The sequence below is a fragment of the Pantherophis guttatus genome, chromosome 4, assembly GCF_059756535.1.
Source record: "Pantherophis guttatus breed Tessera chromosome 4, ASM5975653v1, whole genome shotgun sequence".
NCBI classification, from domain to species: domain Eukaryota; kingdom Metazoa; phylum Chordata; class Lepidosauria; order Squamata; family Colubridae; genus Pantherophis; species Pantherophis guttatus.
In genome coordinates, this window is record NC_142066.1 from 50,588,398 (window position 1) to 50,660,486 (window position 72,089).

The 72,089-nt window shown below is 37.4% G+C and overlaps 2 protein-coding genes across 2 annotated transcripts; both read left to right on the forward strand.

Annotated features, from left to right (window-relative positions):
* The first annotated feature begins 11,916 nt into the window (after nt 1-11,916).
* LOC117664627 (keratin, type I cytoskeletal 19-like) lies at nt 11,917-22,352 on the forward strand. The gene is made up of 8 exons (XM_034415741.3): nt 11,917-13,017; nt 13,836-13,918; nt 14,528-14,684; nt 16,399-16,560; nt 17,278-17,403; nt 17,917-18,143; nt 20,405-20,532; nt 22,079-22,352. The coding sequence occupies exons 1-7, from the start codon at nt 12,247-12,249 to the stop codon at nt 20,514-20,516; spliced, it is 1,638 nt and encodes a 545-aa protein (XP_034271632.1). The 5' UTR covers nt 11,917-12,246; the 3' UTR covers nt 20,517-20,532; nt 22,079-22,352.
* Nucleotides 22,353-39,921: 17,569 nt separating this feature from the next.
* LOC117664628 (keratin, type I cytoskeletal 19-like) lies at nt 39,922-47,375 on the forward strand. Its single transcript, XM_034415742.1, has 8 exons — nt 39,922-40,416; nt 40,831-40,913; nt 41,667-41,823; nt 41,926-42,087; nt 43,546-43,671; nt 44,263-44,489; nt 46,346-46,461; nt 47,077-47,375. The coding sequence occupies exons 1-8, from the start codon at nt 39,922-39,924 to the stop codon at nt 47,088-47,090; spliced, it is 1,380 nt and encodes a 459-aa protein (XP_034271633.1). The 3' UTR covers nt 47,091-47,375.
* Nucleotides 47,376-72,089: the final 24,714 nt, after the last annotated feature.

Sequence of the window (72,089 nt, forward strand, 5' to 3'; positions counted from 1 at the left end):
GTTTAAAGATTTTTAAAAGCAAACTAAACTATAAATACAAAAACTTTACTGAGCTGTTCATTGAACGGTGGATTTGAAAGGTTTGAGGAAACCTGGTGGGCCAAACTGGATTTGATTCACTAACATCATTTGATAGATCATCCTACAAGGCAAAAGAAGAAAAGCAATAGAAAAGGGCGGGGGGAATAAAAAGAAGAAAAGACAAATATGAATTTAAAATTTGGACAATTGGGAAGGTGTAAACTGGAAATGATAAAGGCTGTAAAGTATAAATTTATAGCTTTTAAGGACTAGAAAGCTAGGGGATTTGGAGGAATAATTCTGGGGTTGATACACTTTATTAATAATTGACTTTTTGGAGTTTTTAGTTATTGGGATACTGGAATATTAGAGACACATCGAATAATTTTTAATATACTAATTGGTACAAAATGACTCAGCAGGAGACAATAACATTTTATGAAGAAATGTTAATGGTGGCTAAAAGTTTTTATGGAAGTGTGACAAAGAATCATAAGGAGATGATGGGATTGTCCAAAAGCAAAGAAGTGAGTATAGAAGCCCCTCAACAAATGGTGGGAAAAGATGAACAAAATATTCAGAAGACAGATGAGAAATCAGAAGGAGTGGTGGAGGAAGCAAATCAAAATAAGCTACAAGAAAACAAAAACAATGAAAAGACAATAATAATAAATATTAAGACTTCCTTAGAAGTTTACAATGGTACAGAAAAAAGGAAAGATTTCCCAAAAATAATGGAAGGGTTATGGATGGGCATCCAAATGATGCAGCAGAAGGAGATAAGGGGTAAGGCAGAGGGAACATTCAGTCTATATAAAAGTGTTAGAAAGAAATATAGGATCCCAAGAGAGAAATATAAAAGAATCACCAAAAAGTCAAGAAATGATGAAATTCTAAAAAGGCTGACGAAGAGAGACATAATATCTTGTAATACTGTGATAGTATTAAAAACTAATAGAAACAAATAGAAAGTATAAATTGGGAAAATAGTAACACATATATAGATATATAATATAATTTATTATAATCACAAATATACTATGTGATTAGGCATATTTAAATGTATTATTATAATTAACAGTGTGCAAAAATATATTGGAATCTAGCTTTTAAGGATTACAAATTCAGGGAATTTAGAGATATAATCCCAGGACTGATTGCATTTTATTAATAATTGGTTTTATTGCTGTTTATAGAAAACTGAGATATTGGAAATATGGTGAAACTTGAGTAATACTTAAAATATTGGTGATCGAACAGGAATCAACAAACACATTGTATGAAGAAATGTAATTGATGTTTAAATATATTTTTGGAGAAAGTGATAAAGTATCATAAAGAGAGAACAGTACTGTTTAAAGATAAAGTGGTGAATATGGGAGAACCCCAATAAGTGGGGAAAAATAAGTACAAATTGGGAAAATAGTATTATACATATGGATACATAAAAGAATATATTATAATTATAATGAGCATATTAAGGTTAGAAGTTGGAAGATAAAAACTATGTATATGTAATTGTATTATTATAGTTAGCACTGTGTAAAAATGTATTGATCCAGTCATTACACTGTCCACAAAATATGTTGGTTGTTAAAGGAAAAACTGCAAATAAAACATATTCAAACCCCCACCCCAGTGGTGGGATTCAGCCAGTTCGCACCACTTCGAGAGAACCGGTTGTTAACTTTCTGAGCAGTTTGGCAAACTGGTTGTTGGAAGAAATCATTAGGGCAGAGAACTGGTTGTTAAATTACTTGAATCCCACCACTGCCCCACCCCCTTCATTTAGCGACTATTGAAAGTTACAATGACACTGAAAAAAGTGACTTATGACTGGATTTCACACTTGCAGCATCCCCACAATCACTTGATTAAAATTCAGGTGCTTGGCAACTGACATGTTTTTTTTAAAATGATAGTTGCACTGTCCTGGATCATTTGATTACTATTTGCAACTTTCCCAGCCAGCTTCCTACAAGCAAAGTCAATGGAGTAAACCAGATTTGCTTAACAACATGATTCACTTAACAAGTGCAATGATTTGCTTAACAACTGTGGCAAAAAAGCTTGTAAAATGGGGCATAGCTCACTTAACAGCTGCCTTGCTAAACAATGGAAATTTTGGGTTAAGTTGTGCTCATAAATCAGGGACTTCTTGTATAGCAACTTTGCTCCCATTGCCATATATAAGCTATATATTCATAAGACTTTTCCATCTCTAAGTTCTAATACAAAAAATTCCAGTGTCATCTGAATAATAAATATAATAATATAATTTTTAAAATTCTTTGCACTATCATACATTTTGTTGTCCAATTTTTGTTGCTTTCTCACAAGTTCACTTTACATGGTGAAAATGTTCATCATCCTTTTCATATTTCCAACAACAATCACAGAAAAATCACAAACATACCATACTACAGAATATTTAAGTAACGTTAATACTAACTAACCTTAGCACATGAACTCACCTGCCTATATATGATGTAAAAATACAGCAAAGATTAATATGTTTATTGCTACAAGAATTAGAAGGTAATTTCACCTTCTTATGAAAACAACAGACACAGATCAAGGTGAATTCTGTTAGCTTTGCTGGTGAACTCTTGAAGAGAAGACAGGGAGGTAACATCATATGCAGAGCTGTAAAGACTATAATCCCAGTCTAAATAAAAAACCTTTATTAAAATCATTTTTGTTGAGGAGAACAAAGCCCTAGTCTGAACAGGTGGAATCCTTCTAGCCTTCAGGAATGAATGCCAACTTTAATAACATTTAGCTAGTATAGTCAGTATTTAAGAATGAGGAGAGCTCTGTAACAATATTTGAAGCCACAAATTTCAGAGTCTTGACTTAGAGTGCTATTTTAACTTGTAACTCTAGACAGCTGTGCATAGAACCATGGTGGCCTAGTTAGAGCCCTATCTATAGCATCATAATCAGGAGAGTGAGAGATAAATTATAAAACAAATAATAATAGTGTTTAAGCATTTTATCCAAACATTGGACACACCTCTCTTTATGAAGTTTATATAGGTTGGTTGCATATTAGCTGTCACAATGACTACATATAAGTTGGTTATATATCAGGTCTCACAATGCCTACTTCTGAAATCCCTGTGACACTCTTTGGAAGTGAAATTTGGACTTTAAAGAAGCACAACATGAAGATGCTTTTGAATTTAATGTTGGAGAAGCCTCCTGAGAATTCTGTGGACAGCCAAATAAATAAATAAATAAATAAATAAATAAATAAATAAATAAATAAATAAATAAATAAATAAATAATAAAGTAAGGGATCATTGAATAAATCAACCCAAGGCACAAATGATCAGGTTCAACTCATCTATCTTGGACACATTATACAAAGACTTAAATATCTGGGAAAGGATCAAATGCTCAGGAAGGGAAGAAATATGAAAACAATAATCAGCAGTAAGATGGATGAATTCAGCTAAGCGGCAATGAATTAAGGACAGATCATCATGGAGAATTTAATGAAAAGAAGGACTAAGGATGACATGATAGCAATGTTCCAAAATTTGAGAAGCTACCACAAGAAAGAGGAGGTCAACCTATTCTCCAAAGCACCTGATGGCAGGGCAAGAAGCAGTGGATAGAAACTAATCAAGGAGAGAACCAACCTAGAACTAAGGAGAAATTTCCTGACAGCTAGAACAAATAAAGAGTGGAATGGGTTGCCTCCAGAAGTTGTGAATGCTCCAACACTGTAGATTTTTAAGAATAGATGGGACAACCATTTGTCTGAAATGGTATAGAGCTTTCTTTTTGAGCAAGAGGTTGGATTAGAAGACCTCCAAGGTATCTTTCAACTCTATTATTATGAGAAAATCTATCTAAATGATTACGAACAATCAATAACGACTCAATGGCCCATAATCAATCAATCAATCAATGATGAGTCAGTGGTTAAGTCATAAAGACATGGCCTTTTTCTTGTTTACAAAGAGGTATGGCTGAAGTCTAGCAATAAAAACAGGTGACCTATCTCGGAACAGAAAGACCACCTTCAAATCTGATCCAAGTTGAATGTAATCTTCTTCAGCTAGATGACATCCAACTATGTTGCTCTATAATGTCCTGTGGTTGATACTCAAATACCACACTGATTAGATTTATAGAAACTGTTTTCCAGCCCCCAAACCAATAAAATCATGGATGGTAAAGCAGAGTTCTTTATTGTTCCTGTAGACAAAATCTTGCCAATTTAAACACACTGCTATCTACATTCAAGCATATATTCTGAGAACTATTAGGGAGGGAATATCTTTACCTCCTTTCTCTTGCACAAAATATCTAAATTGAGCAGCCTCTTATTCATCTGGAAGACACCCCTTCCCTTCAGGGAATCCAGTCTATGACTTTCCATCACAGCTGTAGCCCAAATTATCTGAAGGATGTTAATCTGGGGAAAATGGATTATGAAGATCTGCAAACGGGTCTTGCTTTTCCACAAATGTTGTGCTTATATTAAGAATTTGCAGATACTTGTATATCACCAATGCAGGAGAATAGGGTTGAAATGGTACTCTCTGATCTTGGTTGTTTTCTTGCAGACATTTCATTAACCAAACTAGTTAACATAATCAGTGCTAGTAAGCAGCACTTCTCTTCCTCCCACATTTTCTGTAATGGTTATATTTTGTTTAGAAAGTCCCAAACTGCAAAAACATATTAGAATGTATTTCTTTTGTTGTTGATGTGTCAGCTATCTATGGCACAAAGAAGATGGTGGTTAAAAAAAAAATACTATTAAAGAGATGAAAGCAACACCAGAAAGGTGAAGGTAGAAAAATTTAAATGTCAGCTTTTCTCATAATGATCTGGATAGGGCAGTTGCAGATAGAAATTGCTGTTAGTCAATTTTAGATTTTGCAGTTATAATTATTGCATATGTTCCTGAAATAAAAAATTATTGAAAAATATTATGATTGAAAAACCAGTCTTTCTGATGTTGGAACAAGTGATTTTATAAAGATGTAGCCCTAAGGACATTTTTGTTTGCATTTTTTTTTTTTTTTGCTGTAACTTTTGTTCTGGATGCTAAGAAATTTGTTAGTTCCAGTTATCCATGTCCTCCTTTTTGCCCATTCAGATATTTGGCAACCCTATAAAGGAAGCCATTTTTCTTCAAATTTTCCATGTTGAATGGTTAAGATCAACAACAACAACAACAACAACAACAACAAAAATAAAGGGAAAAAGGAACATTTCTTTATTCTATGAATTGCTACTTTTTTATCACTGAATAATTGCTGTCTTTCTCTCTTTAATCTCCTGGAATTATAGGGCTGAAAGGGAACTGAAGTCTTTTAGTCCACTGCCTGCTCAAGACAGGAATCCTTATTCCTTCCTGGACAAATGGTTGTCCAATTTTTTCTTGAAAATCTCCAGTGATGGAGCACCACAACTCCATGAGGCAAGCTGTTCCATTTACTAATTATTCTCACTGTCAGGAAATTTTTCCTTGTTCCAGATTGGATCTCCCTCTGATGAGCTTCCACCCATTGATTCTTGTCTTGCCCTCAGGTGCTTTGGAGAACAAATCAACCTCATCTTCCTTTTCACAGTCCTTCAAATATTAGAAGGTGGCTATACACTTTTTTATTAGGCTAAACATACCTATAAACATACAGGTAGTGCTTGAGTTACAACCACAATTGTCCTCAAAATTTATGTTGCTAAGTGAAACATTTGTTATGTGACTTTTCCCCATTTTCCTCCTTGCCAAAGTTGTTAAGTGAATCACTGCAGTTGTTAGGTTAGTAACACAGTTGTTAAATGAATCTGGCCTCCTCATTGACTTTGCTCAATAGAAGTTCACAAAAGCTAATCACACAACTCCAAGACACTCCAACTGTCATAAATATGTACCAGTTGCCAAGAATCTAAATTTTGGTTATGTCACCAAGAGGATGTTACAATGGTTGTAAGTGTGAAAAAGTATGAAAAACAGTCATAAGTTACTTTTTCAGTGCCACTGTAACTTTGAATGGTCATTAAATGAACTATTGCAAGTAAAGGATTACCTGTATTGGTAAGAGAAAAGTTCCCTGAAGATGAAAGCTTGGAAGACTAAATCTCTGCTCCCAGTGACCGAACCAGATTGGATCCTGCAACATTATCCTGCCTTCATTTGTAAACATACGTAGTTATTTATCACATTGATTAGCCCCCCAGTCCCTTATCATTTTTGTCGCTCTTCCTTGCACTTTTTCTAGGGCCTAGGTAAGCTATCATATCTGATAATGCATCATCAGCAGGGAATAAATCAATATGGGATTATTTTGAGTTTCTTGCTCATACTTCCCTCCTCTATGACTTTTTTTGCACATTCACAATTTCTTGATCCCCAGGATCATCTCTAAATTCATTTACACCAGGTTTCCTTAACAACCATCTCAAATTGTCTCAACGAAAAACAACATCTGTGATTTTTATTGTTGTTCATACTCGAGAGGAGTGTAGGTTTAATTCATACAAGTCCTTCTTTAATCTCTTCCTCCTGGGTTGATAAACAATGAAAGTAATGAAATGAAAGTAATTAATCTGTTGTTAGATAATAGAATCCAGAGAAAGATATATTATCATTCTACAGAATTATTGTTTTCCTAAAGTTGCGCAACCATGGCACCCAGCTGCACTGCAGAGATTTGTTTTTACCCAAACATAAACGGTTAAGTAGACAAAGGAAGGAATTTGAGATAGATTTTAAATTATCCCACTACAAGTAGCAGGGGTGTCCATGGGGCAGGTAAAGGAAAATTAGGAGCTGGCACATTGACTTTTTGGTCTTCCTTCTCCCCACCCCGACACCCCTGAAAGATGTTTTGTTTCTTTTTCACATTTGGTGAATTAGTGAATTTAGTGAAACTTGTAATGGAATACTTCTGTTTTCTTGCCATGGAATGAGTTCATTGGTTTTTTATGCCATTCTTAGAATGCTTTAGAAATTGTTTTATTCTCTTGAGAACACAAAATTTCTATCTAGAAAGTTAAAAAAACAATGCCTTTGAATTTCCCTCCCTCCCTTTCTTCCTTCCTTCCAGCTTATGTGTGATTATCATCTTCTAGATTCCTTGGTTACCTATGCTTTCTAATCTGTACAATTCCACAGGAGAGATACTTTTATGAAAGCAGGAAGCCATTGTAAAGAGTGAACAGTGGAACACTGTATGCTTGTGGGCATCCAGCTCAATCACTTGGCAGCTAAGGAAAACAAAAGAAGCCTATTGCCAATCCATGAAAACATCACTGAAAATTTTACCCTCTTTTGAAAAAATTGAAATTTCAATTTGAATTTGAAAATGAATTATGCACAAATAATGAACGTGTGATTACAAACTTTGATTGAAATTTGAAACAGAAAAGGAAAAAAAAGTTAAGGATTGCATAATAAAATGGGTTAAGAACTTTGGTTATAACACAGAGATGGATCATTGGGAGAAAATATTGATAAATGGAATGTGTTATAATTTAAGAGAGAATTTCTATAAAATAATGTACTGTAGAAAGACTATGTACACACAACAATGGTGAAATACTGAAATATACATAATGGAAGAAATGATTATGAAAATGGCAGAAGTGCAAAACTAACCTGTTTGGTCAGGCTCAAAAAATAAATTCTTTTATAAAAGACTGGAAATGCTTTATGGACTTTTTGCTGAAAATGAAAAAAATGGAAATGATGATTTCTGGATTTGAGGCTTGAAAAAGAATTGGGTCTGAAGAGGTTTTTGTAATACTTAAAGAGAGAACAAGGAAAATTAAGTTTATAATGGTTAAAAAGAAGCTTACTTATTCTTCTTTTATCTTTCTTTTATTGCATTGCTTTTTGCACTTTGTTTTTCTCTTTAATTTCATTTATTTTTATATTTGCCATTAAAAGAAAAACTCAATAAAAATTGTCGTCTGCCTGTCTGCCTACCTGTCTATCTATCTCTATCATCTATGTCTGTCTGTCTGTCTGTCTGTCTGTCTGTCTGTCTGTCTGTCTGTCTGTCTGTCTGTCTGTCTATCAAAATCAAAACACTTTCAAATTAAGAGATAAATTCCCAGCACCACATTTGTTGTCATTACTGGATAATATTCTGCAGTCCTGTACTGGACCTATCGAGTATTCCCTAATTTAGAGCAGTTTCAGTATGTCTGGAAAATGCTGAGATGGGAAAACTGGAGGTAGAAAATTATCATGATTCCTAAACCTTAATCAGGTTTAGATTTAGTTTATTTTTTTTAAATTCCCAATTATTTTTACAAATAAGTTAAGGTGGAAAACATATCTAATACTCTATCCCCATCCTCTTTTCCCCACAATAACAATCCTGTGAAGCAAGTTGGGCTGAGAGAGAGTCACCCAGCTGGCTTTCATATTTAAGGCAGAACTAGAATATGATTCAGTAAAAAAAAAATGTTTTGTTCCTATTGACAAGTTTCTCTGAATTTAATCTTTGTTACCTTTATTTTTCAGAAGAAGCTTTTTTAAAACACAGATATCGTTCAAAGTAAGCTTTTAACAAAATTTAAGGTCACAATCTCTTATATACAATGTTCCAGAACATAAATGATTATAAACGATGCAACTTTCAAATGATTATAAACAATGCAATTTTCAAATGACTATAAATGATGCAACTTTCAAATTCTTAGGTTTTCTGCAGTGAATTTTTAACTATGCAAAAGTTTAACCCAGGACGGCTGTGAAAGCCATCCATTCTGATGGCTCCTGTAAAATACTGCTTGTAGAAAACTACAAGGAGGTTATCTTTACATTTTTTCATTCACCTAACCTGGTTTTGATGTTTTTATTTTTTTTCAGATGGGATCAAAATGGAAATTATATGTTTTGGACATTCTGAGAAAAACAAATCCTCGCTGGTATCCAGAGGGAAAATTACCTGTTTGACTGTGCTGAAGCTAACCCTATAGTATGGAGAGTTAATTAGCTTCAACTTTGCTCAAAAAAATGGTCAAGAGCCTGGGGTTTATTTCCAAATCATGACAATCTTTCATCCCAAATCCTTTTAATATATTCTTACTGAGCTGGTATTTCTTTCCACTCTCTTCCCCCAAGTGCAAAGAAATATTAAATTAAACACCGGCTTCAAAAGCACTGGGTGTTATGCCTTCATACTTGTTCAGAGAGAATCCCTGGGGCTGCATTCTCAGCTGAACTTGAAACTCTGAACTTCCATGACTATTCCTGATTTCTAACTTCTTTTAGTTTAAAGGCCTTCTTCACTTCTGAACTGAAATGCTGGAGTGACACCCATCCTGGAGCCAGCCGAAGACCATGCTGGCTTGAAATACGCTGTTCGTCTTTGCTGATTCTTATCCTGTTTGCGTTGCTTTTTTATTCAATAAAAGGAGGTAGACATTCCCCAAAGTATAGTGGACTTTAAAATACAAATGATAATGCTACATTAATATAATCAGCTCCCTCTATCATGCTTTGGCAACAGCCATTCTGTCAAGTTGTAGTACAAGGAGCGATGCCAGGACACTCTAATAGGTTCTCCTTTTTCAACTATTTCCAATCCATCTAGAAACAGTAATTTCTTTAAAAGGACTAATTGTACTCTCTAGGTCCATCCCTTAAAGTAAGCATGCCAAACGTAATTAATTTTCATGTCATTTTCCCAGATTCAATCAACCAATTGCCATAGAAAACCAGTTTACCTATTTTGGGCTCTGTGATTCAAACACATTGTGTGCTTAGATAAAGAACTCATGTTTATGTGCATTTTACCCACTATCAGTTTCCATCAAGAATTTTGCATTTCTTTAGATTTGTTTTGCTCACAAGATGTAATGCAGTTGCTTGAAAAGTTTTCAGATTTTAATACCAGCACATTATTTTGCAAAAAAAAAACTAGCCAATTCCACTGTTCTATTTTAAAGATCCCATTATGACTTATGGAGGATCTGATCCATTATATAATTTCCTCCAGTTAGGACTTTTTCATGGAGAAAATCTATCTACATGGTCAGTCACTAAGAGTCAACAACAATCTCATGGCACAAAATAAACAAACCAATTAGGACTAGAACAGAAGAACTCATTTTTCCCATTTGAGATACTTTCAAGCAATATTTGATTATTAACAGGATGATCTGTTTTTCATTTGCTTGGAAGTATGAGGAATGGAGCTTCTCCCTATGGGATTTACTTTTGTCAAAAATATGAAAGCAGTGTTAAACCAACACAATGCAAGTTTTGAGCCTTTTAGAGAAGATCAGAGCTGATCATTTTGCTCCTGTGGCTATCTTCCCTCCATGGATGTTACTCAGCAACTCAGTCTATCTACATTGCTGTGGAAAACTCAGTTGACTGCCTTTTTGGCAATCATAAAACAAAATTCAGCCTCACTGCACCCCTAGACTTTGTGACAATGACTTTCCTAAATCAATTTACAAAGAGTGTAGATTCCTTAACATGGTTTAAATGGACGAATATCTGTCTTTTCAACTTTCACAGCATAATAGAGAAGTGTTGCCCTTTCATTTTGTCCAAACTTTCATCAATTTTATGAACATCTGAGAAATTATATAGGCAACAATATTGTTGGAATATAATGTTCATCAAGAAAATAAGATTAATATCAAGGTAATGACTTTGCCCAAATCAAATATGTCAACAACTAAGAAACCCATTTGAGAGTCAAATTATATTAGCCAAACCATATACATCTTAAGCAAAGCCACAAAATGTTGATGCTTGAATTATTTTAGTGAACAAGAAGAGATTAGTAGAGATTCAAACTAAAAATGAGAATAAATTGAGAAATGAGATAAGAAGCAAAATGAAAGGCATCCAAGATGAGTAGATTCTAACTTTAGGGCAGCTGGTGTAGTCATAACACTGCACCATCACTCCCATCAAGGATAATTTACAGAAGTATGGAAGAGACCTGTAATCAATTTGCTGCTTGAAATTCTTACGAAATTCTCTGCTTCATGTTTTGATAAATATTGTATTTTCACATGAATAATGCCATATTATTTACACTGTCATGAAACAAATGCTAATGATATTTGGCACTCTGTGCTATTTTTCAGTTTCTTTTATAGTTCTCACTTTATTATTTGAGGTCAGTTCTGTAGTTGGATACCTGACTAGTGATAACCTGCTCTGGCAGAGTAAGATTTCTGGGTTTGATTCTGATGCAGGTCCCTGCTCCATCATTAGATAGGAAAATACATTGCAAGATAAGAAGGATTAAAATATGAGAAGCAGGAACTGTATAACTGGGCATACTACGTATATCATCTAGGTTTAGTGACATTGAAATATCATTCAGGTGTAAATAAAGAATGCAGAATACAGATGCTAATATGAAACAGTTAGGTGATCTTTTCCTCATTTAGAGATCATGACAATGATGCATAATCCATGTCCTGATCTGATGATTTCATAGCAGGGAAATGAAATGAAATCACTTTCAACTGAGAGCAAGTCATTAAAACATCTATCTTCTGCCTGTTCTATTAGAGCAACAGGAGTAATGTGAAGCTGCCTCTTAATTTTAGAAAGTGACTGGCCCAAAGGTAATTTCAACAGCTAAATTTAAATTGGATTATTTCTGGCCCAAATCCAGCATCTTAACCACTACATTATGCTGGCCCTCTCATGAAATGTCAAAAATGTGAAGAAAAAAAAAAGAGAGGACTTTGAAAGCATACAATACTTTTAAATGAGAAGTTCATGAGGACTTTTGGCTTAACTCAGGTTGAATTTTACCTCAGGCTTAAATGGCATGAGTCTACATTTTAGTTTCAGGAAAATAATGAGGTTGGATTCGTAAAGAATTGTTTCCTCTTGCAGGCAAAAGAGGCTATTATTCATTGCAGCATTTCTGTTTGTTGCCAACTATACTTCAGAAAAACACACACACTATCTTCCTATTTTTTTTTCCCAGGGAGCTGCTGACATATGCAGCGTCTTCTTTGAAACCCATTGCATCTGCCAGCACCTTGCCTTTGGGAATTTAGCTTTGGTCTGAATAATTACAGCATCCTGTATTATGAGTTTAGAAGGGGGTGTGGGGAGAACCCCAGAAAAGAGCTCTGGCAGAAGAGGTGACACCCTTTGAAAAAAGTATAAATAGAGATAAGTGGGTAGTGGATTCAGCAGTCTTACTTTGTGTCAAGTGGTGCCTCTTGCTTTCAGCTTAGCATTAAAGAACTTCTCTGCCACTATGAGCTGTGGTCCAAGACACACGGTCCTAACAGCTGGGAGAAACAGCAGTGGGAGCTGCAATCTTGGAGTGGGGGTTTCTTCTGTTGGCTCTAGCCGATATACTTCTTGTGGGATAGGCAATGAAAGAGCTAACTTCTCCGGACGGAGTCATCTTGGGGGGAGAAGCCATTTCTCAACTGGCAGCTGCAGTGGGGCATTTGTTGGTGGTGGACATGCTGGGACAAATAGTAGCTTTGTAGCCACGTCTCACATGGGGAATTCTGCTGCTAGAAATGGTATGGTAGGTGGTGCTGGTGGTGGCCATGTAGGTATGGTAGGTGGTATTCCTGGTGGTGTAGTAGGTGGTGCCCATGGTGGCATACCAACTGCTGTGGTTAATGGCATGGGTGGTGTAGTTGGTGCCCCTCATGCTACTATGGTTGGTGCTCCTTGTGGAGTGGTTGGAGGTGTCCCTGCTGGCATGGTAGGTGGCATGGCTCACCCTGGTGTTGTTGGTGGCATGGGTGGTATGGTAACTAATCCTGGAGCAGTTGCTGGATTGATTGGAGAACCTGTTTGTGGAGGTATTTTCTCTAATCTGGATGGGAAGATGACCATGCAGAACCTCAATGATCGCCTGGCCAGCTATCTAGACAAAGTTCGATGCCTGGAAGAGGAAAATGCTGAGCTTGAGTGCCGAATCAGAGAATTTTATGCCAAGCAAGGCCCTCTGTGTGAACCAAAGGACTATGGTCATTACCATCAGCAAATTGAAGATCTTAAAAACCAGGTAGATGCCAATTCTCAATCAATTTTTTTCATAATTTTCACATGCATTTGTTTGGGACAATTGCAGGTAATAAGCATTCCTGCTTAATTAAAGTTCACAATGCCATAAACTTATTTTGCTGATTTCTAATAGTCAGTTTATTCTTCTGATCATCATTAAATTTTGTTAAACATGTTCTTACATTCTAAACTGTGTAGACAGTTTGCTTCCCCAAAATAATGGTGGTAAGGGTTTGGTGATGTTTCCACATTATTCTGTAATTTGGATTCTACAAATGAATGCAGAAATAAGAAACTTTATTTCAAAGGACTATCAAAGGATTATTTATATTAGGTAGCACTCTAAGTTTATCTATAGATGCTGCTCCTACTGTATCATGTTGACATGCTGAGCTAGTGAACCTTTTAGTAATTCAAGATTGTCTTGCTAGCATGGTACAAAGTCATCATGAAATGCAATATCTAATCAATTTTCTGCATGGAAGCAGTCACCAAGGGGAAAAATTAAAGGCACCCCCAAGTTATACAAGTTGATCTTTGGAAGAGGAGGAAATTAGCTATGAATTAACTCCATTTTGGTCACCACTTCCAATAATTTACAAACTGTAGAGGATTCCTACTGACGGGCTTGCTTGATTATTCTTTCATGCTTTCAAATGACAATTCAGATGTAAATGAGCATGTATCTATAAGCTTATGTTACTTCAATGAACATCTGATATAGGTGGCTAAATCTTAATGCTAGAACTTTATATGAAAGGCAAAATCAATGTAGATTCACCAATGGACTTGTATTCCTTCCCCCCCCAATTTATCCAGCTTATCTGTGCAAGTGTGGAGAATAACAAACTTCTTCTGTGCATTGATAACAGCAAACTGACTGCTGATGATTTCAGATCCAAGTGAGTACTTTTCAGTAAATTAAGTGCAGATGTTCTAGAAAATATTTGTTTTACTGAAAGTGCAGGGCTACTTATGGAATTGCCTTGATGGACACTGTGGGTCAAGGCTTTTAGAGGAGAATGTCTTTTATTTCAGGCAATAAGGGGAGAAGAAGAATCTTGCCATTCTCTATTTTTGGGTGTTAACTTCTGTGGTACCACAGTTTTATCTAACTTAGAAATGCTTCAGATTTATGGGACTCAATTTCCAGAATACCTTAGGCAATATGATTATTATTGAGAATTCTGGGAGCTGAAATTCACAAACTTGGGGTTCATCAGAATTGGTAAAGGCTGCTGTAGGACAAGGAAGAGAAAATACAGTTCAATATGCCTAGAATAAGTTGATTTTAGCAATGACATATTATTGACTATTTGGTATCTTTCTGTATTTCTATCTAAAGGTTGCCTAATATGAGATGTGTTTTCCCATTATATGGGGAGGGTGATATTTAAAATCCAAGAAATTCTGTAGTACTGAACTGATTGGATAAATTCTGCAAATTTCCCTTGGCCTATAAGCCAACCAGCAAAACTTTCGTTCCTTTTCTTTTTTCCCTTATGGCTCAGGTATGAGACAGAATGCTGCCTCCGTCAGAATGTGGAGGCTGATATCAATGGACTGCATCAAATCCTGGATCAGCTGACTGCCTGCCGATCTGATCTGGATATACAATGTGAGAACCTGCAAGATGAACTATGCTGCCTAAGGAAAAACCATGAGGAGGTGAGGGTGATCATTTCCTCATTCAATAAAATCTAAATGCATCGTGGAAAATAATAATTACTTTATTAAAAAAGTCAGTAGACTTCTTCCTGGGTCAGAGTTAGAAGCTATAGACCTCTAAATCAATGTTTCCCAGCCATGGATTTTTAACGAAATGGCTGGCTGGGGAATTCTGGGAGTTGATATCTGTACATCTTCAAGTGTCCAAGGTTGAAAAACACAAAGCAGTGTCACTGAACTAAATTAATTCCTCACAAATAACCATCTGATTGCAACTGCTGCAATTAAGCATTGAATGGAGGTTCACAATTTCATCACCTCTATGCTAGGAGGATAGACAATTTTACTGAATTCTATCCAGCAAAAATATCCATATTGCAAAGAATAATCATTAAATGAAGTTTACAAAGATGAACATTAACTAAAACCTCTGAAATAAATATTTGATCAATTTTGCTAATGGGGACATGACAACTAAGGATCTTGCCATTTCACTAATATAGTATACTTGTACACATCATGCACTGTTATTTGCTCAGTGTAGTTCAAGAATTAGCAACACCTGGTGGTACCACTGCATTCTGCATATATATATATATATATATACATATATATGTATGTATGTATGTATGTATGTATGTATGTATGTATGTATGTATGTAATGCTGGGAAAATAATAAATTAGCATTATTAAAGTGAAGTTATTGTTTCACTATTTTTTGTCCATTAAAAATTCATAGCATTTTATGTACCTTTTTCAAAAATGCAAGTATTTTTTTGGTATTTTAAAAATGCACAATTTGAGTTCTACTTAAAAAAACACTAATAAAAACCACTGACGTTTTTTACCTACTTTGCCTAGTGATGTTACCTAGTTTGGGTAATGAAACATCAGCAAGAAAACAACCAAGCTCAGAGGGTACCAAGGACTCTCAAACACTAATATTTACCATTGCTTGCATGGCAATAAAAAGCCTCTAGCAAACAATTTGCACAGATAAACTAGTTGGGGAAGGGGACAATATTTTGTATTCATATGTCTGTGTATATGTGTATTCTAGGACAAAAATTGAAAGATGTTGTTGGACTAATGCCTATCAAATTCAGCCATTCAGGAGAAACAATAATGGAAATGTCTGTGAGATTTTCAGTCATCCAGGTCATGGTTGCCCCAAAGGTGCTTTTTCAAGAGGCAGCTGGACTTTCTGGTTTTTCTTTGAAGATGTTTAGCTTCTCATCCAAGAAGCTTCAGTGCTGAGGAAACTTATTGGATGAGAAGTGAAACTTCTTTAAAGAAAAACTAGAAAGCCCAGCTGCTTCTTGAAAAAGCATCTTTGGGACAATAATGGAAATTGTATTCCAACAACAATCAGAGAGCTACAGGGTCACAAGTCTTCCTTAGTTCAAAACTGGGCCAGCTAGATGCCCTTTCAATCACTGCAGGAAATCTTTCAACTGAACAGCAATATATCCCCAGAGAAATTATCTGCAGATTCTTCCTTTCATTTGCATCATCAATGCCATCGGCATGTTTTAAACAGGGGGACTGCTACAGCCCCAGAAGCAATATAGCTTGCCTCTTTGAAATTGATTTGCCTTTTATAGTTTTCATCAATTTTGGTTAACCAGGTTGTTAGAAAGTTCACTTCGATTAAGGTGGTTTGAGCAGGAAAAGAAATATCTAGATGCCAAGTACTTTCTTTTCTTTGAGTAGGAAATTACCTGCCTGAAGAACCAGACCTCTGGAGATGTCAGTGTGGAAGTGAATGCCTGTCCTGGGCCAGATCTTAAGAAAATCCTGGAGGAGATGAGATGCAAATATGAATCAATGATTGAAGGAAACCGCAAGGAAGTAGAGGCATGGTATGAATCCAAGGTAAGTGAAATATCAGTTTTTCTTAACCTGGAATATATCAGGTGTGCTTGACCAACTCTCATATTCACCAAATAGCATGGGAATTGAATCCCAACATCTATGAGGTCATATAAGATAGCATTGTTTTGTAGATTTTTTTGCTAATAATAATAAAAGCTTTTGATTACTCTGCTGAATCTTAATTGGAGAAAGATGGTTCTGTAAATGAATCCATGAAAGGCTTCATAGGTCATAACCAGCACTTTGAATTGCATCTGGAAGCCAATAGTAAATGATGTAACTAGAAAAGCAGAGGTGTCAACAAGTCTTACCAAGATAAGCCATACCTTGATAAGCTGCAGTTGCTGAGTGGTCTTTAAAGGCAGAAAACACATAGCAGAAGTCCAAATAGAAGGTGATGATGACTCCCAGGTTGTAAACCAAATCTATTTTGGAAGTACAACCCCATCAAAGCAGAAAATCTCTGGAAATGGTTGATTCCTGAACCCCAAACCACTATGGTTGAAACTGAACTTTTTCTTCCCCATCTAAACTCTTACACCTTACAGATGATCATGATAGATAGATAATAGGTCAGCCAGTCAGTCAGTCAATCAGTCAGTCAGTCCAAATCCTCCTTGGAATTTTTTTGTGAAACCTTCTTTGGTAGGATTAACTTGAGAGTTAAACTGTATATATTGCTCAGCTATGTATCTCTCTAAATTTTATGCCTTCCAGATTGAGGAGGTGAATCGTGATGTCTGTACCAGCAGTCAGGAGATTGAAGAAAGCAACAACAAGGTCACTGAATTAAGACGCCAACTACAAGCCCTGGAGATTGAATATGATGCCCAGTGCAGCTTGGTAAGAGACCCAAAGAGTTGCAGGCACTTGGATGGCATAAACTGCAGCAGACAGAGCATTGCTGCATCATGTATATGCAAAACCCACTTTATGTTAGTCATTCTCTCTCATTGCCAGGATATGGGACCTAATCCCCAGGCTCTGTCCTAAAACTAGATCCTCAAATATGCAGCCTTGACCTGCCAGAGAAAAAATGAGACATAAATGCAATAATCCATAAATTATTAACCATAGCTCCATTTCATTTCTGCTAAAATGGAGAAAGCAGGTGGGGGGGGGATGATGGAAGCAGAAACTGGAGATTGCAGATATGATCACAATCAAAGCAGTTGCTAGGTTGCATAAATTACGTGATTAAAAAAAGTTCTTTGCTCTCTCTGTGATCCTTTAAGAAACAGGTTAAACCTTTCATTCAGCTTCATGTTGTACTTTTGCAAATTCTTAGCATCCCTTTAAACCCTAACACCCCACCTCACCCTTTTAACAATGATTGTGTTCTCTTCCATTTGTCAGAGGGACACCCTGGAAGCTTCCCTGGGTGAAACTGAGCTTCGCTATAACAGTCACTTAGCTGAGCTCCAGGAGCGCATCTCCTGTCTGGAACAGCAGTTGGCAGAACTGCGGTCAGAGATGGAATGCCAAAACCATGACTACACAGAGCTCTTGGATGTCAAAAGCCGCTTGGAGAAAGAGATTGCCACCTACCGTGGCTTACTGGAAGGGGGACAGCATGACATTGTGTAAGTAGCATCTAGAAATGATGGGTTCCCAATAAACCCTTGAATGGAAGTTTTAGTTAAAATAAAATAGTAGACTAACCCAGATGATTGGCACTTGGTGAATTGGGGAGACTTGGTACTACAGGATCCAATCTGGGTCATCACCAGGAATAGAGGTTTGATCATCTGAGCTTTTATATTCATGCTGGAGCCCATCTTCAGGCTCTAGCATCTTCAGGGAACTTCTGTCTAGCAGAGAAGTTCCCTGAAGATGGCCTCTAGCATGAGTCTGAAAGCTTGGATGACTAAACCTCTGGTTCCGGTGACTGACCTAGGTTGGATCCTGCAGATTATCCTGGGACATATATATTCACACTTGGTGTTCTTTATGCAGAAGTGCTAGTACAGGGTGACCTATGAATGGGGAAATTTCAGTTGTACCATATTGTTGTTTTAGAAAAAAATTATCATTCTTCCATTTATAGCAATATTACACAAGGGGAGACCCAGAGCACCTATGGCCACCAATATCAGGGAGTGTGGTCTCCAAAAATTGCCACTGAATGATTGATGTTGCAAGATATTACATAAATGCATTAACTTAGAAGTATTTAGATATAGTTTTAAATACCATAAGGATCACATTTAAATAACTTGTTTAAATGTGGTCCTTATTCCTTCTTTGTCTTGGCTCCAGATAACTTTTGGAGGGTGGTCTCCTCATCTTTACTCTTTTCAGGGGTCAATTCCGCAATCTAGAATAGGGAAATGACCATGCTTCTAAAGTTTGGAAATGTTTTCTGAGAGAATGAATGATTGGTGCCTGACAATATTATTATGTTGTTAGGCTGGCAGACAGGTTAGATATGGAAAAATGTATAGATTCCAACCAGCAGGATTGACAGAGGGGACTCCTAAATTCAAGATGATGGTCACATAATCACATCCAGTTTTTTTAACCAATCCACAGCTGTTGCCCCTGATTTCTACTCTTATTCATATATGTATCTTGGGCAGCCTGTTTCGTCTTAAGCCAACTAGCTCTTTGATTTTTGTGATATCGAAAGCAATCTGCAGTCTTTATGAAAGAGCAAAAAATTCTACTAGCAGCTTAGAATTTTCTGTTATCACTGATAATCCTTATCTTGCCATGATGGTCTTTATTCCCATTCACCAAGGTCACCTGTCTTCCTCCACAGTAATGGGTAACAAAGCCGAACAGACTCTATACACTTTGAAACTACCCTTAGATAGTGTTTAAATTAGAGGAAAATAGTGCTTTAACACGGGTACACCTAAGAACGTAATGGACAGGTTTGAGAAAAGAAGAAGGCAGCATCAAGGGGACACAGCAGATATATGATGTTGCCGGGGCACGTTTGCAAGTGATTCAGTGGTGGGATTCAAAATTTTTTACTATGGGTTCTGTGGGTGTGGCTTGGTGGGCATGGCATGGCTTGGTGGGCGTGGCTTGGTGGGCATGGCAGGGAAGAATACTGGAAAACCTCCATTCCCTCCACACTCCAGGGGAAGGTTACTGCAAAATCCCCATTTCCTCCTGATGAGCTGGGACTTGGGAGGCAGAGAATAGATGGGGGCGGGGCCAGTGAGAGGTGGTATTTACTGGTTCTCCAAACTACTCAAAATTTCCATTACTGGTTCTCCAGAACTGGTCAGAACCTGCTGAAACCCACCTCTGAAGTGATTAAAGGTAAGTGGGAAAGACCTCAAGATACTACTGGGAAACTGGATGGTTTCTGACAAGATCCATCTGACAAGGAAGCTGCAATAATAGATTTGCTTTGGGAAAAGGTTTGGACTAATCAGTCTCCAAGATATCTACCAGCCCTTACCATCTATAATTCTGTGATTCTATTTTGGGTTTCTGGCATAATGGATCCAACAAGAGATGAATGATAAATCTCCAGGCATTGCTTTGAAACATGATACTGTATATTTTGCTTCTATTCCTTGGACAAGTGTCCTGACAAAATTCCTGAATGAAAACAAAGTTTTCAGTAGGCTGCAAGGCAAATTTTGTAAGCTGGAATTGTTAGTTCACTTAAGTTTCTGTAGCAAGAAAAGAAGAATGTCCTTTGAGATCCTCCTCTTTTAGCGGATGCCAAGAAGTTCAGGAAATTCTTGCTTTCACCTAATGATCTCTCTAATTAGATGTGAAAACAGCTGATAGCTGTTGGTTGGGTGTCTGTTGCTGAATATTGGTTTCTAGTGAATGATTTGTTTTTAAGTCCTTATCATTTTTCTCTCTCTCCCCTCTACAGTGGTGGTGGAGGAGTCAATAGAACCAGCAGTACATCCTCAAGATCCAATGAAGCTCGGACATCCCACACTTATGTGACCCATTCATGCCATGCAGGCCATTTGCATCACTAGATCACATGAATATGAGGTCAGAAGCATTTTTTTTCCTTGTTTGAAAAAAAGGGTGAAAACAGGGAGGGATTTTGTCATCTATGTCATGTCCTAGGTCAAGGCCTGAGTAAAATGTCAGAGATGAAACCTCAAGAAATTTGAGCTGTAGGTTGTATAAGAATATAGTTGAAAGACTAGAACTGGGTGCAATAATTCATAACTATAATCTCTGATGCAACTTGTTGAATTAAATGAAGCAATGTATAGGTATTCCTCAACTTACAACCATTCATTTAACAACCATTTGAAGTTACAATGGCACTGAAAAAAGTTACTTATGAGCAATCCTGGTACTTATAACTGTCACAGAATCTCCATGGTCATGTGAATTTTTGGGGGGGATGCTTGGCAACTGGCATGAATTTACAATGATTGCAAAATTCCAGGATCATATGATTACCATTTACATCCTTCCCAATGGCTCCTGATGAACAAAGCCAATAAAGGAAGCTGGATTTGTTTAAAAATCTCACGATTCGCTCAACAATGCAGTGATTTGCTTAACAATCATGGGGAAATATATCATAGTATTGGATGCAAGCATTGAACAACTACTTTGCTTTGCAATGGAAATTCTAGTTCCAGTTGTAAATCACCCTGTAAAGACAAATATTCCCATCTGAAGGCTTTCAGTCAGTTCCAAACTAAAACCTATTTTTCATTTATTTCATGGAAAATAAATTTGAAGACCAGCAAGGAGTTAACCATTTAATTTAATTAATTTCTTCATTCACATTTATGAAGCAGGAAAATTTCATACAGCAAGCACCTGCACTCATACTTACTAATTCAGTTTAGACTTGATAGATCTAACAAGACACTTCCTTTTTCAAGTCTAAAGAATGAAATACAGTGAAAAGGGGAAACCTTAAAATCTTAAAACATGTGCCAACAGCAAACAAGGCTGAAAAATTATACGAAAAATATAAATACCTGTTTTTTCAAAAACAGCGAGATGGTCCCATAAGAATGACTAAAAATATTGTTGTTAAACGCAAGTATTTTTTTAACTCCAGCTATGACAATAGCAGCATTATTGAAAAAGCCCTATGGAAAGAGTTCCATAAATAGATGTGAAGCAGGAAGCCTATAGGACATAAGAGAAAGGGCTGTATGGCGAACAAGGTGGCATTCACATACACCTCCTTTCTCCTTTCTGGGTATGGTCCACTTTAGCCTTTTGAATATCTTAAAACTCCCATCTGTTTGTAACAGTATCTTTCTCTGAACTGAATGACAACTGATGGAAAATATACTGGCCATGAAAACACTCTCTTCAGTAAATTTCCTGAAACATATCAAGAGCAAGGACGGCAGTATTTGAAAACAGTTTTCTTTCAGTCCCCTAACTTCAAACCAGCCACACCCAGTTGAGTCTTCTTGTATGGATGTTGGGAGGTTCCAAAATATATTGCATGTTACTTAAACTGTCTGAAATTTTCTATTGGTTTGAGCACTTATGTACAGTAGCGCTGGAATCTCTTTCTTTCTAGTAATTTCATCTTGTTTCTCTTTATCTTCAGACAACTGCAGGAGAAGGCACAGAGGGTCCCTTGCCCCCAATGAAGCATTCCTGATATTTCTTTCAACCTTCTGTCGCTTTACTATCCCATGGTATTTTCAAAGCGGATGTGAGGGCGTCCACTCCACTATCTCCTGCTGAGTCTTTCCCATTTTTCTGCAACATAGCATTGTTTTTTACCTAATAAGTATCAGTGCCGTGGTTGCCTATCCTCTGACCACTGAAAACAACAAAAATGTCCAAAATAAATCTGCTTTGCTCTTGTTGACATCAAAGTCCTGTGTGTATTAGATGTGTCTTTTCTTATCAAAAGTAAAACACATTAATAAGACCAACCATCAAGTCACCTTAAGAAAAAAAAGTAGCTTAAGACTTTCATAGCATATCAGTTCCTTGACTAAGAATAACAAAAAGATATAAACTGTAATATATTTGCACCTGTACAAAATATATGGATATTTATCTTGTAAATTAACAAGAAACTTAGAATACACATGTCTATTAATATAGAACAGAATATAGGCCATAATACAATCAATTGGTTTCCATACATATAGTCACTGTGTTTCCAGAACTGGGAAACAGGAGTTATCTTTCATACTAGACTGATGCTCAAAGTAAGTCTTTCAGGCAGAAATTCAAGGACATGGCCCTTGATAAACTAGTTTTACTACAGATACAAGAAAAGTTGTTAGTGAAGAAATCTAGCAAGTGCAAAGTCTAATGTACAAACCATGTATGTAGCAGAAGAAAGGTTCAAGACTCATGTCTTTCTCTACCACCCATACAGCAGATGGGATCGAGAGCTGCTTGTTTTTTGATGGGACAAGGAGTTGAAACCCATTTATGGTTACTATAATGGTTCATTCAGGTCTCAGGATCTCCTATCTACCTTTCACACTATTCTGGCTGAAATACTGATCCTCAGGCCCTGGGATTGCAGTTCACAGATGCCTGGTGAAAACAGAGCAGCCTGTTAGCTTCGGGTTTTTGCAAAGTTATCACTTCCTGACTTTTCATCCTTTTTAAAAAAAATTGGCTAAAAACAAATGTACAATAGCCATATTGGAGTCAACACAACAGCAGATGCAAGAAACTGCACTTACCACTCCTTCCCTTTTTTCCCTTGTTTCACACCACTACCTCCTAAAATGTGCAGAATAACAGATTTTCAGATTTTGTTTAAAAGGACACTAAGATTTTGTGCTAGCAGCAGGAAAAGACAGCTAACCATCTGGTCTATGTTCCCTTGGAGATACAGGATCTAAAATTAACCCAACTACCTGCTATGTATCTGCTGACTGGGATTTGTTGTTCAAAAAGGTTTGTTACCTCCACTCAGTTAAGCCTGTGGTACAAACAGGTCCTAATAATTGACTATAATCTTGAATAACTTGAGCCCATTGATTTCACTGATTAACTTTGGATCCAATCCATTGATTTATTCAGCTTTTACCTAGAAGAAATTGTTGGTGCATTTCCCCAAATGAGCAGAATGAAGAGAAAGATCTTAGAATTTTGGGAATACGCCTTTAATTGCTTGCTTTCTCATGCCTAGAAATAAGATGAACCCAGCAACATGAAGATGGGAACTAAAACTGGGGTTGCCACAATGTTTCCATGATTCCATAAATAACAAAAGAAAATTCAAAAACTGATTATTAGGAACAATGTAACTCTCAGTCTCAGGGGATCAACATTCTTAGTCACCATTTTTGGGGAGCAACATTGAAAATATTTTATTGCATGCATTCTTCATTTGTGTTTTGATTCACAAATAGTAATTTACATTTCTTGAGAGTACAAACAACATCAGGGTACAAAAATTGGATTACTGGTAGGTGGCAACAAGCAATTAGAACTTTATGTATCTGATGCCATTTAGTGGCCATCTGCATTTTTGCAATCTAACTATAATAGCCTTAAGGGAAATATCTACATGAATTTTCATGTAGACTCCTAGAAAGAATTCAGAAACTGATGGCAAAAAATAATGACTTTAACTCAAGAAGGAAGAATGAGAAGTTGAGCAAAATCCAAAATGACAGAGTCATCTTACTCTAGCTTCTTAAACTGCTAAGTGACCAAATATAGCAGACCTTTGTTTCTTTAATAGTGACCTTATGACATTGTTTGATTGATTGATTGATGAATGGATGGATGAAAAGAAAACTATTCTGTACATTAATAGACATAGATATAGGGAGTTTGAAGGACTGAAAAAAGGGTCACAAAACATATAACTGTGTACAACCAAAGCAGGCAGTAGAATGTTTTATAGAAATCACTTCAAAATTGGAGAATAAAATGGCAAATGTAGTTCAAGATAAATATGAAATAATGTAATTTGAAGCAAAGCATATTCCTGCTTTTACATATTTTTATTTTCAGACATTTGCTGAGACGACGGAATCTTGTGGCATAAGTGGCTTATTCAGTACAAATGTTGACCAAGATATCATTTCAGTGAAAAGGCAAAGTCAGTGCTGAGATTCCATGATGACCACAGGGCGAAACCTACCACTGTTAGGTGCAGCTTATAGGCATGGAATTCACTATTTTAGCTTCAAAAAATCTAGATGATGAGAGGTGTGGTCACAGCCTCAGCTCTGCCCCTTTTGTGTATGTGTGTGATGCTGATTAAGTACAGTAGCCAGCATTTTGCAAATTACGATTTCCCCAAAGGATATTGTTGTAGGGAATCATAAAAGGAAGATTAAAAAAAATAAAACTGACCATTATTCTATCCTGTTCTCTTTGTGGAACTTGCTGCGGACATTTCAACAATCTTGGAGGGGATAGAAAGTTGAATAGATAAATCTTTTACTCTGAAACAACAGCTTTTCAAAGTTGAGGAGAAGGGATAATGGATAATGAAAGTGAGTGATCCCAACTGAGGCCTTCATATGTAGGGGAGGATTTGTGGGTTGGGTGCCAGTGGTGGGTTTCACTTACGGTTGCTACTGGTTCGCTCGTGTGCACACCACTACTGCGCATGCACAGAAGCTTCTGCGCATGCACAGAGTGCATTTGATGACATCCGGGCAGGTGGGCGGAGTCTCCTGCCACCACTGCTACCAGTTTACCCGAACCGGGGCAATGGTAGCAACCTACCACTGTTAGGTGCAGCTTATAGGCGTGAAATTCACTATTTTAGCTTCAAAAAAATATAATTGCAATCTGAAATTTTTAAAGAATATCTTTACCTTTTATGAAGTTATAGTGCTTCAGAAGTCTGATGCATCCTTTTCAGACAAACTGGTTCACAACGATAACATTAATCATTAAAACTCATCTTGAGACTACTCCAAAATAAATTTTCCTGCAATTAACATGCTTCACTTATGGCTATTTATCAGAACCTTTCCATTTTAAGTATGAAAAAAAAAGCAAACAAAAAATAGGCAGTTAAATTGTACAGCATTAAAATGCTAAATTTTAGAATAGCACATGAAGGAAGCAGATTAATTTACAGGTTATGCAAATCCTAGCTATTGAATAGTCAAATCACTTTGTTCCTAATAAAGGCTTTGCTGACCAAACCTGAAAGGTAATTTAGTCAATTCTGGGGAATACTGAAGTGTCAGCTGTCTGACAAAGCACATTTAATAAGCATTGCAAAATGACATTCTTCATTCACCCTAAATTTAGGTCATCAACTTGCCTGCAAGGCAGCTCATGAAACTGATTCAGCAAGATAAATATCAGCATATCATCATTGTCATCATCGTCATCCTTTTTTGTTTTCATCATCGCCATTGTCATCCTCATCACCACTCCATTTGTTATGGGCCATAGATGCATATAAATTAATGCATACCCCTTATTCTAATCTCTCCTCAGGTATCCAGAGAATAGGAAAGTAATCAGCATCATACTTGAAAGCAGAGTTTCCAATGGATGAAGTTTATAATGACACAAGAAAATGTAACAATCTTAGCTTTGGAGCTCACCCATTTTGCTCTATGCCAATGAAAAAGAAATCAAGTGTTGGGAAAAGCAAGATGTTCTTAATGCTTTGGAGAACGTCTGGGAAAAATCAAGGCTTGTTCCACTAAACTGGCTTAACAGAAAATACTTCCTATCACCAGAATACTAAGTAGCATGAGATTTGCATATTTTGGCTTTATATTACAGCTTAAAATATAAGGCGTCTTCCCAAATTTCAAAAGTCTGAGGTGTGCAAAATGTTTGGAGTTACTTGAATCCTTGGGGGTTGCCCACCCTTGTTGAAATGGATCTACAGTGAAGATTGCAGGAATTATGGGATCAGAAGTAGCTGTAGCACAGAAACTGATGGCTTCTGAATGAAGACCAGAACATAAAGTTATGGAGCTGGACAGAAAGTAAAATTCATAGGTACTGTAATATACTACTGGATAAGGCATAGTTTTATTGGTCAGAATAACATACCACAAACTGATCAAACACTTCCTTGTCTTCTACTTCCTATACACACAGAGATAGTTAAACACCAAGTGAAAAGGCACAGAGAATTGATTTACTTTGATCTCAAACATTTTGTTTCCCAAGACAAATGTCAAGAGGATCCTTCCCCAGTGCATGTAAAAAAGCTAACTGGACCAGCAGTTTAATTTTTTTTCAACATGGGGATCAGAAGACATCCATCCCTGTATCAGATAACTGGTGATAGTTTAGGAGGCTCCAGGTCAATGGAATGGGGCACATCTTCTCTTACTTTACCTCTCAAAATTTGTCAGCTGACTGAGTGAGCAACTGACTCACTTGATTTTTTTTTTATTTAAAGGTAGGGATAGCACTGTATGCTTTAATTCAGAATGATGATTAACCAAACCCTTTCAAGTTATGGGCTCTGAAGCATTAGTAAATACAACGGCTAAGATTCTTATCTTTAACAGCATATAAAATTATACATATCATGAATAGACATACACCCAAAGCAAAACAAAATGGCACACTCTATAATTAAGTCTTAATATTTATAATTCTGCTCTCTTTCACATTAGTTTCATTTCTAACAGAGGTGGATCATCCATGAGTCATCCATGACCACAGCTGTCTACTGGCCCCCAAGGCAATTTCTGGTGTCTCTAGAGACTCCAAGTTCATACAACAGTATGAAGTAAAAATTGACTGATTTTTTTTTTGCAATGCACCTTTCATTTTTTTAAAATGGGCACTAGACTGCTCAAATGATCAAAAAGAAATATCTTTCAACAAAGCAGATGAAAAACAAAAGGAAAGAAGAAGGACAGACAATTCTGTTCTGCTTTCAGTTGCCATCTGTATCAGCTATGACTGCTGAAGGAAAAACATACTCTAGAAAATCATTTAAATGTTCTTGAAAATGAATGCATCCCTAAAGAGTGTTGCAGACTCCTGTGAGAAAAACAGCAAGATGAGAAGCTTCTGCAGTCCTAATAAAATAATAATAATAATTTATTACATTTATTCACTGCCTAATTCCTGGTGACTATGGCAGTGGTGGGTTTCAAATTTTTTTTTACTACCGGTTCTATGGGTGCGGCTTTGTGGATGTGGCATGGCTTTGTGGGAATGGCATGGCTTTGTGGGTGTGGCTTTGTGAGTGTGGCAGGGGCAGGATACTGTAAAATCTCCATTTCCTCCCCAATCCAGGGGAAGGTTACTGCAAAATCCCCATTTCCTCCAGATCAGGTGGGACTCGGGAGGCAGAGAATAGATGGGGGTGGGGCCAGTCAGAGGTGGTATTTACCGGTTCTCCGAACTACTCAAAATTTCCACTACCGGTTCTCCAGAACTGGTCAGAACCTGCTGGAACCCACCTCTGGACTATGGGCAGAGAGAAATGTTTTGAAACACTTCCTTTTGGATGCATTGGCAATTTTGTTTTGTCCATTTGGAAGATATCCATTTGTATATTTAGCCAGAATATGAAAACAATTTGAGAATGAGAGAAAAACCATGTGAAGTATGAATTAGAACATGTTGGTTAATAATATTTGACAATTAAAAGTTTATTAAAGAAACACTGAACAACCACATTATTAAACATTTCAAAAACTGCAGCCCTAAGTATTTCCATGTTTTGGCTATGCAGTCTGGACTATAATGAATACCTGAATTAACTGAACCTACAATAAAGAATTAATTTAATGGATCTCTCTGTATATTCTACATACCAAACAAATTAAAAAACCACCTTATTTTTTCCGCTGTGTTAATTTCTAGCTTGCATTATCTTCCTGCACACATTAGAGTCATGGAAAATGTCTTCATCAGAGGATGCCTGCTAGGCAATGTGCAAATCTTGCAAGTTAAGAAGATGACAAATAACAAGATAAAAGCGATGTTGAACAAGCTTTGCCCAAGCTTTGCTAGTGATACCACTATTATGAAATCCAAGAACTGCTTATCGAAAAGGTCCTACTCAAGGGCTGGATGTATTTCTCAAGCATATCCTGCAAGTAGAAGATGCTGCAAAGTATTGCAGTGCAGATATTCATCTTCATGGTTTCAACCAAGCTTCTTTTCTGGTCTTTCAGACCCTATGCCATTTATGTGAATTTGGCCAGTCACATGCTCTCTCTTAGTCCGAAAAGGTGGCAACAGCAACCACTTCTGAAAAAAACATTCCCAAGAAAATTTCATGGACTTGTCCATGTAGTTACCAGAAATCTGAAAGTAATATTAATCAAGGAAAACTATCTTATTTAAAATGGAAAATATTGAGTAAATTCCTTTTGTTTAAAAAAAAAAAGAAAAGAAAAAAGGGAACTACTGATCATGATTGGGGCTAAATTGAGATGGTAGGAGATGAAGGTTGCAGAATTTGTCAAGGTATCTCTATCTTTCCATCGCTACCATCTCCTTAAAATTGATGTGCAAGAGCCAAACAAGGGCTTAAGTATTTTCTGATGACATCGACAGCCAAATCAAGTCAACCCAGTTTTTATTGTTCAGCTAATAATGAACAATAAAAACTCTCCCAGAATTTTTAGTTAATTTAATACAATAACTGGTTAGAGTAATCGGAAATATTGCTATTGCACATGATGTTGCCTCAAAAATGGCACTCTCTGGATAGCCTGAGAAGGGGATGAGGAAAACTTGACTCACCAAAATGAACATATTAACAATTTCTCTAGGGAGCTTGCACAGAAATCCAGGAATCTGGTAATTCCTGTTGGGGTTTCCTGTTGGGTGGTGGTTTTTTTTTTAGCAAGGTTCTTTTAGGATGTTTAATTTCAATAGTAAAGAAACATCAAAGATAACCTTGTACACAGAAATGGAAGAAGAAAATACTAGTAGGATACAGTAATATAGAGAATGAGGTAAGAGAGGAAGAACATTTTGGTCTGGTCTCTGCTGCAACAAAGTGCTATAGTAGTTGGACCTTACTTGATTTTTTTTTTTTGCCAGATAATTAATATATTTTTAAGGGCAGAAGGTGAAGGAGTACAAGAAAAGCAAAAAGTTGTTAGGAGAACTATTTAAATAGGTAGGCAGGTACAAACACTACGTGGATGAATGGATGGATGAATGAATAGATGAATAGAGAAATAGAGAAGTGCAGGAAGATGCCATGAAAAGGAAACATGGGTAAAATGGTATTTATAAAAAGAAAGAAATTTTGGAGATGTAAAACAGCTCAAGACCTGATAATGGATATAATATAATTTGGCAGTTAATGTGGCCTTTAAGTGACAATGTATATATTTCCAAGAACAACAATCCTAGAAAATAGGAACCTGGAATGTCATATAGGCTAAGTGGCTTCCTGTAAACAGTTAGTCAATTCCACTAGTGTTGTGGCTTATGCAAAGAAAGACATTATGTGAATGCCTGTCCTTCCATACAGCCACTCCTCTACACCAATTATAATTCCCAGACTCTCCCTTCCTTGCCCAGAGGATCTTTTCATCCATAATTTCATTTTTGTGCTGGTTGATCTTTGCTGAGTTTATATTTGTGGAATGATTTGAGTATTTTCCTAAGGGAGCGGCAAAGCTCAGGAATTGTCTGTACAGCAGAGTTTCTGCTCCAGCATGGATTTCCTTGTAGGCTCTTATTTAAACTACCAGGCTCTTTTAGTGCCTCAGACAATCAAGCAGCTGAATAGCACTTGAAGTATCTTAGTACTTCACGAGAGATCTTTTATTAGCAAACTATTAACATCAGGCAACTGGTGCACAACTTAGAGCGCTTGTCAATGACAGTTAATTTTTTTTAAAAAAGGAAAGGAAAATAAGAAAGTGCAAAGTTTCTGATGGTAGGGGTTTCCTCCCAATTCAAGGTATAAAAAGAGCAAGTTTTTCTAAAAGCCATGTACAAGTCTATCTTTATATTTCAAATGTTAATATGAAAAGAGAATCAAAAAGACTGACTCTTGGTGGCAAATCCCAACCTTAAAAGAATACAAATAATAATCTGAGCCCCATTGCTGTAGTAGCTTATTAACTTGAATCTCAACCAACTGGGTGTCAGGGTATACAAATTGAGAAATATGATCCCAGTGCCTAAGAGCAACTCTTCGCCTGCTGAGGGTTTTTAGACATCGTTCATTCGTATGTGATGGAAAATCATTTTTCCTGTATTTAGCATGCTAAAAGCATGGAATGGGTTGTGTTACTGGAGAGTTGGATCATTGCAATTGTTTCTAAAATAGCCTTTAAAAAAGCAAACTGAGAAGCATTCCAGATTTTAGCATCTGGTACAGGTGTTTTGCTATGATGACATGTATTATGCTTTTGGTTAGATACAGTATATGTATGCATGAACTCATGCTCTTATAAATGTCTGCCAGTATAATTTTATTTTGCAAATTATTGTTTATGTCCTTGGTTTTTGGTGATGCATTTCCTTCTTTGGTTAGGCAGTAGAAGTAGCCACTTTTATCAACTCAAAGGTGGCTAAAATATTTCAAAGGGGAGGGGGAAACACGTAAAACAATGTGCAAAAGACACTGCTAAAAGCATCAGTCCTTGGCTTATCACATTACTTAGGAAAGGGTCACCTGCCTTTCAAGGGTGGTGAATTGTAACTAAACAGGCTAGTAACATGTTAGTTAGATCTGTTAAAAACTGTAGGACTATTGTATCCTATCTATAAAATGCTTCTTGTGCTGAGAGCTATAAAAAGTGCTTATGACACAGCCTAGATTTGCATATATTCCATATTCCAATACAGCATCAAAAATAATGATTTTTGAAATCTACATTAACCTTGCCTTTGTTATACAAGTATCCATGCCACTCAAATCGCAGGCCAAATCTTTTATATCTCAGAAATATCTATTATTTCATCCAAACCAAATAACAAGCTGCAACATACAATTTTAGATCAAATAAACCCTTTCTTCCTTTCTCCTTTGCATCTTGCCATGCAAGTTTTGGTGTATTTGGATCTTTTCCCACGTAAAATTGAGATTATCTTGGCAACATTTCGATGAGGTCCCAAGATACTTCAATCTTACACGGGAAAAGACCCGAATACACCAAAATTTAACCCTGACTGGAAAAGTATTTTATATATAATGGCAGTATAGAAATAAAATTATTATTATTATTATTATTATTATTATTATTATTATTATTATTATTATTATATGTTTTCTTTTCTTTTCGTAGGTCTTTATGTGTATTTCTCTTTAGCCAGGTTCTTCCTACATAAACCAAGATTTTTATGCAGCCCTAGTTCAGTTATATATATATGTAAAAAGTTAAAATCTCGGGTGTTTTCCCACGTCATTAAAAGTCTGTTAGTTAAAATGCTTAAAATCTTAAAACCCTGGCTAAATTCCCAGCTCAAAATCCTCTAAAATCCTAACAAAACACTCTGTAAGGTCTTTTAAAACTTTGGCTAAAATCCTACCAACACTTTAAAAGTTTTTTGGCAACGTTTCGACAAACTCTCTAACTTGTCATCATTGGGCCCCTACTTTCAGTTTCGAAGCTGTGGATATGCTGCGAGGTCGGAGTTGTCGCTTTTCTCTGTTCGCTGCTGCTGACGTATGCTGGTTAGTCTGCAACTCTGTGTCTTGATTGGCGGGCAACCGTTTTTTCTCCTGCTTCTTTATCATAGCTGTAGCCTGACTGCATGTCAGAGGCCCAGCTTTCTCTGGTTCTCTATTACTAACTGTCAACTGCAAAGAGGGAAGGATTCTGGAAGGCATCACAATACCACTGGTTGCCTGTTGAGATCTCAGCCTATCTTCTGGCTCGGTTCTCTCCTCTCCCTGTTGCTAGCTATCAGCTGCAAAGAGGGAAGGATTCTGGCAGGCATCACGACACCACCTGTTGCCTGTTGGGATCTCTGTCTATCATCTGATGTTAAGACTTGAGTTTCCCTCAGTGCAGGTCTCCAAATACTTGATAACCTAGAAGCATCATCTCGTCTATTCATATTCTGCAGCCTGTTTTCAATTTTGATAGTCTCCCTAATTATTCTCTTATTAAGATGTTCCTCTTTCCTCACCACTGTTCTAGTATTGTTGAAGTTGTATATTATGTCCAGTGGCCTTCATGTGTTGTACCAAAGGAGAAGTTCGTTCTTCTTTTTTCACTGCATTTTTGTGTTCTTCTAAATGCACACTTATTCGTCTGTTCGGCTGTCCAATATAAGATGACTGACAGAAGGCACATGGCACCTCGTATACCCCTTGATTTTCCAGCTCAATTTTATCCTTGGGGTTTCTCAACATAATCGATATTTTTCTATCTGTGCGGAACACTGTTTTTATTTTTTGTTTCTGTAGTATCTTACCAATTTTATCAGTGATCCCTTTTATATAGGGCAGGATGGCTTTTCCCATATTCTGTTCTTCTTCTTGGGTTTTGCAAGAAAAAAAAAGGAATTAATGGCAACCCATTTGCCATTAATACCTCTGTGAGAGTCTGAAGCTCTTTTTGTACATGTGCCTCATCTGCTAGGCATTTAGTTCTAGTAATTAAATTTTTTGCCACTGAATTTATTTGCGAGGGATGGTGGTGTGAGTGTGCGTTTAGGTATCTATTTGTGTGTGTCTTCTTTTGGGAGACACTATGTCCTAGGGTGCCGTCAGTTCTCTTATATATTAATACATCTAAGAATGGGAGTTGATTTTCACTCTCCATTTCCATAGTGTCTTCGGATGCATGTTATTCAAGTGTGCTAGAAAATTGTTTAGCTTGTCTTTTCCATGGGGCCAGATGACAAACGTATCATCTACGTATCTGAGCCATAATTTTGGTTTATAAGTGGTTTATTCCAATGCCCTAATTTTTAATCCCTCCATGAACAGATTGGCAATAACTGGGGAGAGCGGTGATCCCATTGGTGCCCCTTGTATTTGTTTATATCTTTGCCCTTTGTACATGAAATAGGTGTTAGATAGGCAATGCTCTGCCAATTCTATGATGTGGTTTGGTGGTTGGTATTTATTTTTGATCGTAACAGGTACTTGGATGAATAATGAGACCACATCGAAGCTTACAAGTAGGTCACCCTGCTCTATGCGTTGGTTTCTCAGAATTTCTATGAGATGATATGAGTTCTGCACATAGGAAGCAATTGATTTTGCAAATGGTTGTAGTTGTTTGGCTAAGTATCTAGCCAAGTTTTGTAGCGGAGAGCCTATAGAGCTGACTATAGGTCTGAGGGGTATGCCTTCTTTATGTATTTTTGGGAGGCCATATAGTTTTGGACATTTCGATGACTTCTCTCTGGGAATGATTGTTTGTTGAACTTCTTTATCTATGGGACTGGCCTTTATCTTGGTTTTGGTAGTTTTTTCTAAATATGTGGTTGAGTCATTACTTAAGGGTTTATATGTGACATCTTGGAGGAGCTCGAGCAACTTTTTGTCGTAATCCACCATATTCATTATCACCGTGGCATTGCCTTTGTCTGCGGGCAGTATGATTATACTGTCATCCTTTCTTAGTTCCTGCAATGCTCTGTATTCTTCTCTTGGGCAAATTACTTTTAGGGGGTTTACTAGTGCAAATAATGTTAGTAACCTCATGTCTAATTTTATCACCATCCTCAACGTTAAGTTTTGTTAAGCTGGCTTCCACTTCACATATTATTGTTTCTATAATGAAGCAGGAGAAAAAATGGTTGCCGGCCAATCAGGACACAGAGTTGCAGACTAACCATCATACGTCAGCAGCAGTGAACAGAGAAAAGCGACAACTCCGACCTCGCAGCATACCCCCAGCTTCTAAACTGAAAATAGGGGCCCGATGATGACAAGTTAGAGGGCTTGTCGAAACGTTGTCAAAAAACTTTTAAGGTGCTGGTTAGGATTTTAGCCAAAGTTTTAAAAGACCTTACAGAGTGTTTTGTTAGGATTTTAGAGGATTTTGAGCTGGGATTTTAGCTTTAAGATTTTAAGCATTTTAACTAACAGACTTTTAATGATGCGGGAAAACACCCGAGATTTTAACTTTTTACATACACATACCTGTGTAAATCAAATCTATATAACTGTGCATAATTAAATAAATGAATAGTATAAAACAATGATTACAAATATAACAAACATACTAATAAATATCCCCCAAACTCCCAAATTCAATCAACAATGGAGTCATCTAGCAAAATCTGTATTTCCATGAGACCCCCCAGGCCTGGTCACATAACCAGCTCTTGAAGGCCTTATGGAAGGTCAGAAGGAGTGAGCCCAATCTAACTTCAGGGATAAGGATGTTCCATAAGGTGCTCAGTCATGGTGTTGGTAAACCACAACCTTAATACTCTCCCAAACTCAGGAAAACAAAAACAACGATCTTCGGTTCAGCTCACGGATGAAATGCTACCGGTTCAGACCAGTTCTTTCCAACCGGAAGTAAAAAATGCTACTGGTTCAGGCGAACTGCTAGTAAAAAAAATGCTACCGGTTCAGATGAATCAGTATTTCCAACAATTAGCTGTGTCACGCAGTTTATATTCGCAGTTTATATAGAGAGCAGGAAATCCTGCTTTCTAGCATATCTAAATATGCAGCACAGCTGTTCCCCCCCTCGCTGTTCTACTTACCTTTGCAGACTCAGAAAAGACTTCTTAGTCCTCCTTTTTCATCACTGCGTGGTAGCGCCTGCGGTGCGCCTGTGGGTGAAGTGTGTATTTGGTGTGCACTGTGCATGCGTGCGCGAAGCAAACCAGTAGCGAAGTGAACCGGTAGCAGACTTCAGAGCATTTCACCCTGATTCAGCTATTTTCTTCAGGAGGGATGGATTACAATTGAGTGTTTTCATTCTTGAAGAAGAAACTGCTTATATCTCTGTCCATTACATCTTCTATGAATTACTTCCAAATATTCACTGCAGGCTTAGTTACCAAAAGATTGCCCAATCTTATCCCTAGAAAATTTCTCTGCCTTTGTGAGATTGGTTCTAAAAGTTTTCTATCATAGAAAAACACCCAAGGAAATTCATGAATTATAAATGTGTTATCTTCCTTGGTATGAAAAGCATAATCCAAGCATTAGGGATGCCTGGATAAGATATGGGTGTTTTTTTGCCAATTGAAATTATTTTTTTCAATTCTTTATATTTGCAACCACAGAATAATTGCCTTCACTGTTTTGTTTCACTCACACTGTGAATTACCTTTCTTTATTGCTATATGGAAACATTAGCCATAATGACACATTTAGCACAGAATCCCCTAAAGGAGCATTAGATCCAATTCAGAAACCAATTACTACTAACAAAGTATGGACACTTTGGAGGAGAAAATGCTCTGGGCTTCAAGATATATTTTTAAGAAAAAAAAAACATATCTTGAAGGTACATTGGGTGTACCTTAATTTGTTAATTTTGTTATAGTACAATTTTGCGGTACTGATTTCTAAGCTGCTAAGGATACGGCTTGGAGGGTGGAATGGGGTAGTCTATATCTTTCAATTAGTATTGAAAGATATATTGAGGATTCAAATTTCATGATATTTCAAGCAGCTGAGTGAAATCAATGACATTAATGAGGATTAATATAGTCAATTGCTTTCACTGGGGCTCTTTTAAGTATGATTCACTAAATCAAGATTCAACCAATTTCATTTTTTCCTGATGTGTATCTATGAAAATAAATTGGTATTATAATCCAAAGCAGTATAAGATGGGACCAATTGTATAAATGCAGTTTCTATCCTTGAGTTTTATCATGTAAGTAGCAGCAGTATAAGTATTTGACAGAGCAATGGGATGATGAGGATAAATTTGGAAGATGGTATGTATCTCATTCCTCCAAACACTGCCTATGTATTCAGAAGCTTCCATTTGAAGGACCTTAAAACCAGGCTCTGCTAATTGGCTGGGGACACACTATTTTGGAAGTAGTTGGTTGAGTGAAAGATAAAACCCACCCCCTTATCTTTTTGTTCTCTTGGTTTTTACCTTTCATTTAATTTATAATTTTATGGCACTGTAAATCCCGCAGAATAATTTTGGCTAGTGAGGAAGGTAGCATATAGATTTAACAAACACACATAAACATTGAAGGAGGAAAGATGTATTAATCTATGCTGGCAAAATAAATGAGAATTCTAAAGTATCTTTTCAAACTAATGTTATTAAAGGTCATAAGCTTTCATCAGATGCATCTCATGAACATTTATGTTTTTTAAAATAAAGTAGTCAGAAAAGATTTCTAATTCTATTCTCCATTTGCAATGAAAATAGGAGTACCAGAGTAATGTTAGCTTTTAAAAGTTCCCCGTGGCTGTCATTTACATTGCAGAAAATAAAAATAACATTCATATTATTATTGATGCTTTCCAGCCACTCTTAATGAATCTGAGATTCATTTTTGGAACAATGTTCATCATGCAGATATGTTGGAAAACTGATCAGCTGCCAGAAAATTTTCCTTGTGACTTTCATGGTCTACCAATAGGCTCATGAAAAGAATGGGATTTTTAGCCCACTAAAACTGAAAACAATAAATGGAAAAGATTTCTATCATTGTCATCATTATCCATTATGCCATTGAATTGCCAATTTCAAAATAAATAGGATAAGTTTGTTTTGGATCAAAGATGATGAGATAGGGAGAAGGTAAGTGAATTTAAATGCAATGTTACATTGGATGCTTAAAATTTGAAATTTTAAAGGGATGGTGCATTACATCCCATACTGGAAAATCACACAACAGAATTATTATTCATATTGAAAATTAGCACAGAACTAAAATACCTCTAGCTCAAACAGAAAAAAAGGTTGAACATGAAGTTCTTATCTGGAAATCTGGAGAACTGTAAATATAAATAAGAATATTTTCCAATAGCAGAGCATTTCTATACAGTCTTTGTATTTTCGCAGCACAAATTATGTGAACTCATATTGACATGTTTCTAGGCATCTTTTAAAAATTCTACCTTACAGTGAGATTCTGCAATCATTAACTTGCACCGATATTTCAATTTTATTAGATTGTTTTTATTTTATTTTTAAGCTACTTTGATTTTTCCTTTTAAATTTTGCTTTATGTATTGAAATTGAAATAATGAATTGTTCATTATAGAATGCCTCCTAGAAGAGTGAAATACCACAAACATTGCAAGATTTATTTATTTATTTATTTTAAAAAGTGGAGGGCATATAGAAACAAGGATTGAAGGATTTTTACTCATAGGACTCATATAAGACTGCGCATACTCTATTAGAGGAAGAATGGTCTCCCCAGCTATTTTGAAGTTAAAATGGGAGAGAGAAAGAAGAAAGGAGGTTTAGAAGAAAAAAGGTAGTAAGAGGCAATTTCAGTTGTGTTATGTTGCCAAGCGAATTTTGTGAATAAATCAGAATGCAGCCTCTCAATATCTTTATAATAGCCATTAAAATTAACTTATTTAAAATATTGATCCCATGGCTCACACCTAGGAATTCCAATAAAACATATTCCCTACTGTTTTCAAACTAGAGTTATTTCACAATGTTAATTTCTCACTTGATACAGGTTCAAAACATAATCACTTACTTATTTAATAACCAAATGTGCTTGGCAGCTTTCAAGATTAGGGTTGCCAGGTCTGCTTCCAAAAAATAGCGGACAAGCGAGGGGGGGGGTGTAGTAAAAAAATAAAAAAATTTACAATTAAATTATATATTTTCTTACAAACATTTTAACATGTATTAAAATAATCACTTCAAAACTTTACTTAAAATTCAAAACATCAAATATATTATAATATTATGTAAAATATTAAATTACATTTTACTTTGCTGTCGTGTGTATTTTTTATTTGACTGCGCAGCTTTGATCAATTCTTTGTGTTTAAGGAATAATTCTTTAATTTCAGTACAATGTTGAGAAATATTAAAAAATATACAAAGTTCACTTCGAACTGATGGTACAAGCAGTCGGTTACATTCGTCAGTCCACAAATTTCCCATGACACTGAAAATTCGTTCAACGTTTGCATTTGATACCGGAATTGATGCACAATACTGGAACAGTTTCAGTAAACTTGGAGCTGGCTCTTTCTTGAAAAAGTATGTCCACTTATCAAGGGAAGAATCGCCCTGCAGATGGACATAAATTTCTTCTAAGGCAGAAATTTCATCGAAGAGAGTGTTGGGTGGAAGTTCTTCTCGCCATGGTGATAATAACCAGATGTTCGTCATTTCTTCTAAAGTTGGAGGATTATTGCGATCAATTAGATTGAAACAATTTAGAGTCTCATATACTGAATCGGTGAAATTATACCACTTTTCTAGGTACGCAATGGCTCTTTGATACACGTTGATGGCTTCTTTCTTGAACTTTTGCACGGCATTCTCAGGCAAATGTTTTTTATGTATGGCAAATAAAACTTTCATTCCAAAAACCTGCTCATCGTATTTTTTTTGCAAAGAATCACACAGCTTACACATGATAATGTGAAGATCACATGCAAGAATTTTCTTGCTTTCCAGCTTCAGTAGAGTGTCTTGCATTATTGACATGAAGAAGTGCGTGAAATATAAATACAATTCTGAAATTGTTGGTTCATCGTCCTTTGCGAGTTCATTTTCCTGATCCGAAATAAGGTTCCAGATAACCTTATGGCACTCATCAGATCCAAGAGAAATAAAATACGATTTTAGAGGTATCCAGTTTAAAAGAAGTCTTTTGACCACTTTAAACAAACTTAACCAACGTGTTGGAACATGGCGCAAAACTTCATGGAATTCTGACTCGCAAAGCTTATGTACCATTTCATCATAAAGCTTTTGAATAAAAAAAAATGTCCACTATTTTGTGAAAAATAATAGTGAACATAATGTGAAAAAAGCGAACTGTCCGCTCAAATAGTGGACACCTGGCAACTCTATATCAAGATTAGAGACAAAGATCCCTGTTTAATATACCTGGTCTTGATTTCAGAGTTGTTATATGCTTAGCCTCCCAAATGAGCCCAAAGAGGGGAAAATTCATAAAAGACTCTCTTTCCTATTGTAGCAAAATAAAATCAAGATGAAATCAACACAAATGATCCCTAATAATAGTGGAAAATATTTTTGTTGCAGTAGGCTGTAATTATTTCTTTCCCCTGAATATTTTATAGTAATACTTTTTAATGACACTTTTCAGTGTGGAGCAAAAAGAATGATTCATTTGATATTGTGGCTGATGTATTTGGGAAAGAAATGTGCTGACACCTCGCAAGAGCTGAGTGTAGCTGAGATTTCTGAAGGCAAATTTGCCTTCAGAATAATTTTCCTTGGCTAGGGAAAGCCAGATGAGCCAGCCTTATGGAAGACAAAGTAACACCCTATGGCAACACCCACACTGCAGAAAGTATAAATAGATACCTGTGTATATGTGTTAGCATCTGCAGTCTATCTTTGCATCAAGCTGTGCATCTTTGGCTTTATTAATTTTTTTCTGGCTCCTTGATCTTGCTTCTAAAATTTATTTGATATGAGTTGCAGGTCCAAACAGTCTATGATGTACACCAAGGGGAGAAACTCCAGTAGCAGCTGTGGTGGAATAAGGGTAGTTTCAGGAATCTCCGGGAGAGGTGCCTCCTCTGTTGTAAGTAGTGTTGGAGGTGGTGTATCTGGGAGGACCTTTTCCAGTGGAGCTTGCTATGGAGGGGCAAGTTGCACTGATGGTGGCTTTGGAGGAAATATGTTAGGGAGCTACGGGTATGGTTCTGGGAGCAGTTTCCGCTTTGGGCAAATTGGTGGCTTTGGCATTTGCAATGAAACCCCCTTGATTTCCTGTGATGAGAAGATGACCATGCAGAATCTCAATGACCGCCTGGCCTCTTACTTGGAGAAAGTGCGATCCCTTGAGGAAGAGAATGCTGAGCTTGAGAGCAGAATTAGACAGTGGTATGACCGACAAGGCCCACCATCTGAGCTAAAGGATTATAGCTCTTATTATCAACAAATTGAAGAGTTAAAGAATCAGGTATGAAAATTGTTCCTCCATAATGTACATCTATATTAATAATGATTCTAGCCATGCCATAGGTTAGGCATTGATGCTTTGGAATTTAATAGAGAAATATATGTTATGTTAACTAGGAACAGAATGGCTGTTTGAGGAAGGGGATGGTTAAAGTTAGCATTAAGGTTGGGAAGTACTATTTGGGAAATGGTTCTTGCCCAAAGCTAGAGAGTGAGAGCCATTAAGGATTTTATGGTGAAGAAAATCATGGCTGAGAGAGGAAGGCATGAAATAAATTTAGTGTATTCCTTCTGGGTAGGAAACACACGGAGACTGGGAAGTAAAACTAAAGGCTAAATTTCAAGTACAATGTTGTGACAACTAAGAAGTAGTAGGTGGTAAAGTTCAAATAACATTATTCTTTCCCTAATGCAGATTGTTTGTGCCTCTGTGGACAATAGTAAGCTTATCCTGGATATTGATAATAACCGCATGACTGCTGATGACTTCAGGTTGAAGTAAGTCCCACTTGAATCACATAATAATAACCATTTCAAAAATTAAAAAAGGCCACATAGCTTGGAACCGCACACATAACTATGCCAATACATACAGTAATGACATTCTAAGTCAGGGGTGTCAAACTTGATTTCATTCAGGGCCACATCAGGGTTGTGTTTGACCTCCGGTGGCTGGGGTGGGCATAGCCAGGGTGGGCATGGCCACATGTGTTGGGGGTGCCTCACGGGCTCGTGAATTTCGTTTTTGACTGCAAGGGCCTCCTACAACCCTCTGCCAGCTAAAACGGAGCTCAGGAGGCCCACCTGCAGCCCTGGCAAGCTCCGTTTTCAGTTGTGATGGCCTCCTGCAAACCTCTGCCAGCAAAAATTAGATATGTATAAAGATCAGCTAAATACCAGTTTTGATTTCATATTATTGTGTATATAATAATAATTTATTAAATTTGTATGACACATGACTCTGCAATTTTGGGTGGCTCACAACAATCCAACAAGGAAAGTACCAATAAATATAAAAATTACAAATAAAATATAAAAAACAAAGCTAAAACACGTGCCTTTTAAAATTTCCTTTTCCATAGTAGGATAACTATCAAATAATCCATAAAGGAGCAGCCCACTCCAGAACAGTGCAATGAAGTAAAATAAGGAACCCTTTGCATACAAATCTATTCCAGAAGTATTGATTTTAGCAACAATCCCTATAGATCTAACAGTGCTCCCACTTCCTCTTTCATAACTACGATGCAGGTATGAAACTGAATTGGCTCTTTGCCAAAATGTGGAAGCTGATATCAATGGATTGCGCCAGGTCCTGGATCAACTGACTCTTTGTAGATCTGATTTGGAGGCACAACTTGAATCCCTCCGGGAAGAACTGTGCTGTATCAAGAAGAACCATGAGGAGGTGAGTTCCCCTTCTCCACATTGCTATTATTCTTGGTATGAGTGAGACTGAAAAAAATTCCTTCTGACTTGAGGATCACATCTTTTTGAACTTCATTTGCAGGAAATTAAGAGTCTGAAGAGTCAAACTTGTGGTGATATAAGTGTGGAAGTTAACTCTTCCCCAGGTCCAGATCTGAAGAAGGTTCTGGAAGAAATGAGATGTCAGTATGAAACCATGATTGAGAACAACCGCAAAGAAGTTGAGCAGTGGTATGAACGCAAGGTATGTTGTTCCTGATTACAGTAAAATAGAGTTTACACAATCACGTTTACACTGTAACAACTGACAATCTGAGTAGTTGCTTATGCAGTTCTGGGGGGAAACCACAACTTAAGGAGGAAGACTGATTTTCATAACATTTACACATTCTATTTTCAGTGCAATAAATGCACATTTAAGTAATGCCACATATTCATTAGGGAAAAAAACCTGGACCAAGTAAATTATGTTCAGGAGTTTGCTATTGAGGGGCAACTTGCCCCTCAATATTTGCCCCACTTCTAGTTTTGAATCGAACTCCTCTTCATACAACATATTATAAAAGTAGGATATATGCTTCCCTTCCCTTAAGGGGCAGTGTTGACCTGAAAACTGGCCCTTTAGGAATAACAATTTCTCAGCTCTTCCTCCTATTTATATTGTGAAATGGTTTATAGAGGCAATGAGAGAGAATAAGCAAGATAATATTACTTCACTCATTCTGGGATACTGCACTATTTTGGTCTGTCACCACTCTCCCATTTAGAAGTCCACAATTGTTTTGGTTAACAACTGAACTTCATTATACTATTAAAAATATTTTTGGCTTCCAAAGACTGTAGAGGGCATGGCGACCCCATCAGAAGGAACAGAGTCAAAATTTTGAGTGTATTTTGGGAGTAGTGTTTGTGGGGTATTTTCAGCTACTTTCAGAAAACTCCAGTTATGTGTTAGACCTACCAGAGACTAAATGAATTTATCCTCTAGGTCTGGAATGGAAAAACCCAGACCAGAATACCATGTTTACCTTTGGTGGTGACTTTTATATAATGGAAGGTTGGCCTTGTAAAAAAAAATCTTCTGCTATGGGCAGAATGATTCTTCAGAGTATTCCTTATGTAATTAGTAGTGAGATCATGAATATAAATAAATGCATTTAATCATGTGAGCTGCTAACCCTAATGACCTAAAATAAATATGAAAATCCTCCATTTAATTTTCTACTTGCCAGTTTGGCACGGTGGTTAAGGTGCTGGACTCAAAACTAAAAGTCCCTACATTGTAGTCGTCCTTAGGCATGAAAGTTTTTGGGATGATTTGAGCCAGTTATTCTTTCTCAGCTCAATTCATGTCGCATGATTGTGGTTGGGGAAATAGCTAATGGGAGCATACATAATTTGTGCTGCCATGAGTTGAACAAAATAAATATGGGGTATCATCACCATTACTATCACCCTCATATCATCCTGTTATCCTTGCTATGAATATAAGCCTATTTTAATAATTAAAACCTATTGTTCCTCAGCATACTATAACAAGTAAGACAACACTTAGAGCATGCCCTTATTCTATTTCTTAAAAATATTTCTCTTTACCAATATTTTAATTTTTCAAAGTTTTAAAGACATCTTGATGTCAGTAGTTTCCTCAGTAAAGAAACTGCTTCTCAATTTCCCCATCTTATTTTTAATGTCTTTTCAGATGGAAGAAGTGAATCAGGAGGTCTGCATCAGTAGCAAAGAAGTTGAGAATTGCAATAATCAAGTTGCTGACCTAAAACGTCAACTGCAAACCTTGGAAATCGATTTGCAGGCTCAGCTTTGCTTGGTAAGCATCTCCCTTATTTATACAATAGATTTTAGTTTCTGATTTGTCTCTTGCATGAACTACTTATTAGCCATAGCAAGTTCGTACTTATAGGAAAGAGATTTTTAATACTTTCTCTACAGTATCAAAAATTGCAACTTTAGAAAATTACAATTTTAGGTAAACATGAAGATCTGTAGGCCAGTGAACTCATGAGACAATTTTCCAAGATGATGACTAATCCTGTGTCAGCACTAACCAAGTGGACAATTGAAGGCAATAAGTACAGGGTAGATAGAAGCAAAGAAAGAGGTAGGCTAAGAATTGGGCAACCTGAAACAAAAGGAATACCAAAAGTAACTGATGAGATAAGGAAGGAAAATATTTCTTGCTACACTGTAAGTTATTCTCCATACCATTTGTATACATGTAATTGCCAATGACTTCTCTAAAGGGCCTTTCATCTCTTCACATATACAAAAATCAAAGCATTGTTTGTGAAGTACCAGAGATTATCCTTTTCTTTGGAAAAAATGTAGCTTGTAGGATACATTCTTGAATTTTTTAAACCTCGTTTTTCTATTGATAACCTTCACTTTTTAACTTCTTAAGAGGGAATCACTGCAAGACTCTTTGGGTGAGACTGAAAGTCGCTACAATACCCACCTGGCTGAAATACAGAACCAGATCTCTTGTGTGGAACAGCAACTGGCAGAGTTGAGGGCAGAGATGGAATGCCAGAATCGAGAATACAGGGAACTTCTAGATGTCAAATGTCGCTTGGAACAGGAGATCCAGACCTACCGCTCCCTGTTAGAAGAAGGGCAGCAAGACATTAGGTAGGTAGATCATGGCAATTGTAAACATTTTTAGATTTTTCTAATATTTCTTCTTTCCTACTAGCTCCATAACTCTTCTGAGGCAGGATCAGGTGCAGTATTACACTAAGGGAAGCAGCTACTTCAACAGTGAACATAGGGTGCAACAATAATTTATTTAAATTTATTTTTATTTTACTTCCAGAGAGGTGTATGAGAGATTTTATTCCTTATGTATTAGACCAATTTCCTGCCTTTATTTATCATAGACTTTCTGTGAACAGGGGAGCTGTTTGTTGCCCTGCAAGGCTAGATCTGATGAAGATTATCAACTAACTCAAACTGTGAAGCGTACATCTATTCATGGTCACATTTTTAAAGGGTTATTATATGGATGCCTGAAACAAGATGATTTTTTTTTTAATTTTAAGAAGTACAAAATCTCATAAATTGTCAGTTTTAAAAATCGGTAGTTCAGGTTAATTATCAAATACAAAAGAACTCAATTTTCTGGTATACTTTATCAATTTCTCTAGAGGATGATGAATCCAGTTTAATTAATTTGCTCTTCCAGTCTCTGGTCTTCAGAATCTGCCTCTACATATGCCCAACACACAAAGACCACCTAAAAAAAGCATGGGGCACATTGCAATGTCATTATATAATAACTAAAAATGAATTAATATGGAACTGTCAGATGTACACATTTGCTACTTCAGAGTTCTGCATTCTTTGGGAATTTGTAGAAGCATATGGCTGTCATATGGCTGGGAGAAAAGATGCTGGATTAGATAACCTTTTGGGCTAATTTAGTAGATCTCTTCTTCTGTTTGTATAAATTCAGTCAAGGAATTCTCTGTTCCAGTGGTGGGTTGCTCCGGTTCATACCGGTTCATACCGGTTCAGAAGAACCAGTAGTAAAAATCTGTAGTAGTTCGGAGAACCGGTAATAACATTGTCTGGCCACGCCCCCAAACCAGTCCCCGGCCCGGTTGCCGCTCGCTTATCCCGCCCACCTCATCAGAGGCTTTTTTTTTTTTTACTTTTAAAAGCATTTTTTCTACAACCTCTTTGGCTGAAAAAATGCTTTTAAAAGTAAAAAAAAAGCCTCTGATCATCGTGTGGCTCAGCTGGGATCATCAGAGGCTTTTAAAAGCATTTTTTCTGCAAACTCTTCGGCTGAAGACGTTGTAGGGAAAAAAATGCCTTTAAAAGCCTCTGATGATCCCAGCTGAGTTGCCAAAGCGTTTTTTTCTGCAACCTCTTCAGCCGAGGAGGTTGTAGGAAAAAAAATGCCACGCCCACCCAGCCACATTACCCCACCACTACCAAGCTATGCCCACAAAATAAGCCACGTGCACAGAACTGGTAGTAAAAAAATTTAGAACCCACCCCTGCTCTGTTCTCATTCTTCTTCTGCCCTGCAATCATATACAATCTGCAATAGAGTAATAAATGTTTGGAACATTCTACCTGATCCTGTTATTAGTCTCTCTAATCCCCATACCTTTTACTTTAAACTGTCTACCGTGAACCTTTCATGTTTCTTAAGAGGTCCCTAAGGGGGCGTGCATAAGCACAACAGCATGCCTACCGTCCCTGTCCTACTGTCCCCATTTTATATGTCCTCATTTTATGTGTTTATGGCTATGTTTTGCCTATTTATATCCTTTTATTTGTGCCAATTTTTTTTCATGTGTCCATGTCTATGTCTATACTGTTACTTGTTTCCTTGTACTTGTTGACAAATAAATAAAATAATAAATAAATATACCATAAAAACAGCACAAATAATTTTATTTAACGCTATTAATATATATTTAATAATTATTTTGATCTCATTCGAGAATATTTCCTTCTTTTTTTTCCAACGGTAGTCCCAGCAGCAGCCCTTCTGGAGGGGGACATTCCAAATCCTCAGGAGGAGTGAGACTCCTTTCTCATTCTTACAGTACCTCTAGTTCAAGTCAGGTCTCCTCATCAGACCTGAAAGGTAAGGGGGCAATCACAGTGTCCCTATATTAAAGATGGAAACTAATCCTTAAAACAAACAAACATTTTGCTATAAATGCAAAATTGAAAAATGAACCTTCAATACAAGGTATTTTAGCTAAACTTTGGCCTATCCAGTTGTTCTATTATCCCCACAGATTCTGCAATCATTCTTATTTCATTAATGCTTTTAGATTGATATCCAGTCCTGTTTCTTTGAGCCCCTGCAGCCATAGATTAACCCTTGTGACTCTGTCCCTCACTTACTGAGATTTATTAAGATTGTTCTGTCCCAAATGTGTCTGAATTTATTCTGAGTGAACATGTAACAGGCTTAGCAATGTGTATATATTCGTTCCAGTTCCTTGTTTTACAGTGCAGTTATTCTTCCAAACTGAACAAATCAATCTGATTAATAAATCTGATCAGATTAATAAACAAGATTAATAAATCAGTTATCTAGCTTGTATCCTCTGCCATCTTTTGTTTCATAGTTCAGGAAGGATCTCTTAATTATCTCAACATCTTCCATGTTAAGAGGGCAGGCCATATTTATTAATTTGTTTGCATTTCTACCCACAAAGTTTTCTAATTTTTTTCCCTTTCCTTTTTCTAGGATACAGCAGATGAATGAACAATAAGATCTTCAACTAATATAGGCTTCGCAACTCTATTCTATACTGCACACTGGTTTATATCAGTCAGCAAAAGAGGAATCTTCCCTCTAGTTATTGAATACTGTTCATGGCAAATATCTATCAGTGGGCTGTCTTTTAACTAGCAGATTTATCCTCTTCTCAAGTTTAGATATGACCATTAACTTGTGCACTTCTTAATTTCTGTGGTGTTGCTCTTGGACCTTCTGTTTAAAATGGGTTTTCAATAAAACTGTGCTTCTAGCAGATGCAAATAAAACCTATGTCTCTGTGTCATGCACTTATAGATAAGAAGTTCTGTGTTTGTCCTTTCTGTAGCAGATTCCTGTGTAATTGATTTTTAAAATGGCAAAACATGATCAATGAAAGTTACCTAAACATTAGAATATATGCCAATATTTGATATTTATTCCTTCTAGAAGAAAGATAAAAGGAAGGCATTAATACTGGATAGCTAGTCATTGGACCAGGTATCTATGGACAGCTTTTGGGGAACCAAATATATATTCCAGGAGGGCTCAGTGGTAATATTTATTTTATGTATTCATTACACAAATTTATACAGCCACCCAACTCACACATAGGTGACTCTGGGCAGCTTACAACGTTGAAAAATTCACCACGTAATAAAAAGCTTTAAAATCCCCACACACCACTCAACATGGCAACAACAACACAATCAAATCACTTGATCAGCTCCATCTTCATTTGTGGTTCCTAGGCCTACTGACAAGGCCACATTTTAAAGACTTTTTGGGAAGGCAAAGAGGAGGTGGTCAACCATATCTTAAAGGGAATGAAAAGGCCCTTTTCTTGTGGGCCTTCCCTAATCGATGGGACCCATAACATGCACTGCCTTCCTGCCCTGGTGGGCTAAGTGGATATAATAGGAGAGAGGTGGTCCTTCAAATAGCCTGACCTTCTTATAAAATATAACACTACTTGGGCAGATGGTTAGGGCCACATTTCAGATTTATCACACTGAGGCTATATTGGATACATTAGGGAAAATTTAACTAGCTATTCACATGGAGACTCTGTGTAAAATCCCCAAGACTAGAGAGGTAAACAGCTTAAGATTACTGTACCCTGTGCAGCTCTTAGTTTACTTAGTTTACTTTAAAGATCTCTCTGCAAGGAATCAGAGCAGAGGTGGGTTTCAGCAGTTTCTGACCAGTTCTGGAGAACCGGTAGCAGAAATTTTGAGTAGTTCGGAGAACCGGTAGTAAAAATTCTGACTGGCCCCGCCCCCATCTATTCTCTGCCTCCAGAGTCCCAGCTGATCAGGAGAAAATGGGGATTTTGCAGTATCTTTCCCCTGGATTGGTGAGGGAATGGAGATTTTACAGTATCCTTCCCCTGCCACGCCCACCAAGCCATGCCCACGGAACCGGTAGTAAAAAAAAATTGAAACCCACCACTGAATCAGAGCTCTGGTAAAGCTCTATTTTTTTGACCCTATTTTTTCTGAAGTCTGCTGCTTTGAGGAGGAAACAAGTTTCAATAAGCTTTTTAAAAAAAGTAAAAAAAATGTGATGCCAGAGAATCAAGACGTATACCCACTCTGTGGTATAACAAAGGAAAAGCATCCAGCCTTTTCGTCTGCTGTTTCTGCCATCATGTAATCAGAACCTCTCACACAGTCACTTCTAGATTTGGTCCCACACTTAGCTTGCCAACAATGAGTTCTTTTTCCATTGATGTTTTCTTGAGAGGTTTCCTCCTTTTTGTTATAAAGCCCAGGTGACTTTAGCTTCTTTATCAGTCATTTTGAGGGAATGTCATTCTATATTTTGGTAACATTTCCTTATTCTAATAATTAGAACTGGAAGGTGCCTTGGTTGCTTTGATAAAAATACAGACATTACTTTGTTTTATGCTTCAACTTCCTATTTTAAACATTATTCTGGCTATGTAAACAGCATACCATCAGAAAGTCATGCAAGAAATCCGAGACCTGTTTGTTCTTGTAACAGAATAGGAATAACAGATATAGGTTACAGGAACTTAGATTATTTTTAAATGTTAGAGAAATGATCTTCCTAACAATAATTTTGACAGTGGAATCAGTTACTCAGAGAAGGAGACAAGGTCTCCTTTATTGGATATGTTTATGTGAAGGTTAGATGGCTATTTGTGTGGGTTGCTTTAATTGGGATTTTTGTACTGTACTCAGTCATGGCCTAAATGTCCTTGTCCAACTTGATGATTCTATCATCTAGTAAGGAGACTTTAATTGTGTTTTTATTATTAAATAATTATTGACTGATGGGGATTTAGTCAATGCCAATGATGATCAAGTGGTGCTCCAGTTGTTTATTGCACCAATTGCTATTGGTATGTATGTACCTTTCCTTTCTTTTGTGACAGTCATACTATTTCAATTTGTGAGTGTTTGTATTTTATTATTGTCTCTATTTCTTTCTCTTCTATTCTGTTGTCTCCAGGTATTAATTGTTATTATTACAATGATTGAATTATTATTCATTAAATGTAGACACTGCCTGATCCCAACAATCCTGAACATTTAGAGATAAAAAATGGTAAAACAAACAAACAAACAAAAATACAATGATAGACAAAAATGTAGAGGGGAGAGGAGAAGGGTGACAAAAGTTAAAAGAGAGAAAACCAGATTGGAATGAAAAGAAACAAACCCACTTAGCTTGAATGGGGAGCATCATTCACTCTTACCAAAGCCTGGCAATGAGCCAGGTCTTCAAGACCCTTCAAAATATCAGCAGGATGGGAGCATCCTGATTTTGGGGGGTGGGGTGGGATGCTTGTTCCAGAAGGAGATGCTGCTACAGAGAAGGTGTGCTACAGGGATCCTGATATATGACCTTGTTTAATCAAAGGACATTGGATCTGTCGACCTTGCCAATATATTTGGCAATATAGTTGTCCAGTAAACTTAAATCAGGCTTTATATTTACAAGTAGTCCTCAATTTACAACCATTCATTTAGTGACTGTTTGAAGTCACAACGGCACTAAAAAAAGTGACTAATGACTGTTTTTCACAGGACTGTTGCAGCAGCCCCACAGTTACATGATCAAAATTTGGATGCTTAGCAACTGGTTCATATTTATGACGATTGTAGTGTCCCAGAGTCATATGATCATATTTTGCTACCTTCTGAAAAGCAAAGTCAATAGGGGAGCCAGATTCACTTAACAACCAAGTTACCAACTTAATAACTGCAGTGATTCACTTATTAACTATGGCAAAAAAAAATTGCAAAATGGGGCAAAACTAACTTAACTTCTGTTGGTTAGCAACAGAAATTAATGGAAAGTAGGGTCAGCACAGTTAAGTTTTGAGGAATAGTACTTTTTTTTTGTTGAGAAGTGTAGGGTTTGGCTGTTTGCTGTGTTTGGAAATGCGCTGATCTTCTCTGTCTGGTGCTAATTAGGATACAGACATAAAATTGCATTTTATACTTCTGTGAAGGTGAAAGGTGGCTTTCCTCAACCTGTGATCAAATAGAGCCGAGTTCTATTTATTCTTTGAAGAGATTCAGCGTATTTTGCTGTTCCTGAAGAAAATAAGACACTTTTGGAACAGGGAAGGTTGTGAATCATTTGGCAGAAGCGACAGATAGTAGTCATAATTGGCATGAAATAGCAATGCTTGAATAGAGGCACAAGCTAATTGTTATATGTGAACTCAGTCATAAGTGAAATATCTGCCTATTATCTTATTAGTGGTTTACATAGCAAGGAAGAGTCTGTTCCAAGATGGCATTTCTTTTAAGCATAGCTAAACAACCAATAATTGAAAAAGAGACTTTCTCGAGATGTTCAGCTAATTGTGTGCTTGTCAGAAATGGATTGATTGGCAAAAAGCTTTTGGAAAAGCTTCTGAGTAAACAGAAGGGAGCCATGGCAGGGAATGAAATAAGTAACCTTAAGATGGATGGATGACAATATTCATTGTCATCAGAAGATGGCAGGCCCTTGATAGATACTAGATTGACAATATAATTGAAGGAAACTCAATTATCCCACCTATAGAGAGGAAACAATATGCAGCTCATTGGTAAGAAGCTTGGCGCAGTTAGTTGAAAGTTAGAAAAGAAGGTTTCTTTTAAAAAAAAGTTTTATATGAAAACAGCCAACTGAGTCAAAATGGCTCGAAAAAAATCTTTGCTTAAGACTTCTTTACCCAGTGTCCATTTATCCTGATTTGGAGTCTGCGAAGAGATAGATTCAACTTAAGCGCTATTGATCTTTATGTAAAGGATGTGAATACAGGTATGGGTAAAAAGACATGCATGAATAACTGTCGTGACCCCATCTATAATTTTCCCATCCACTAACATTCTCCTTCAGTCTCTCCCACTTGAGCACTCCTGAAGGAGTCTGAAGGAGTCAATGGACTTCTTCATTTAAAAATTTCTAAAATGGGTTGGAGCCATAATTATAAGCCAAGCTCATTAAATCGGTTGTTAATGAGCTTGGCTTATAATTATGGAATTAAATAATCTTTGGCTGCTTATCAGCAATATATTTAAATGCAAATAAGATTGCTTTGGGTGTAGTAATGGCTACTGAACTACAATGTCCATAGCCATATAAGAGAGCATTCATCTGCTTATTTGGATACCAAACAAAATTAAATAGGGACTTTGGATAAATGCTTAATGTTGCGTCCGCAAACCACATCATTGCCTAGCAATCTGAAAGCATCTCCCATTGGCTAAGACGTGACAGCCCAGCTGGCGGGAAAATAAATCCGCACCATTGGTTAACCCGTTTGACAGCTGCTATATAAATAGTGGCTTGACAGAAAGTTGTTGTGGCCGGTTTCCATGTTCTTGTTGCATGTTAGCTGTTACCCTAATAAAGGGATTTATCTTGGAAACTGTCTCGTCCCAGTTTCTAGCCACTCTTGTTCTTCCGCACAGAACACTTAACATTTGCGTTTTCTGTTTCCATCTACTAAACATTGCTGTGCTTTGACATACCTTAAATATTTGGACTTGCTGCATGGATTATAATCTGCAGAGGGCGCTCTTAACTGAGTCTTAAATTCACAACCAAATATGCAACCAGTTCTGCTTAGAAAATTTGAAAAAGATACAGAAAGATTTCTAAGGAAACATTTGAGGATATATCCTAAGACATTATGATCTTTCTGACAAAACATTGGTCTTTTTTCTCTTTGCTTTTTGTATGTCATTCCTTTATATTTTAATGTAGAAAGATAATATGTGTGTGTGTGATCTCTATATCTTCATAGTATTTTAGGAAGAACTAGATACAAATTCCTACAAAGATGCAGTTGAAAAAAAGTCAAATTAGCTGTCAACAGACGTCTCTCTAACTTAGTGATTCCCGAGGAATGCAATCTAGAGAGCAATAATTAAACTGGAAAGGGAAATATACAAAAACAAGAAATAGCAATAAATTTTACTATACACTATATATAATTATACTAAATACTTCATCTGCTAGTTTATATAGGAGTTCATTAATTAGCTTTTTGCCAGCAATGCTAAATATCAAATCTCTATCAACCATAGATTAAAAGGAAGATACCTACTGTAAACCTGCATATGCATGCATTTTAAAAACTATTTTGACTTCCATTATTAGCTATCTCAATGCTTTTCCTTTGACTAGTTGCCAAACCTGATATGATAAATCTTTACAATCAGGCAAAGGGCCAACAGATTCTTGGCAGCTGCAAAATGCCTTTATGCTGTAAATATTACATTGCCTATTGTAATGTAGGGGATAAAAAACGCCAAGTAAAACAAAATGAAATCTAATTAGTCCATGTATTCTTCTTAGTATGACATAGAAGAACTAGTTTGCTACTACAAAACCTGCAATTAGTGCAAAATGCACTAACAAACTAGTAACTGCAACTGTTCATCTAGAATATAGCATGGATATAATCTATACAAATATCAACTATATAGCCATTATATTACTGTATAATACAGTGATGGGTTGCCCCCGGTTCGCACCAGTTCTATAGAACCGGTAGTAAAACCGGCAGGAGGCTCCACCCACTGATGCGCGCATGGCCCCACTGCAAACTGGTAGTAAAGGTAAGTAGAACCCACCCCCTGGTATAATGTAATTGTCGAATAAGGCAATATATTGCCACTCCTATCCCTAAGTGATGCTTAAAATGGTTACAGCTGAAATCTTTAACTTTATTTAAAAAAAAAAAGAATAAAAGATAAGTTGTGCTAGTCTTATCATTTATAGAAACAGAATTGGATAACATCTTTCAATCATCCCAAAAGAAAAAAAAAACCCTTTCCTTTAAATTGTATGTTGACTTTTGAAATCTTCTGAATCAACTCTACGTATTTTAAAATCTTATCTGAATATTGACATATTTTGAGTCTAATTTAGGGGGCTGGAATTTACATTTTGAGTCCTCTGTATCTGGTATTTATAGAATTTCCTTCTTAGGGATAAATATATTTTATTTTTTAGAGTTATTTCTCAGTTTGAGGAACATTCATAACCTGCAATTAGTGCAAAATGCACTGATACACTAGTAATTGCAACTGTTCATCTAGACTATATAGCTTGGATATAATCTATACAAATATGAAATCTTCTGAATCAAAGTAGTTACAATTGAACTCTATATATTTTAAAATCTTATCCCTGCCAAATCCCTACTGAAAATTCCCCCTGAAGGTCCCTGCCGAAGATCCCCACCAAATCCCCACCAAAGGTGAGGCTCTCACTGGAGCCCCAAAGGTCCCCGCTGCTCAGGATCGCTAGATCACCAGATCATGGGAAGATTGCAGGAAGGTGAGAAAAGACATTTCCGTCTGCACTGGAACCTAGTGAGGCTTGAAAATCACAACCTGGCGAGGCTTGAAAAACCCGCTGAAGGTGAGGCTATTGTCAGATCACTGGATCACCGAATGGAGAGGTTTGAAAAACTCCACCAGGAATGTCTCCATTTTCCTGGCTAGGAAAGGAGCCTTCAGTCACAGTGTGAAAGGCACTCTATAAACTGCCAGTAAAAAAACCACTGGCTTGAAGGAGAAGAAGACAAAAGCTGCTTCAGACAAAAAATGCTTGAAGTAGTAGAATTCATCTACTACCAAGCCCCTTCATTACTTGACTGATTAGTGTAGCATTGTTTAATTAATTAATTGATAGATTGTTTAATGTAGTTGACTGATTAATGAATTGATTGGCTGATTAATTGATGAATTGGTTGATTAGGCATTGAGTGATTAATTAATTTAACAGTGGATCCCAGCAAATAAGAGGTGTTCAGCTACACACCTCCACAGCAAACCTACCATGCCAAGCAAACACTCCACTGCCAAGCCCCCACCCAAAAAGAAAGAGATCTCTACCAATGACCCACATGACTCCTGAACATGCTTCATATGTAGAGAAGGAGGACGAGAGTACCATGAAATGCTCCCTATGTGACAAGTATGCTCACCACAACTGCTTGGGATTTTTTTTTTTAATTTGATTTATATGCCGCCCTTCTCCGGAGACTCAGGGCGGCTTACAATGCGTTAAGCAATAGCCTTCATACTTTTGTATATTTATACAAAGTCAGCTTATTGCCTCCACAAACTGGGTCCTCAATTTACCTACCTTAGAAAGGATGGAAGGCTGAGTCAACCTTGAGCCTGGGGAGATTCGAACTTGCAGTAATTGCAGGCAGCTGAATGTTAATAACAGGCTATTAGTCTGCTGCGCCACCAGGCTCCTTTTAACCAAAAACACAGGATTAACCAAAAACGTAGCCAGATTCCTACAAGAATCCTCACTTAAAACCTCCCAGTGTGCATTTCCACTTTTCTGCCCATTGTACAGACTCCGACTGGACAAATTTATTGTCCTACTTGAAAGGGTCAACACCATAGAAGCACGATTAACATCCCTCAAAAAAAAAAATAACACAGAAAAGTGAAAATCCAACATCTCCTATCCCAACACAACAACCACAACATAACCACAGATAACCACCAACCCTGAAGTTGGTGTAATATCTCTATCCTCATCAAAGACGCCATCGAATGTGAACAGAAGCATCCCAACACTATATTATTTAGTCTTGAGGACACCAATGAATCTGATGACATCACAATGGTTTGCAACATCATCAGCAACTTTCAGGTATCAACCATCTCTCCCGATGAAATCATCGACATTTCCCATAAAGGCCCTGAGTTCAAGAACAATGACTGCATGGTGGCCCCATGTTTCTGCAGAGTCATTTGTAAGAGTGAATCCAGCAAACACAAATTCATCTACACAATAAACTCACCAAAAGCTGCATTAACCATAAGAAACTTTGTTCACAGCCCAACCTATCTATACTGCAATGGGCCCGCACCTGTGAGCTCCACTCAGAGCTCAAAAGATGCCAAGACCATGGAGAGACTGACCTATAAATTGACTACTGCACTGACTGTATCAAATGCAAGACCATCATCCCACGTCCCAATAACCACCCCTTCCAACAACCAAAACTAGGCATGCATGCTCTAACATCCTCCAGATCCACCACTACAAACCTTAAATGCAAGCTCTTAATGCAAGAAGCCTTGCAAATAAAATGCTTGAATTACTCCTCTTACTAAATATGGCTCTATTCGACCTTATATTTATCTGTGAGACGTGGTTCAATGCATCCTTCCCAGACTCCATTACCACAGTAAGTGACTATCATGTTTACCAGTCCGACCATGAAATCCATAGAGGGGGTGGTGTTGATATCTTCTATAGAAAATCCCTAGATCTGAAAAAGATTCCCAGAGGGGAGTGGTGGCATAGCTTTTCATTGACCACTGGGACAGGACCTTGGCTATTACTGCCCAGTGCTTCCGGGCACATATGTCTTTGTGGCAGGAATGGAGGTTGACTGGGGACAATGATGACAAGGTCAGCTACTCAACTGCACCCAGCAACTTAACTATGGAGATACTGTAAGAGCGCTTCGGGGAGGCTAGCTTCCAGGAGGCCTCCACCAGGCAGCCAGGGGACAAGGGGACCGAGGCAGCTACCTGGGCAGCATGGCACCAGGAACCAAGGCCCAGCAGTGTACCACAAACCAGGTTTTGCTTGGCCAGCCTGAAGTTCTGAGTGGACACCACCCAGTACTGAGCATGGGAGACCCCATCACTGAGTGGCCAAGAGTGGGGCTCATCTGGTCGGAAAGGCAGGGGTTACCAACTGGTGAAACCAATCAAGCAGGGGAAGGGACTCAATACTGGGTCCAGCAATTCGCAGCCCCACTACCAAGCCACCAAGGCCTTTCAATGGCATCCAGGGTTTTGGGGCAGAGCCAGGCAGATCAGGGTCTGGGTGTCCCATAGGCTACTGTCCTTACCCACCAGAACCTCCTACCCTGAAGGCCTCATTTGATGGGGATCCAGAGCTTTGGCTCTTTTCCTCAGCCAGGTGATCAACCACTTCAACTGCTATGGCCATACCTACCTATTACAGTGGGCAATGGTGGTGGTGGTGATGGTGTTTTTGGCCAGAGAAGCGGCTGAGTGGATAGTGACCCTTCATAATGAGCATGCCGTTGAACTAGCAGACACTTTAAGGCAGGCCTGGACTGGAACCTACGCCAGGCGTGTGCTTATCAGGGCCTACTACACCAGCTGGCTAAGTGGTACCAGATGGTGGTGGAACTGGACACTGAATTGTGGGAGTGCCGTTTCAGGAGAGAGTTCAGCGCTGGCCCATGGCCCATAGGAGAGGCCAGGACCACAGAAGATCAGGGAGCAACTGCCCATCACCAGTAGTACAGCTCCCCGGCCAATGGTTGAGACCTGGGAGGGACTCATCTGGCCTCCCATGAATTGTTTCCAATGCAGCCAGCAAGGCCATTGTGCGGCTGAATATTTGGCTTCTACCCCTCCCCCCCCAGACCAAAGCAGTCCCTCCCCAGATGAGCCAGGTGAAGAAGATCCCCATGAAGACCCCTGAGAAGTCCAGAGCAGTAACCCAGACAGTGGCAGTACCACCATCCCCAGCCCGAGCTGGAGTTGATGTACTGGCAGATGAGTATCAAAACACAAATGACAGCAATGATAATGGGGCAGCGACCCGATGGTGAGTGCACCTGTGCAGCCTTTTATCATCCCTGTGACCATCACGGGGTCCCAGTCAGCAAAAGAGGTTAGGTGTCAGCTCTGGCATGCCCAGCTCAGAGCTGCCATTTGGGGAGGGGGAGAAAAGACCACCAGGGGCTGATCCCAGGGGAGGCAGCCTTGCTGCAAACAGCTGGACATTGTCAAGCTCCTTACAGGGCCTCCAGAACTGCCTCAGAGTACAGGCGAGCATTCCAGCAACAGGCGAGCCTCAGAAGCACAACTTACAATTGCGAGACAACTCAGAGTGATTCAGCACTTCCAGGAGCACTGGGTGACGGGCAGGCATGTGGGGGAGAGGATGTAGTGGCAGGAACTGTTTAAAGGTTGTGGGGAGCACCGGATGTTAGCTCTGTCAATCCTTTCTTTGCATTGTTTATTGCTTGGATGGTCAGTGAGTGCCAGAGAAGATAAAAGCTTCAAACCCAAACATCATTTGGCTGGAGGGATTTTTCTACAGAACCTGACAGCTTGACAGAGATCTTTATCATGGCTGAAGGTACAGTGTCGGGGTTAGAGGCAGCTGATTTGGAGGATTCTGCAGTGGCAATCAAAGTCACTGTGCTGGAACCCATACCAGACCTGGCAGGGGAGGCATCCCTGGATGTTAGACCCAAAGACCACTCCAGTGCAAGGAGCTTTCTGTGGAGCATGGGGAGCCAGAGGCTGGACAAAGGCCCCAGGGAAGTAGGGTCTTGGTCACAGGGCTACTCTGCCATCTGTTCCTCTGTTCACTTCATCCGGTACCCATTTTGCCCAGTGGTGGGAAAGGAGGATATCAGATGATGATTGGAGCTACTCCACCGCAGTCAGCAGCCACACCATAGACGTGCTGCAGGAGATGTTCGGGGCAGTGGGGTTTCATGAGCCAGAATGTGAAAGTGGATGGCGGGACCTGGCTGCAACAGGCCACCCACCACATGGACTCCGCCAGCCAAGAGGGGTGGCCAGTGGGTTTCTGGTTCCCAGCAGAGACCCCCAGGAGAAGCCCACTGACTCAGGCCGGGTAGTCGCCAGACACCTCAGTTCATAAATTGCATTTTTATTGTTATTAGAAATATGTTTTTATGTTTTTATTGCTTTTAATACTGTAAGCGGCCCAGAGTCAGCTGGAAACAAATTTAATTAAATTTTTTCTTTAAAAAAAAATCCTTGCTTTCTTTTTAATATTCTGGATTAACTTGAATTCTAATAGACCTCTGAGCAGCATTCTTTCTTGTGGGATCATTGCCAGAGTGAACTGTTTAAGAAGATTAATCTGGCAATGGCAAAAAGAAGTACTTCAAGCAGAGCAATAGATACCGTAACTTTAATTATCAGGTAAATTCCCAAAATGTCCTCGAACACATAATTTCCCACAGTGTTCTTCAGTCCAAATCCTAACTACTTGGATGGGAACCTTTTTGAAGCCGGAGATAGATGAGATTTTGGGAATTGCAACGTTGCAAAATTATGGCAACTGTTCCTTCTGACATCATCCAATATTTTGAAGATGTGTCACTTTAATTTGCAAAGTGTTCCTTATTTAAAAACAATAGTCAAGAATGGCAATAAGTTCAAAAGAGAAAATGATAGGTATCAAATCTGGTTTTCATCTTTGCCATATTTTTTTAAAAAAATTATTAACTCTTTTTGGCAAACCAGCAAGTTAACCAAACCCAAATAGGATGAAGAAATATCCTGGGATGGTGATATAAATATTGCTGTTGATAAGAAAAAAAGTGAATGAGATCCTCTAATTTCTGCCTCCAACATTCAATTTTTCAGCAGCACTCCCACTTGGCTGGTATCATGAACCACAGCTTCAAGCAGCGTACAGTAAACCTAACCAATGGTAGGGCAAGTAGGATAGTGATGGTGGTAGAATTTAAGGTGGCTGACAAAATAGCAGTGACTGTAGAAGTAGACTCACTCAGCTGCCTCTCAATTACACACCTCCTTAACAGAAAAACTCTCAAGGGCTTTCTGCTGGACCTATTTTGAAAATCAAAGCAAAATCATGGTGGCTTTTTCAGCGGCTGTGTTGGTAGCAATCACAAAAAATGTAAGGTGTAGCCTTTAGACAGGCTAACTTTAATGGTGATGATGCTGGATAACCCTTGAATAATGAGAAAAACAACATGCAAGAACTGAACAACTGTTTGATTTCTTACTTGGATAAAATAAGAGACCACAAGATATTCTACAGCTTACTTTGTTGAGGAGGCTATATAGTAAGAGGCTCTTGATGTTACCCCTCAGTTCATGCTTTGCTATTTGCTTCGTTCCTTCTCCCAACTCATCTTTGTATTTCTCTATAATCTCCAAGTTTGCCTAGTTTTTTTAGATCAGCCATGAGATGATGGGAACATGAGATGTTAGGAACCACCACTTTCTTAGGATTAGGAATTAAATCAAAATTTTAGAAAGTTTATGTTTGAGAACAAGGGTTTGTTTGCGCTTCTGTATATTATAGAAAACTGATTTGGTTTCAAGTTTTTCCTAATTTTTATATGTCCAAGGGATTGCAGGTTGTAGGAGCTTTGAATGCTTAATTGAGGAATATTCTTCTTTGAGGGACAGCACTGCCAGCCATTCAATTTAAGAGATGCAATTCATCCCAAACTCATGGTGTAGTTGATAGCAAAACAGGGAGCAGTAGCCACCTCCCCAATCATTTTGTTGATGTCAGATTAGTTACTCCAGTTTGTGAAATGATAAAGTAGTGAATCATATTAGCTGACATCAAACATGTTATGCTTGTGCAAGAATCTGCCTTCTTGTTCCATGTCAGAGGTGAATTTACTCATATTTATAAGCCACGACAGCTATTGTGTTACTGCCTTCTCTTAAATGAACACCGCCCAATATCAAACATGAAACTGAACTCCTGTGCAGCAGTGATAAAATCATTGAGTACCATAGAGTGTTTGTGAGAATAATCCAATTCGTGATTACCCTACTTTGGAAGTAGCCACTGTTTCACTCACCAGATATATGCAGAATATTACTGGTGATCAGGAAGTTAATATGGGAGATAAAATACACACCTGCTTTTTAGAGTCTTAATAAGTGATTATAGGTTGAGCCAAGTTTATGAATAAAAATTGATTATTTAAGTGATACAACTAGATCTCTCAATAGATCTCCTTGGTCATAACCTTCTGCTATTATTATGCTTGGACCATTTTTTAATGCTGCTACCTCCAACTTTTTGGGTGCCAGTGACTGGTTCCTTGGAGCGTGGTTTTTCAGCGGATCAGGGAAGCATGGTTTGTACACTGCCTGGACCCTGAACTTATGTGTATGGTGCTTCATCCGCATGGTTCCTAGTGGGCCATGCCCCAGTGCTAGTTTGTGGCCTGGGGTCAGGGACCCCTGATTTAATGGTACTGTATAAATAGCTAAAGTCTAGACATCTTCTCTTCTATGTGCTAATCATGACAATCTTCCTAAGTGCACTGTAGGCATATTTATGCATATATATACATGGATCTTCAGTGAGGATATTGGGATTTCATTCAGACTAGAGAAGTGTAGCTGAATTATAATCAAGAGAAATAAGTAGTTAAGACAGATGCGGTGGAACTTCTGAGGGCTACATAGCAAGCATAAGACCAGTTACAAGTACCTTGGTATTCAAGAGTCACATGAGAACCACAAAGAAGAGCCAAAGAAGATAGCAACATCAAAGTATCCTGAAAGATCCTGAAGAGCCAGTTTAGTAAGAAGAACAAGATCCATGCCATCAGTAAATATGCTCTGCCAGTCATCATATACCGTGCCAGTACAGATTGCTGGCCTAAGCAGGACATGAAAGCTGTTGATATGAAGATCTGGAAGCTCCTCTCAATGTCCATGTCCAACACCCAAGGGGCTTTATACCAGATGGTAGGAGAGTGGTTGGGGTATAGCGAGTGTCAAAGCCATTGTTATGGATGAAACCCAGAACATCTGGAGTATATCAATAAGATGGCACCCAAACTTGAGCTTTTGAGAGAATGCCCAAGGCAGCAGCAGATGCTGGAGAAAGATCAAGTGGAGGAAATACCATAGCAAGACAAGACCATGCATGGGATATACCATTGACAGCCAAAGTGGCGGATTGGTAAATTCTATAAATGGCTGAGAAGTGCTGGACCAAAAGATAGCACTAATCATTGATTATAGCAGTTCAAAAATAGGCATTAAGCATCAGTTCCATAAAAGTAGTGGTCTACCATGCTAGACAGAAACCAAGTTGCAGACTATCCTGAGAGAGACAGTCCAAGACACAGTAGCAGGAACAGTATATACTGAATGGCACAATTAACTAACTGGCATTATGTATAGGAAATCTGTACAGAATATGGGCTAGACCCTCCTAAGTCTAGATGGGAGATCCCAAAGAAAGTTGTGGAAACTAAGATGGCTAAGATTCCATAGGTTTTCCAGATCCATAAGAACAAGCAGGTACTAGCCAATCAATCAAACATCATGGTAGCGGACAATGACCAAAAGATAGCAGTGGTAATAGCTGTAGCGGTGTCAAATAACAGCAACATCAGGGAGGAGTATGAGAACTTGGGTCCTGAAGGAGGAACTGGACATGATAAATAAACTGGACATGATCAAGTAAAGGCCAAAGTGTCCCAGCACTAGGTAGGTCACCAAGTGTCCAAATTTTGATAATATGATCATTGGGATGCTGTCCTAAGTTCAAGGTGTATCATAAAAGTCACTTTTTTCAGTGCTTCAAAGAGTTTTTAAATTGAATGGTTGTTAATTTGAATTTGAGGACTATCTGTACAACACCATACTAGCTCTCCAAAGTGTGAAGATCTTTCAAAGACTAACGACTATAATTAAATAGGCATTCACTGGAGACAGATTCTATCAGGATCCCTGTTCGTTTCTGTAAAAATATTGTGTAACAGTATCTGTTGGAGTATTAGCTATCACTTCATTTCCTTTTAAGCCTTTTTTTATATCCCACACACTACATGCTTCAGTAGATTTCTACAGATTGAGTAAGATACAGGCTAGCGTCATCACTATTTGATCAATTTAATTTGCCAGCATCAACTCAGATTTTAAATTAGGTTAATCTTTAAATGTTCCATGTTGGGACATCGATAAGCACCTTCATATTTAGTAAAAGGCATTGTTTGCCACAACAGTGTTTAAATTCACGACTAATAAAATGTAAATGGTGCAAAAATATTTATAGAACAGAGGAAGGAGTTGGAAAAGAGGCCATATTCAAGCATGTTGCTCCTGCTAATTCTCCTGATTCTTTATAGAGTTCTGGAATCACAACATCTTTTACATGTTCTAAAGTACAAGAGGTTTTTCTTGAAAATACCAACGAGAACCCCTGTCCTAGACTCGCTAATCTGTAGCCTTGTGGCCATGTGGAAAGCTATCTAGGCAGATAACCTTTCTTGCCATTCAACAAACGAGACAGTATTTCACCATCTAATCTTTATTAAATGCTGCAAGATCAGGTAAAACTATGATGCTTGAAGATGGGACAAGTAGGCATGCTGGAGAGCTGTAAATGGCTTCTCTGCACAGGGAATAGAGGCTTGAATCACCTCACTTCCTTTCTTCTTCCCATCAATGCTTGCAACAGCAAGTGACAGGACAGGGAAAGGCACATAGAATTTATTTTAAAGGCACAGTTCATTTGAGCATGCAAACCCCTGCAGTAGTAGCAGAGAGAAATAGTTGTCTACCAGAGCAGCAAGCTCTTTGGAGCCGGAATACCCTCTATCACTTCAGAGCTTGTCCCGAATTTATTTAAAATGTTTAAACTTCTGCTATTCTGGTATTTCACGAGAAGAGTACTCCACTCCTCTGCTCACAATAGAATACCTTATGCCCAGGGGTGGATTCTACTTACCTTTACTACTGATTCGCATTGTGCCTGCGTGTGTGCAAGTGAGGCAAGCTTCTGCGCATGCGCAGATCACTTATGATGACGTCCAGGTCAGTGGGCAGAGCCTCCCACTGGTTTTATACTGGTTCTATAGAACTGGTCCAAACCAGGGACAACCCACCACTGCTTATGCCACCAGGCTTGAAATTTTGGGCTTGGACAACCTTGAACTACGCTGCCTTTGGTCTGACCTAAGCACAGTACACAAAATTGTCTGCTATAATGTCCTACCTGTCAACGACTTCTTCAGCTTCAACCACAATAATACACAGGCAAACAATAGATACAAACTCAAGGCAAACTGCTACAAACTCGATTGCAGAAAATACGACTTCAGCAATAGAGTGGTCCATGCCTGGAATGCTCTACCTGACTCCATTGTTACATCCTCAAACCCCGATAATTTCAACCTTAAACTGTTTACTTTGGATCTCATTCCATTCCTAAGAGGTCTGTAAGGGGGCATGCATAAGCATGTCTACCATCCCTGTTCTACTGTCCCCATTTATTTGTACTCATTTCCTATGTTCATGTCCATGTTTATACTTATACCTGTTATCTCGTACATATTTGAAAAACTATATAAATAATAAAAAAATAAATAAACTAAGGCTGAACACGGGAATATATATATATTGCTCCTAGAAGCACAAGGCTGAAGACACCAGCCTGAAGATGATGAAGATACTTCCAATTTTACGCGAGAGAAAACCCGAATAACCAAAGACCTACACACACACACACACACACACACACACACACACACACACACACACATATACACACACATACACAGGTAGGTAGGTAGTTATTTCTCAAATATAATTCAAGATTCCCATTTGCATCTGGATTTCTTAATATATTCTGTATTAAGAAACTTTTAATTTTTATTAATATTAATTTAACCTTGACTAGGTGATCAGAAAATCTGTTCATTTGCATACAGCCAAATCTTGCTTATTTATTTTTTTATAACAGAAACCAATTGCTGCTCTGGAATTTTTGGGTAAATTTAAATTTTTGGGTAGTCTTTTAGACATCCAGTGTTGTTCTCATGCTATCTGTACCATTGTCTTTGCCAGTTTAGCTTATTAGATCAGTATTTCAAGAGAGGCCGACTAGAGTGTAGTTTACTGAGAAAAATCACCTCTACATTTCACTACTTATTCCCTTCATGTTATCTGGTTTCATTAAAAAAACATATTTCAGTCATTATAAATGCTGAAATGCATAATTACATTTATGATTACAAGAATCCTGAAAATAGAGACAAAAATATTTATACAATTATAGAATCATAGGACTGGAAGGGACCTTGGAGGTCTTCTACTCTCCCAAGGCAGGACTACTTATTCCATCCCAAACAATGATTGTCCAATCTTTTCTTGAAAACGTTCAGCGATGGACACCCATAGCTCTGGGAGAGAAGCTGTTCCATTTGATTAATCCCATCTGACATGATCTCTAGGTCAGACCCGGCATGGACAAAGAGCCAGACTCCAATTCTCTCTAAGTTAAAATAAACAAAACAACAATGCTTGTTAAGAATATGATTTCTCAAGGAACGTACTACCACATGTGGTGGATGTGCCCCAAAGCAAAACAGTATTGTAGTAAAATTAGATTACAATTAGAAGAGATAACCAAACATCATATAGAGATGAAACCAGAAATATTTTTATTAGGAATACTCCCAGGATCTTATGAAAAAAAATACAATATTTAATTATTCATATTGTCAAGCAAGAATAATATATGTACAACATTAGAAAAATAATAACATACCAACTGAATAATTTGATCAGAAAAATTTTGGAATGTGCAGAAATGGACAAGCTTACAAAAGTGATACAAGAAAAGAGGAAACAGAATATTATACGGTGTGGGAGAAATGGTATGAGTGGTAAGAGGAAAGAGATAAAAGGCAAGGAAAGATCAAATAAGGAAGATATAGGAGTAGAAATGTAATAACAAGTAAGAGGAAACAAAAATGCCGATTATAGAAATGAAATTGTGTACACTGTTATTTATATGTATATATGTAAATAAATTAATATTAGAATTATATGTATAAAGGATACATTGAAATAAGGGAGAGAAAATGGATAAGTAAGAAATGTTTTACCGATGCAAAATTATTGGAAAGAAAAAATTGTTAAAGATTCTTTTTTGTTTTTAAAAATGTTTAATAAAAATATTTTTTTAAAAAACAATATGACTTCTCAGGATTCTGAAATATTTACTAAAATGTTGGATTTTAAGGTGGAGAAAAAGATGAAATACCTGGGGCTTATATTAACAAATACTAAACTGTTTCAAAACAACTTTGTGCCTCTTTGGAATGCTATTTAAAAAGACTTATTAAGCTTGGACAAATTGCAACTATCATTATTGGGTAGAATCTCAGAAATTAAGATGAAAAGATGTTTTTCTGTTTCAGACTTTACTACTACTTATAACTAATATCCTCTTTCAACAATGGCTGGTGGATATCTCTTAGTTTATATGGCAAAGGAAAAACCCAAAAATTAGATATAAATTATTGCGATATGGTAAGGAAAGAGGAGATTTGGGCTTATCAGATTTGAAATTGTATTTTGATGCCTGTTGTTTTGTCTGGCTAAAAGAGTGGATGACTCTCCAAAATAAGTGGCTACTCAAGCTAGAGGGCCATGAATTAAGATTTGGATGGCATAGTTATTTATTGTATTGACAAAGAAAGTGTTGATTTTAATAATCACTTTGTTAGATGTGCCATAAGAGTTTAGAATAAATATAAAATAAGATACCTCTTTAGGTGTCTCCCTAGGAAGCTGTTTTTAGAAAAGAAATGTAGTGGTGGACTTATAGCGAAATAATATATTTCAAATATAGTGACCGTATCCTCAAATCTAAAGGAGTTGGAATCAGGATCTGTTTGCCATTTGTTTACATCAGTGGTGAAATGTAAAATTTGTTACTACCGGTCCTGTGGGCGTGGCTTGCTGGTGGTGGGTAATGTGACTGGGTGGACATGGCCAACTTTTTTTTTAACTTTTAAAAGCATTTTTCTGCAACCTTAAGATTCCAGCCTCAGCTGGAATCGCCAGAGGCTTTTAAAGGCATTTTTTCCCCTACAACCTCTTCGGCCGTCCAAATTTCAAAAGAGGCAGAGGAACCTCAAAAAACCTATGACTTGAGGCAGAACAGAAAGCTTATCAATGCCATGCGATTGAGCCTGTTGGAGGAATGGGTTAAGTACTATTTACAATATCAAAGATCCTGGGAGAAATTAATACAATTTTACAACGCTCCCAAACAGATGTTCTCCCCAGGGTGCATTAGCATATTGGAGAAGGTGTACTTGCAATGGAAGGATTGTAAATGCCATCTCATCCTCATCGTGAAATTAGAAGACCAGGGGCTCCAGGAGGACATCCAACGCATCCAACTACTGAACAGAGAGTGAGAGAAATTCCTTCTAAGGACTTTGTCCAAATTGATCTTCAGCCTCAGGCCGATCTTCAGGCGGAGATCACTACAAGCAAAAAGGCCAAATCCGAGGTATCCCGTCATTTGCATGTGTCATCAAAGGTACCTCAGGAGGTCACTGTTCACTCTTCTAGGAAAGCCTCCTAACCCCAACACTCATATGCGTCTGCTGCTCATTCTTCCAAGAAATCTGCGCACAAGAAGGCCGAGTCCAAAGTAACCCATGGGTCGCATAAGCCATCCCATTCTCGGACAGGTAGCAGTATTTCACAGCAAGCTTCTGTCACAGGTTCCTACCATTCTTCCAAGGCGACTTCTTGCCATAGCCAGAGGTCTCAGACCTCGATGGCGGGATTCTAGCCGCTGAAGCTGCAAAGGCATGAGCCGAAGCTGTGGCAGCCAAGGCAACCTTGAGCATGGCAAAGAACAATTGTAGAAAGAAGAAATGGCCAAAGTTCAGGCCGGCAACAGGAAGAAATGGCCAGAGTTCAGGCCAGACAAAAAAGAAGAAATGACCAAAGTTCAGGCCAGATTTGACTATTTGAAGTACGAAAGGGAGACACAGGGAAAAGTAGCATTGGCGGAAGCTTTACAGGCGGAAGCTAACCATGCTTCACTCAACTTCAATCCTGGACAGTTAAAGAAAGAGAACTTGTATGAGCATGTCATGTGGAGGACCAGAACTCCCTGCAGCAGGGACAAGGAGGAGAACCTCAACCACTGGCTCTATGCACTACCAGCTGTCATTGGCACATGACCCTGCCCTAGCCAACTCCATGGGGCACACCTTGCCACCACCTCCAGCATATAACTCTCCTGAAGTCCAAAAGGATACTATGACATCCTGAGCCGGTTGGCGACATCACAGCAGGGTGGTGGAAGGAGAACAGTCTCTGTTCTCTAACCTCAAATTTTTCACGTTTTGGGGACCCTTTGGGGGAAAAAAGCCTGGAGGGCATTGCGGACTAGAGGGAGAGTCCAGAGTGCAGCGAAGTGAAGGGTGATCACTTGTTGCATGAATGGACACCCCTGTCAAGCCAGCGTGAATGTGTCTGGCAGCTTGTTATGGCAGATCTGAGACTGTGATGAGCCAGTGAGTATAGGGAAGAGAAGATTTTTACAGCATACGGTATCATTTTAAGCGACTACTTTGATTACCACAAGATTAAAGATCGTTTTGAAGAACTGAGTCTGGTCTTAGCTGGTTAAAAGATTTTCCAGGGAGAGAGTGAGCGGCGATTTGGTGGAAGGAGAAATGAGTCAGCATATTACATCTAACTGTTAAGATGGCGATGAGGAGAAAAGTGTGAAGACTGTGAAGGTGCGGCAAGATTGTTGATAACTGGTGAGAAAAGGAAATAGAAGATGAAGAAGGAGAGAGAGTTGGTATAGTAGAGTGACAGAAAAGGACAGGATCAGAATCAAAAGGAGAAGAAGTGAGGGCTGACATTGCCGTGTTTCAATAGTAAGAGGAGCTGATCGGACGAGTGCTTGAATTGTAAAAGAAAGGAAAGAATTTCTTTTTGTTCCAATTGAACTTTCAAATAGAGGATCCAAAGGACATTGAGGCAAAATTAAAGTGCAAGGGGGAAGAAAAGTGATCCAAGGAACATATAAAACCTATAAAATTATATACTAACTATATTGCCGAGGCACAAGAGACTTCGGAGGAGACAAGAGCGGGATTTGAAAGAAGGCACTGGAGAAGACATAAGATTTATAACCCTAAAAAATTGGTTGTCTGCCAGGGCCAGATGGAATACCCATTGAGCTGTACAGGTGCACACAAAAGCAGATAGGAGGTTTTATGTTAGAAATATCCAATGAAGCACTACAGGAGACAAATGTACCCAAAACATGGACAGAAGCACTAATCACACTTATATATAAGGAGGACTCAGACCAGCAATTAGTACAAAATTACAGGCCTATCTCTTTATTGAATTCTGATTATAAAACTTATATGTCAATAATTGCTGAAAGGTTAAAAGTGATTCTAAATAAACATATTCATTCGGCTCAAAATGGTTTCTTGCCAGGACGACAAGTTAGAAATGACACACGCGCTATAATTGATATATTAGAATTTTATGAAGCACACCCAGAGAAACAAGTTTCACTGGTTTTCCTTGATGCCCAAAAAGCTTTGATAATTTGAATTGGAGATTTATGATACAACAAATAAAAAAAAAAAGGAATTTGGCTCAAAATTTGAAAAAAACTATTGAAAAAATATATTCAAAACAAACTGCAAGAGTAATTATGAATCAAGATGTGACAGACGGATTTGAGATAACAAAAGGAGTGAGACAAGGATGCCCACTTTCCCCACTTCTCTTTATATTATCATTGGAACCACTCTTAAAAAAATTAGGGAAGAGTGAGAGATAAAAGGATTGACAATAAAAAATGAGGAGTACAAGTTGCAAGCTTTTGCAGACGATATGGTCTTTATAATTGATGAACCCCTAAAATCAGGCCCTAAATTGATTGAAAAAGTAGAAGAATTTGGTGTAGTGGCAGGTTTAAAAATTAATAGAAATAAATCCAAAATGTTAACCAAAAATCTTACAAAGAAACAAGAGATAGAATTAGAAAATAGTATGAATATTCAAATAACAATTTTTTAAAAAAATATTTAGGGATTTGGCTAACAGCAAGAGGCTCCTCAATCAAAAAGGAAAATTATGACAAATTAATACTGCAAATTGAGAAAGATTTGGAAAATTGGAAAAAATCTTCACATTTTATGGATGGGAAGAGTGGTGGCAATAAAAATGAATATCCTGCCCAAAATTTTATTCCTCTTCCAGGTTATACTGATAAAATTAGAAAAAAGTTTTTTTTTGATTTATTAAACAGATTGACCTCAAAATTTATATGGCAAGGGAAAAAACCTAGAATTAGATTAAAAACACTACAAGATACCAGGGACAGAGGAGGAGTAGCATTTCCAGATTGGGAGACTTATTACCAAGCAGCATGCCTAACATGGTTAAAGGAATGGATGGAGCTGGGAAATAAAAGAATTTTTAACAATAGGAGGACACGATTTACAGATAGGATGGCATGCATTTCTATGGGGTGAAAAGTATAAAACCCATGGATATTTTAGAAGGCATATAATTAGAAATTCACTATTATTAATTTGGCAGAAAATCAAAAAGCAAGACTATATAAGAATACCATTTTGGATCTCTCCCAATGAAACATTAACGCACCCAAATTTAGTAAACTGGGCTGAAATAATTAGATAGAGGGATATATTAAATGATTTGGGAAAATTAAAAACAAAACAAGAATTGGAACAGGATTTGAATAGGGAAGTTGAATGGTGGACGTACTTACAAATAAGATCAAAATACTTAGAAGATACAAAAATAGATCAGGTACAATTGGAGCAAAATGAACTAGATAAAATTATATATGGGAGAGAACAAAAATTAATTAGTAAAATTTATAAATTTTTATTACGGTATAAAATGGAAGAGGAAATAGTGAAAGATACTATGATTAAATGGGCAAGGAATTTCAATCATGTAATAGAATTAGAGAAATGAGAAAAGATGTGGAGAACAAATATGAAATGGACAATATCAATGGCATACAAGGAAAACCAGATGAAAATGTTTCATAGATGGCACTTTCCATCAGCTAGAATAGCGAAAATGTTCCCTACTAATTCACCGAAATGTTGGAAATGTAAGAATAATTATGGAACTTATTATCATCTTTGGTGGACCTGCCCAATGGCAAAGAAATTCTGGGCGAAAGTTAAAAAGTGGATAGAGGAAATAATTCAGAATTCAATAAAAGAGAACCTGAGCAGTTTCTACTAGGGATTTCCACAGAAAATTATACTAAGGAAATATATTATTTAATATTACATATACTGACAGCAGCCCGCATAGTCTATGTGCAAAATTGGAAGAAGGAAAACTTATCATCAGAAGAAGATTTAATTAGGAAAATCTAAGAGTGCGCAGAGATGGACAAATTAACAAAAGAAATCAAAGAGAAAGAGGATACACAATATTACAAAGTGTGGGGTAGGTGGTATGAATGGTTGGAGAATAGGAAAAATGAGAAAGAGGAATAAAGGAGAGAGGGGAGAAAAAATGTTGAAGATCAAAGTACAATCTAGACGAACGAAAGAATGATGGAAAATAAATTGTTGAATAAGATAAAGTTGAAATATGTGTGAATAGATGTAAATAGTAAGAAAGGATCACTTGGAAGTAACTGTAGGGAAAAGTGATATGTATATAAATGTGTATTTGTGTCTTGTTTTTAATGTTTTCAAAATAAAAAACTTTAAAAAAGAGAAAAAAAGAAATTGCTTGTCTGAATCTTAATGTATATTTAATCCATTTTATACTTTTCTTAGTGATCAAATGAATAATTGTGAATTAATCACGAAGATTTAATTATATTTATATCTGGTAATAATTATATTAATTGCAAATATTAGACAGTAGTAATATTGATAAAATGTATACCTTATAAAGGGTGTAAACAATTTATAGATATTAGCTATAGATAATACAGAAGTTGTGAATATATGAAGTATTGATAATTGGTATTAATTTATTTAACTTAGTATAAATTGATATTTTTGAATTAACTTGAGATATATATCTACTTGACTGCTAATAGATACCTTAATCCTAATTGCTAGTTTTGATTCTAAAATTGATATATAGACTTGTTCAGTGACCTAAGATAGTTTGATTAATTAATATAGAGCATTGATATTGTTATTTATCTTACCTGCATTTTTGTATATTTATAGCTATATTAATAATAATAATGAAAAATAATAACAACAATAATAACAGTAAGTAGATAGTATTTGGTTGATGACAGTGTGGAAAAATATTTATAAGATTTTGGGAGAGGAAAGCGGAGTATTGAAAGAAATGACTAGTCTTCAACTGAGGGGCCTTCAAAGGAGGAAAAATCTACTACAGCTCCAAATATGCAAACAATGCAAGCCACCCTGAGATTGATTCAAGAGACAATGGTAATGATGCAAGAAACGATGTTCAGCAACCATGGTGAAATGAAAGTTGATATTCAAAAATTAGATAGTAAAATGAACTCAATCCAGGGAGCAATTCAGAAGAACAAACAAAAAATAAAAATTGTAGTAGCTAAAGCTGATCAAACTGAAAAAAAAATTGGATCAGGTAGATCAAAAAATGATGGCTCTAAATAAAGACCTTGAGGACTCTGTGATTCAACTGGAAATGGACAGAACATCATTCTATTTGAGATTCCAAAACGTGATTGTGGCAAAAGATGAAGATCTTGGACAGATAATGGCAGAGATTATAGCAGAATCTTTACAGAGGGATAAACAATAAATCGTGAGGGAAATAGACAAAGTATATCAAATTCAAACAAATTATGCCAGACGCCATAAACTGCCCAGAGAGGTCCATATCAGATTTGTTAGAAAGAGGGTCCGTGACATAATATACAATATAACTCGA

Bases quoted from the DNA above. Each gene is read 5' to 3' on its own strand.
- LOC117664627 (XM_034415741.3), top strand. From the start codon at position 12,247: ATGAGCTGTGGTCCAAGACACACGGTCCTAACAGCTGGGAGAAACAGC. The intron at 16,561-17,277 runs GTAAGTGAAATA...TATGCCTTCCAG, and splicing joins AGGCATGGTATGAATCCAAG to ATTGAGGAGGTGAATCGTGA. The intron at 17,404-17,916 runs GTAAGAGACCCA...TCCATTTGTCAG, and splicing joins ATGATGCCCAGTGCAGCTTG to AGGGACACCCTGGAAGCTTC.
- LOC117664628 (XM_034415742.1), top strand. From the start codon at position 39,922: ATGAGTTGCAGGTCCAAACAGTCTATGATGTACACCAAGGGGAGAAAC. The intron at 40,914-41,666 runs GTAAGTCCCACT...ACTACGATGCAG, and splicing joins GCTGATGACTTCAGGTTGAA to GTATGAAACTGAATTGGCTC. The intron at 44,490-46,345 runs GTAGGTAGATCA...TTCCAACGGTAG, and splicing joins GAAGGGCAGCAAGACATTAG to TCCCAGCAGCAGCCCTTCTG.